This window comes from Erigeron canadensis, chromosome 3 (assembly GCF_010389155.1).
Source record: "Erigeron canadensis isolate Cc75 chromosome 3, C_canadensis_v1, whole genome shotgun sequence".
NCBI classification, from domain to species: Eukaryota; Viridiplantae; Streptophyta; class Magnoliopsida; order Asterales; family Asteraceae; genus Erigeron; species Erigeron canadensis.
The window spans coordinates 25892563-25964651 of NC_057763.1; the positions used below are offsets into that span (position 1 = coordinate 25892563).

The 72089-nt window shown below is 32.7% G+C and overlaps 6 protein-coding genes and 1 non-coding gene across 9 annotated transcripts in view; 3 read left to right on the top strand and 4 right to left on the bottom strand.

The window, feature by feature from the left end:
* Positions 1 to 4061: 4061 nt before the first annotated feature.
* LOC122592885 (uroporphyrinogen decarboxylase 1, chloroplastic) lies at positions 4062 to 8365 on the bottom strand. Of its 2 annotated transcripts, none has more exons than XM_043765208.1 (6): positions 8147 to 8365; positions 7892 to 8043; positions 5669 to 6051; positions 4865 to 5149; positions 4537 to 4772; positions 4062 to 4443 (listed from the first exon to the last, which is right to left on the bottom strand). In XM_043765208.1, exons 1-6 carry the CDS (start codon positions 8167 to 8169, stop codon positions 4290 to 4292), a joined length of 1233 nt encoding a protein of 410 aa, XP_043621143.1. In that variant the 5' UTR covers positions 8170 to 8365; the 3' UTR covers positions 4062 to 4289. The 2 variants fall into 2 exon arrangements, with proteins under 2 accessions (XP_043621143.1, XP_043621142.1); XM_043765207.1 differs by having other exon boundaries at positions 5669 to 6057.
* Positions 8366 to 11166: 2801 nt separating this feature from the next.
* Positions 11167 to 13635, bottom strand: LOC122592638 (chaperone protein DnaJ-like). The gene is made up of 5 exons (XM_043764921.1): positions 13390 to 13635; positions 13202 to 13292; positions 12995 to 13071; positions 11590 to 11649; positions 11167 to 11503 (listed from the first exon to the last, which is right to left on the bottom strand). Exons 1-5 carry the CDS (start codon positions 13477 to 13479, stop codon positions 11351 to 11353), a joined length of 471 nt encoding a protein of 156 aa, XP_043620856.1. The 5' UTR covers positions 13480 to 13635; the 3' UTR covers positions 11167 to 11350.
* A 4539-nt stretch (positions 13636 to 18174) lies between these two features.
* Positions 18175 to 18293, top strand: LOC122594720. Its single transcript, XR_006323082.1, has one exon. It is a non-coding gene; the product is annotated as a U5 spliceosomal RNA (small nuclear RNA).
* Positions 18294 to 18369: 76 nt separating this feature from the next.
* Positions 18370 to 22230, bottom strand: LOC122590652 (calmodulin-binding protein 60 B-like). 2 transcript variants are annotated; one of them, XM_043762831.1, is made up of 9 exons: positions 22039 to 22230; positions 21861 to 21936; positions 21671 to 21723; positions 20892 to 21376; positions 20219 to 20379; positions 19909 to 20109; positions 19634 to 19808; positions 18998 to 19165; positions 18370 to 18873 (listed from the first exon to the last, which is right to left on the bottom strand). In XM_043762831.1, exons 1-9 carry the CDS (start codon positions 22131 to 22133, stop codon positions 18812 to 18814), a joined length of 1476 nt encoding a protein of 491 aa, XP_043618766.1. In that variant the 5' UTR covers positions 22134 to 22230; the 3' UTR covers positions 18370 to 18811. The 2 variants fall into 2 exon arrangements, with proteins under 2 accessions (XP_043618766.1, XP_043618765.1); XM_043762830.1 differs by having other exon boundaries at positions 18370 to 19165.
* Positions 22231 to 41174: 18944 nt separating this feature from the next.
* LOC122590486 (exopolyphosphatase) lies at positions 41175 to 49680 on the top strand. Its single transcript, XM_043762687.1, has 8 exons — positions 41175 to 42374; positions 42551 to 42721; positions 42990 to 43031; positions 43120 to 43200; positions 43288 to 43407; positions 43547 to 43645; positions 43724 to 43959; positions 48926 to 49680. The coding sequence occupies exons 1-7, from the start codon at positions 41244 to 41246 to the stop codon at positions 43775 to 43777; spliced, it is 1698 nt and encodes a 565-aa protein (XP_043618622.1). The 5' UTR covers positions 41175 to 41243; the 3' UTR covers positions 43778 to 43959; positions 48926 to 49680.
* Positions 49681 to 49989: 309 nt separating this feature from the next.
* On the bottom strand, positions 49990 to 51981 carry LOC122590487 (cytochrome P450 Tp4149-like). The gene is made up of 2 exons (XM_043762688.1): positions 50797 to 51981; positions 49990 to 50707 (listed from the first exon to the last, which is right to left on the bottom strand). Exons 1-2 carry the CDS (start codon positions 51703 to 51705, stop codon positions 50096 to 50098), a joined length of 1521 nt encoding a protein of 506 aa, XP_043618623.1. The 5' UTR covers positions 51706 to 51981; the 3' UTR covers positions 49990 to 50095.
* Positions 51982 to 70099: 18118 nt separating this feature from the next.
* Positions 70100 to 72089, top strand: part of LOC122592533 (cytochrome P450 Tp4149-like) — a 2055-nt gene continuing 65 nt past the window's right edge. The window contains exons 1-2 of the mRNA XM_043764786.1: positions 70100 to 71071; positions 71365 to 72089. The exon at positions 71365 to 72089 is cut by the window's right edge and continues 65 nt beyond it. Of these exons, the coding sequence (XP_043620721.1) occupies positions 70175 to 71071; positions 71365 to 71976 (1509 nt within the window). The 5' untranslated portion in view covers positions 70100 to 70174 and the 3' untranslated portion in view covers positions 71977 to 72089. The remainder of the gene's footprint in view (positions 71072 to 71364) is intronic.

A 72089-nucleotide genomic window follows, 5' to 3' on the forward strand; every position in this document is an offset into this window, starting at 1 on the left:
AATAATAAAAATGAAACATATATGAAAACAATAAAAAGTTTTAAAAACATTAAAACTTAAAACATAATAGTAACAAATAACAGTAAAAAAAAAATTGTGATTACATGTGCATTAAACAAACTTTTGATGACATGTGTTTTTAGGCTGTTACTAAAACTATTGAATTGGGAATAAAGTTTAAGCAGTAAAATAAGGAACGATATCTCTGTAAATTGCATTACCTTCCCATAGAAAGAATTCATCGTACATGGTTAACATCATCAAATTCACCTTCAATGGTTTATACAGCCTCTTTATGTTCTTCTTCATTCATAGGAGCTCTTTTCCCACCAGAAACACCAACCACTTTTGCAACAAAGCATTCATCAACCTGGTCCATGCTCACATTTTAAATAAAAAGGAGAAAAAAAACACACCAATGGTAGAGATTATTGCCGTGATCTTGCCATGTTTTTTTTTTTTACATGAAAAATGTCGTAGACGAATTAAGCAGCCCGATTAACCTATTGTTGATTTCGCTTCTTAAACTCATTACTTATGCTGTCGCAATTATTTATCAAATTATGTCTGTCAATGGCAACTTATCAAAATAAGAAACAAAATGTCTGTTATGGGATTATGGCTTCAAACGACTATCGTGCCCGGTAATCGGTTGAATCTAGAGACATGTACAAAATTAAATACAATCAAGGAATATGTTGTTCTTATATGTGCAAAATTTAGCAATCGTTGTATTTGTTAAAATATAAGAATAAAAGGACATTAATTCGTATATTCATTTATTTGAATTTACACACCGTTATAACGAATAACAAAAATATCACGTTTATTGGGTCAGGATACTCAGTTTATTATCAAAGCACCGAATCACTAACATTTAACCCATCAAAATTCACACTTTATAGCCTTAATACATGATTACGTAACTCTACATATATCATAGCGTGTATATATAATCAAAAATCCATAAACTAAAACTTATCGCAAAAAATGGTACATGAGTCTCTACTTGCAGGGGAATTTGTGTGTGTTCATAAACAGATCGATAGCCTGAGTTTGTGGGCATTGAAACACGAAATCAAAATAATATATCAAGATTACAAACTAACTTAACAACACATAGTGATGAAATAAGATATGGCTATTAAAAGGTGTCTTTGACTAACTATAGAACTTATAAAATGCCTCCATTGAATTTTTGTTACTAAATATGATACTAAGATTGTATCTTAAAATGAGAAGCATCAGTTGCAAAGTTCTTCCCAAGCTTCTTTGAAGAATCGCTCGATTTAACACCTACAATGCATTAAGAAAAACCGATTTTAGATAACTTGAGTAATAATTTGTTCTCAAAATCAAGATAAAAGCAAATCAATTTAGGAAAAATTTATTAGTGTAGCATCTTAGTGTGAGTATGAGATGATATAAGGAGAAAACCATAGAATTTCAGTGTTTAGAAAATTGTCTTGTTAATGGTGACAAAACAAATCAAAAAAATGATAATTTCTTTTACCTATTGAATTGAAACTTGTGAATAAAAGCCGTTGTTCCAGATGTGAAGTATCCAAGAATTACCAAAGCTTCCAAACTATCTCCCGCCACCACTCATGCCGCCCCCAAAAAAGTTAGAAGAAAAATCATCTATATCAAATTCAAATGAACTGCCACTACTAGGCCTGCCAATTCCACCAAATGATAATGAATATGTCTTCGAATTTGAACCACCACTTTGACCACCCATTGTTTGCCATTCATCAGGCGAAAATCTGAATCCACTTTGTCCCAGACCACCACTTCTGAATAACGTATGTCCGCCACTCTTTCCACCATTCCCCACATCAAATTCAGGACTACCCCTTGCATCCTCAAACAAGAGATGCAGATTTTACAAACATGATAACAATAATGACTGATGAAATATAACATTTAAATTAACAGTCAAACCTAGGGTATCAGTTAATTCTAAAACTATAATGCAGATTTGGCAAGATGTGTGACAACTTACAGCAATATGCAAACTCCTACAGATATAGTTCCAAGCAGCACATGTAGAAACTTTTTGGCGTGCAAATATAATTTCAGGAATGAACAAAAAATTTTGAGAATTCACCGCTGATGCTATCATGACATGCAGCCTAAAATATACACATAGCAACCACTGCCACTGATCCTTCAATTAGTTCTCCCAAATTGCCAGCTAGAATTCAATAAAGGGTACAAGAAAAAAGGAAATAAAAAATAACCCCTATAAAGGAGTCGAACACAGGACCAGCCGACCAGGGGATTAAGAAGGGTACAAAGCACCGATCCTACCAAGCCCAAACACGTTTCATATTTTTTATCATGTTATCTTGTGACTTGTGTATATAAATATTTCACAATTAAAAAAAAAGCTACTGTTCATAAGGCCACATGTTAATAAAGGAAGTAATTCTGTCTTAGCAATCAAAACAAAATGATATGTAATAAGTTCAAGAGTGCCCTGTACCTTTCTGATTCAACGTTATCATGTGTCTGCTATATCTTAGCATACCTAAACAGAGCAGCAACTTTCCAATCGGTAGAAACCATTATACAGAGAATGAACATAGTCTTATTTGCAAAATGAGCGCAATGGTATGAAAAACAACAAAAAAATATACAAATAAAAATAAAATCACCATTTTGTAACAAAGACCAAGTTTGGATAGGCAGTGACATTCAGACGCAAGAAGTAAATTTGGTCATTGTGTCTGGTGTGCATAGTGCTGTAAATCCTTTAAATTTTTTGTCAGGGAAATAGAAAGAGGATTTGTGAAAAACCAAGTTGAATAATGTCTTTGGCACAGCGAAAACAACATCTATTATAGGTGTTCATGAACCAGACAACCAAGTGGTTCTGGTTCTATACCCCATTTCGGATTGTGATTTACTAATTTAGGGTGTGCAAGTTTGCAGATCAAAGAAGAAAGCCATGTGCAATATAGAGTATTAATTTTAGAAAGCTGCTTTAGCCGGGGTGCCTTCTGCTTATAATAAGAGTAAGCATGACAACTAAAATGATAATGCAAACAATATTTTATAGACCACATTAGATGCTCCTTCTGTTTTAGTCGTTTTGATCTTGTTGATTTGTTCAACCTGAAAAGCACTCAAAATGCAACTTGTGAAGTAAATTAATGAATTTACTTGGTGACTTGGTCTTTGAAGCTAAGTAACAGGCATACTATACATAGCAAATGTTTATCTGTTCAGTAAACATAATTCAGTTTATCTGTGGATGCTTATTCCCATAGCAATAACTTCTTCACAACCAACCCTCAATCCAAGGCTCTACGGATAGGTAAATGGAGTCCATGATCGACTGATAATAGAAGAATTAGTACGACTTGATTTACCAAGTATTTTTAGAGGTATTAATTATGTATACCAATAGCCTCAAAGAAGCATTCAGGCAAATCTTGTATCCAAACACAACCAGACGATTATATGGCAGCTTCATAAATCAGAAATTACCAAAACACCAGAGTGCATAAAAAAGAACGGACACAAAAGTACAGAAAGAAAGAAACTTACCAGAAGAAAATCGGATAAACCCAAGTCACAAAAATTGCTGCGTGAACTCACAGTGCTTGTATCATGAAGCAGAAATCGTTGGAACTTGGAACTATAGAATATGAGTAATATTGGTCCAATATTATTGGACTAATGAAGGCGTTGAATGGGAAAACCAAACGATGTCTTTTGCATGATGCAGTGTCATTTTGAGCTATCAACAGGCTGCTTTTTGTTACCTATATACCTCACCTTCAAAAGAATCAGAGGTTACCCATGCCTCCGTAGATGTAATATTAACCTAGACACTATAAATTTTTATATGCTGAACAAATATTAAAGACTTGGAAAAATATTTCTGTATAGCATAGCATGATTGAATTATCAAAAAAAGATACAAGCAAATTATGTTTCTTCCCAAAAAGAATTACACACTACAGGTAAAAATACTGCAGCCTCAATATATAAACAAAAAATCCAATCTCATGCCTCCGTAGATGCCGAATATTACCAAGACACTATAAATATTTGAATAATGAACAAATATTAAAGACTTGAGAAAAGATTTCTGTATAGCATAACATGATTAAATTATCAAAAAAAGCTACAAGCAATTATGTTTCTTCCCAAAAGAATTACACTGCAGGGAAAATACTGCAGCCTCATTATATAAACAAAAAAAACCGATTTTCCACTTCCTCCGGAAAAATCCTCAAGAACACAACCTTTGTCCTATGAGAAAACACTGGTCACACTCAAACTGTAACGGTAGATTTTTCCTCAACAGAATCAAAGTTGAAGCTTCTTGCGACATCAAAGAACCGAGCCACGGCTTCCTCGGGGGTTCCAACAAGAACACCATGGCCTAGGTTCAGAATGTGACCCTTTGGTCCAGCACACTTCACAACCCTGTCATATAAACAGTTATAATTCTTTTAAGAGCACTAAAAGCATCTCTATATATGTCTAAATTACATTAATTTGGCCGAAAATGACACTAACCTATGAATTTCATCAGTCAAGGCTGGAAGAGGCGAAAACAAATAAGCTGGATCAACGTTTCCTTGTACGCTGATGTCATCACCAAGCCTCCGCCTGCCATCAGCCATATCAACTGTCCAATCCAATCCAATCACATCAACTCCAGTCCCTTTCATCTTTTCAAGTAATCCACCATTTCCATTGATGTAAAGTACAAGTGGGATCTCTGGACACCTCTTCTTTACAATAGCCACAATCTAAAAAAAGAAGAAAATAAGATTAGATCTTGGTAATCATGATACACCTCTGTAAATCGAAAATGCCAAAGATAGAATAAAATGGACTTTGCCTCGTTTATATAAGGCTTTGACCAAAGCTCCCACATATTAGGAGGCAATTGTCCACCCCAAGAATCGAATATTTGTACACAATGTGCTCCCGATTTCACTTGATATACCACGTACTCAGCTATAGCCTTGGTTAAATGTGATAGAAGAGCCTGTAAAACATGCGGTGCTGTATGACACATGCTTTTTATATTTGTATATGTACGAGTAGTACCACCTTCTACGATATACGTGGCTATTGTCCAAGGAGCACCCACAAAACCCAAAACTGCAGCTTTCCCATCAACCTGGATAATGAAAGACGATGTTATTTAAATTCCTTCAAGAGTTAACCTTAGACATCCTAGTCAAACCAATTACACGTACCATTTTAAAATCGATTCAGAATTTGTTACAAAATAGAAAGTAGAGACTAGAGATGCCAAGTTCAACTCATTATATAAAAAAACAGGTAAACCGGGGTCGTATTATTTGCTAATTGGTCAAACATGTAAATACAAAACAGTAGTTGAATGGAAACATAGTCTTTTTACATATTAACATATATTAGTAAATCAATTACTTTTGGAACTTCAAACCAAAAGTGTTGCCAGTTCAGTGCAACCTAACAAATCTTGACCCAAACCATTTTGACCCATGACCCAACACACCCAGCCTACACGTTTTTCAATCTTCGAAGAATAACATTTAACATCTTTTAACTATTTGAGGGGCAGATAAGAATCATAGGAAGATATTAGATTATAGACAATGAGTTGAAGATTAAAGCTAGTAAATTTTAATCTTAAAAGTCAAAATGTTATAACCTGCTGTCTTAGAATCTTGAGGGAATCACCAACAAAGTTTAGTTGATCCAAGTTGATTGGATGCAATGCTTTCAAGCCTTCCTCGGAACGAATTGGGGTTTGAATTACGGGCCCCCTCACTTCTTCTATGTCAAAGGGAACACCAAATGCGGGTAGAGGGGTAAGAATATCAGAGAATATAATAACTCCATCAGGATGGAAAGCTTCCCATGGCTGCAATGATATTTCCACAATGAGATCAGTTGTTTCAGATCTCTCTCTAAAAGATGGATGTTTCTCTGCAAGCTTTCTGTAAACCGCCATATACCTTCCAGCCTGACGCATCATCCATGCTGGTGGTCGACTTACTGGAAGTCCTCTTGCCGCCTTCACCAAAAGTGGTTCTGAATCTCCATTTATGGTAAGAACACAATTAAAACAGAAATGAAGAGAGTAAACTGAGGATTAATATTACATAAACATGAATCAACACTAATGACCTTAGAATTCAATGAGCTAATCTTAGTCAGGTTCGAGTGAGACAAGACTAGTTATCTTAATAATTTAGAATAGTTATTAATTGGACAAAAGTGATGTACTTGATTTGTGCACAAGAGTATATTTCTTGATCGAATCTACAAGCATAGTCACTTGTGGCAGCAGTATCATGAAATGCAAAGAAACTATTTGATTAAATAGATCTTTTTTGTAAATATTACTGGAAAAGGTGTTAAAAGCACAATCGCTTTATTCTTTTCGGAATTCATTGCTTAAATTTAATCACACCCACCCATACAAAAACATGATTATGGTCCATTTCCTTAATAACTTGATTGAGAAATGATATGCTTGCAGAGTGAAATCATATCTGCTGCAACGCTGTTTAAAATGATATTGAAGTTAAAAAAGATCCTCAAAGGTAGTAGCTACTGGATGTTTCAAGATGTCATAAATGGGTTTTGTAACATTTAGTAGATCATAGTTGGTGCCATGGATCTACAAGACTCATGGTCAATTATGATGAGGAATATGATTAAAGTTGCAGTAGTTGCATTCCTGGAAAGGAAAAAAAAAGAAGAAAAGGGCAGGACATTTTTGTTAAACACCTGTCGTTCTGGATTTGCTGGTTTGCAAATTTGACAAGTCTGGAGAGAAAGAACAAAGCTATTGAACATGCTTTCTTTACTTGAAAAACTACTACACGTAGAGACAGCTAACAGCTTTAAAGCCATAAGTAAGGATGGCCAAATGGCGGGTCAGTTAAGTAGAGGTGACCAAATGGATGGGTCAGGTCACTGGTCACCCTAGGTTCGGATTGAAAAGGGTCTGTTTTTGTATGAGTCAACTTGTGTAGCACACATCACAGGAGAGGTGAGTATTGGGAATTTTGCATTTGGTTAATTCTGTGGAAAAATAGGCTGGTTATGTAATGGGAAACATTAGTGCATGTCAAAAAGGGTCGATCAGGTTGACCCAAGTATACTCTAATGTGTACTTTTTGTTTTTGTTCTTTCAATGTTACGAAAACTATTATAACACAATGAATACAATGTTTGAACAAATTGGGTTTAGAAGGTTGTAAAGATTGAAAATAACACTTTGGCAGATTTCTCGACCCATTTCCTCTAAAATGTTTGAGTTGGCACTTAGGAAAGAGTAACCAAAGCCGGCACTTAGTATGGGTTGATATTGCCACCTACTTGGGATCATGGACTCTAAAATCTTGATCGGATCATTTCTCGGTAAGAAAAATTAACTGGTAAACTTTGTAGTTCATGCCTCTAAATACTATCTTCTTTTTTCTTTTTTACATGTATATGGGTATTGCTGTCTGTGAGATATAATGCTTCCAGAAGAAGCGTAGAACGAGTTAAATACTATTTATGATCGAACATTTTTTCAGGCGTACCACCCCAACACTGAGCAGAAAACCAGATGAGTCATATTCCTATATTTGAACATTATACTTGCCAATAATGAGCAATTATGACATCATAGTAGTTTAAGGTATTTATCATTCTGTCTACAGGTTTTAATCATTGTTATCTTGGTCAAACTTGAGAAACACATGTACACTATGCACTTGCTCATTTGTTAAGGTGAACATGCTTATATCTGTATATACATATTAGTATGTGAGGGGTTCCACACCTAAGCTTAGGTGCCGGGACAAACTTATATTCACTTTTCCCATATATTAATCTCATAATAATACAATGTAAAAGCAAAAACAAAGAACAATACCAGTAGAAGAAGAAGCAGAGGCAGAAGGGCTAACAACTCTGAACGGGTTGGAAGGTCCGACCCGGATACCATTTGGAGTAATTGAATTAAAGCCTGATAATGGTTGTAAAAAACTTGATGATTTCCATCCAAGACTGCAACAACCACACCCACTGCAATTTACATTACATTAACAAACAACAATTCATTAAAAATCATATAAATTAATATAATTCAAACAAAATAGTTTGATGGGTGTGTGTGAGAGAGGGGTACCTGTTTAAAGAAGCAAAACCCATTTGGGAAAAATTATAAAGTTTCAATCTTTCTTCTTTCTTTATATTTTTTTTTTTACGGTGAGTAATGATAATAATAAAGATAAGAAAAAGGAAGAGGAAGTGGAAGTGAAAGTGGAGTGGGAGTTAGTTTGGTTCTGCCATGGAAGGGTGATTCAGAGATGTGTTTTTTCTTATCTAAAACTGGATATCCATTTTCATTTTCGTTTTTTGTTTATCTTTTGTTTGATTGCTTCTTTATATACTTCCCGGTAAAAGTATTTACTATTTACCAGGATAAGGATAGCGTATGACCCGAAAACCTGGGACCAGGCCGGGTCACCCGGGTTTGACATGTGAATAACAAAAACCTTTTTAAACCCGAGAACCAAACCAAACCTGCTCAAACTTGCCCCGCCCTAAGGAATAACGGGTCGGCTCACGGGTTTGATTTTGTTGCTTTGTAGGGTCATGAATTTGCAAGGTTCAGCCCGGGTTTTGATTCCTACACATGCATACTGCTTACTGGAAGTATATAAAGTTGATACATGTTAAGATCTTATTTAAACTAGATATATAAATATATAGAATAGCTGCAAATAACAATTTTTCAACATGCATATATATAACAATAACATTACCTAATCTTTGTGAAGGGTTGATGGAAGTGAGATATAGACAGTTTTATCTCTACCTAGATGTAAAGATACTGCTTCTATAAAGACCTTTGGCCAAAAGAGACAAAGATAGAAGAATGTAAAAATTTAAGCACCATACATGTCGACCGAGGATCATTTGACTATATTAAGACTAAAGAAGAATAACAAAGTAACAAACATACCACACTTTAAAGCTAAATATGACATTTGAATCTATTAGATATAAGCATAGAGACACAATAAATATTTTCTACTACATAAACCAAGCATGGATTGAGGGTAATAGAAATAAAAAGGGTTGGAACTCAATCTCTTATAAATTCACAATGATGATCGTGTATGCATAATTGAATTAGAAAACAATGTCAAATTAGTTTTTCAAGTAGGTGATCAGTTGAACATAGTTGGAGTTGTTATGTAAAGACTTTTTTTTTTTTTTTGCAGTCTGTGTCCCGACCAGAGAATATTCAGGTTTCCGACCAGAGATTTTTAGTAGTGACGTTGCTGCTAAAGGATAGCGATGGTTGTAAATGCGACGTCGTATGAATACATACCTGATAATCGAATGAAAAAGTATAATTAACAAATGAGGAAAGCGAAAAAGAACGATGGTTGTAAATGTGAATGAACAAATAAGAAAAACACTCTTGACTGTTGACTGTCATAGTCAACAATGAGGAAAGCACTATTGACTGTTAACTCTCATAGTCAACTTATGTTAAAAGTTGAATAAAGATTAAACGATATTGTTGATTGTCATAGTCAACAATGTACGGATAACGTAACAGACTATTAGCAACGAGTCTAGTAGAATTACTAAAACACTGATCAGTCTATCTGACACCTTTTTTTTCTCTTTTGTATGCCAACAGTTTACTGACACGTAAGTTGAATGCGTGTACTGTTTTCTATTTTAAGATTTTATTTTAACATACAAAATGAAACGGGAAACCTTGTGATGGAATTTCTTGCCCCTTGCAACTTTGTTAATATTGATGAACTTAGTATAGCAAGAGTTTAAATACCTTATATCATGTAGGTGACAAAATCGATTCTATATGTAGAAAAAGTTTAAGTGCTAATTGATATTTTTTTTTGGTAAAATGATTTACCACCTTCGACTGAAGTTCACTAGAACGTAAATTTAAAATGTGTGAAACTTTTCTTAAAATAATGATTTTGACATCGTTTAACAAGAAGTGGCGACATAAAATGGTTTGGAATTGGAAAAAGGTGAAAACCAACTAAATTGACCACTCCTTTGGGGTTAGTTATTTTAAAAACGAGACAACTCCTTTTACATTTTAGTAATTTTTTATGATATGTTTAACATAAGTTTATGTGAACCTGGGTTTATGGTTTTCATTAGTCCGAGTTCATTAAGTTTTGTTCAACTATCGTGTTCATGAGTTTTCAAATCATAAGCTAGTTGAAGCAACTTTCGGAAAATAGCTTGAGCTTGTATAGAAAGATAAATTACCTAAGTATTCCGTAAATAACTATATTTCATCTTTTGACAATAATATCTTTGTACTTATACATCATTCTATACTTGTAAACTAGAGTATTTAGCTGCTTTATCAAACACATTATACTTGCAAAATTTTACAAGCTCTGATTACGGATTACCAACTTAATCTACAAGCTAACTTGTAAAACCTTATCCAGAAAGATTACTTCTTAATAAGATTTCTTCAAATTTATTAAAATTTCATATAGACAACCAAACTTTTGTGCAACCAAACAGACCAAGCAAATAGTGATTTCAGGACTTGGAGACTTGCAAATACTTTGTGTGTTTCTTTGCTTCATCATTTATAATTTTGTTTTTGTATTTTAATTTTTTTTTAATAGCTTTGGTATCATATAAATAACGCATCGGCAAGAAGTCGGAGCATAAGGCAAAACATTACAATTTATCATGTGAGCCATGACATATTAGATTTTCTATCATGACTAAAAATCTAAAAATAAGAATGAGTTGCAAACTTAAAATAAGAATGAGTTGCCCGGTAAACAACCTCATTCCTATGCTTCAACGTGACCACAATATAAAAGGACTCATTTATAATTTTGTTTGTTACCCGGACTAATGTGATGTTAACCTATCTGCTCACTTTATTGCACTGCATACCAGAGGACTATAACTCTATAAGTCTTAAAATTTTTAGTTGGCAACTTTATGGCTAAATTCATCTATATATTACTGCAATCAATCAACAAATAGAAGATGAGTAATACAGCAATGTGAGATATGATACGCACCAATGCACCATGGTCGATTAATGTAATGTTGTTTCGTGACCACAGTATGGTAAAGATGTGCCTACTACTATACAACCATATGATTGCGAAAGGAAAATGATAAGAAAGGCAAAAGGGTTTTTGAATTGAGACATGAAATATCCATATCAACCAAGTCCAAATCATCCAATTTACTTGTCCACCCTAACAACAATCATTTAAATTTAAATGTAAACCTAAAAAGAAGATCACAACACACCAAATCCCTTGTCATATCAGTGCCTAATGCAGATGGCACCCTGCTAGCGACAAGCCCTGCTTCTTGACATGTTAGTTTTCTCTAGCGAGACACGTGCCCTCTTCCTGTCCGTCCGGTCTTGCTTCTCCATAAACTCCCTCAAATCGTCACCAAACATATCAACAAACGTTTTTTGCAAATCCTCCAAGCTTTCCGTCTGTTTGTTTCCCCATAATTAGTCATACACTTGTTCACTTTTTCTTTTTGAAAAAAAAAAAAGAAACTTCTATTTATAGTTCATACCTCAGCCTTGGGGTTATTGTCCATCATTTTCATTAAATCGTGCAAAAAATCTCCCATGCCCTGCAAACGCTTAAGAACCTTAAGGTACAACTTGAAATATACATACGATACAACATTTTCATGTAAAAAAAACATGATTTCTATATAACTAAATTCAACTTTACAGAAGAAATCATTTGAGCTCGACATTGCCATCGCTTTGCTATAATGATATTACTATTAGGATTAAACTGCGCAAATCTATCTATGCACCTCTAATACATGTTTTACACCACCTTATGTACTGCATTAGTTACCAATGTAGGACAATTTTAAGCTAATTATTAAAATGGTTGCTCTGTTATATCACTTTTTCTAGAGAGGACAGAACCCCTAAGTCACTTTTTCACATGTTTGTTCTGTTAAACCTATATGAACATAATATATCCTCCTAAAAAAAATTATATAATCCTCCTAACAGCTTGATTACATGATCGAGTTGTGCGTTGATTATTAGGCTAACTTTTTAGCAAATATATCATTTCCTTATGGTTCTCTTTTTTTTTTTTGTGAACGGCTACTATTTCTACTTCTACTTCTAAATTACCCCAAATATTACTAGATGCACCATTGCTAGAGATTGAACCCTGGTCTTCTCAATAGGCAAGAACCTCTACCACCCTGCTTAAGCTTGAATGGCATGAATGGTCCTCATACACCTAAGTCGACAAATATACCCTTAACTTATCCATTTCTATCGCTTTCCATCATATATATATATATATAGTAAATCACAGAACAATGTATATGGCGCTCCATTTTCTTCTAAGACTAAGCATCTATCAACGGTAACTCACGTTCACTAAATGTAGAAGATCAGTGAAGTCGGGAGCTAAGTTTCACTACCTTTGAAAGATTGAAACTTGGTTTGAACAGCACGTAGAGTAAATTAGGCACAAAAACGAGGAGAATATGACAATTGCTTAATGTGTCAATCACGATGAAATTTGGGTTTTACAATGTAGATAATTTAGTGGAACTCGTTTGACTAAAGAAGATCGGACTATATGATCAACTACAGCTGAAAAGATTTCATTTTTTCAACGGCAAATTACTTACTGCACCTACATGACTCCTAAATAATCCTAAATACATTGTATCAAGTACGCAGAATGAACATTACTCTTTATACAATTACTAATTACTCGGTAATTAATTAATTAAGTTAGCCACATTGTTCATACTATACTTAATTAATAATACTGTAATAATTAAGCCAACCACGTTGATCATGCTAAACGGTGTCGTTTTCACCTTTAAAAAGTAAGTAACATGTCTCTATAGGTCCCAAAGGACAAAAAAGATATAAAAAAAAAATATATCTAGATATTTTTGATAGAAAGATAGAAAGAGAGTGTTTACGTACTTCTTTATCATCAATGTCGTCGAATAAATCAAGAGCTCCAGCATCATACATTGATTTTTTATTTTCATCTGATAATACTGCCATGCCATTTTTTCACAAATTTCTAATTAATTAATTAATTGGACAAATTTCTAATTCAATAACTGCAACTAAATGGGCTAACCTTACAAATGCCAAAATCTAATAAATAAATAAAAAGAAAATTACCTGAATAAGCTTCTTGAATTTTTTGAAACTTTCGATTAGCTTCTACAGCCTCAAGTGGAGGCTTATTTGTCCACTTGTCCGGATGCCATTCCTTAATAAAACACAAAAAAAACAAATTATCATTAAAATCCGACAATGATATATAAATATATATACATATATAATATCAAAACATATAAGGAACAGACCAGAGCGAGTTTTCGATAAGCTGAACGAATATTGGCGGAAGAAGCGTGTTTAGAGAGACCCAAAACAGAATAATAACAGGATCCCTCCATTAGATTGAATTAAAAGGAGAATCTATTAGAGTTTCTTTTTTTAATTTTCTCTAATTGTAGCGAAACCCCAATAGATATTTGCTACCAACTTCTTCTTCAATTTTCAACATAAATTTGGGAGTTTTGAGAGAGAGACAGATGGAGATTGGAATGAAACAGAACAAAAAGAGGAGATATAATAAGTAATTGGGTTAAGATATTTGTTTGGAGGAGAAACTAGGAAAAGATTTATGTGTGTTTGGTTTGGACCTTTGTCTTTTATTACTTCACACTTTCAGTACCTTTGGTTGTTTTTCTTTCAATAAAGTCGATGATTATATGTATAATAAATTTTTTTTATTTTTATCTATGTTAGGTAACGTTTATTAGGGTCTTAATAAAAAAAATCATGATCAAAAATACTTCATCTATTAACTTATCAAAAGTTTTTTTTTTTTTTTTGACTTAATAAACAAAACTTAACTGTATTATCTTAATCCAGACAAATATTATTTATCCATTCAATCATTTTATCAATTAATCATTTAATGGTTAAAAAATAAATAGGTCTTTAGAGTCCATTATTCTATAAATATTATGCTATTGGCTTACCAAATCATAAACTTTAAGTTAATAAGCAAATGCACATACTATTATATTACTGTGTAGTCATTTTGTTTTATCTATTAAATCATATGTGTTTAAAAAGTTAGTTTATCAAGTAGTTGACTATACTTGGTTATGAAGTCAATAGTTATTAAAATTAGTGAATGTAGTTCGAAACTAAATTATGCACACATAGTTAATGATTTAACTAACTTTGTTTTTAACTGCTTTTTGTAGTTTTTATTATTTTAAACGTTTTTTAAGGTAAATTAGCTTGCATCGTCATATTATATTGGTTATTTAGTCATTTGATTTCAAATCATAATTTAAAATATTCATCAACAGTGATATATATATATATAGCATTTATTGGAGCAAATAGAATTATCCAAAATTTTGCCATTGTCTGCCTACATATCATATTTTACCAATTGATTCAGGCTTTTGTATCTACCACGATATAGAAATGTATAATTTGTAATTTATAGGTTGTCGACATTAGTTGGTTAGAGTATTAAAGGTTCATTTGAATGAAAATAATCTTAGAGGGTCAAAACTGAATAAAACAATAAGCTGAAGTACTAAAGTTGTCTACTTAGTCAAATTCTACGGCTATACGCCAGGGAACATTCGAGAGCTTTGAGCTCGAGAAGATATTTTTGTGGAGTCAGTTAGGAATTAACCCCAATCATTACCAAAATTGCAAAACTACCCTAAAGTGCTATTGACACGTATGTTTTGGCTCTCTGGACGAAGATCGCGCGTGTATCATGTAAAGATACAGTCATACAACTTACAAGTGATCTCATCTGTGATTCTCTACTTCAATACTACTATATAAAGATTATACATCATTTGTTAAAAAGAAGAGTTACGAAATGATTATCTTACCCTTAATGAACTAATTTACATCACAAGTCTTTTATCTTTTAAATATCTCCGCCACCACCATTACATGTACATCAACATGTACTATTCGACATTCTGACCACCACTAATAATCACCACCATGACAACCCGTCGCCGACACCACCAACCATCATAACAGTCACCACCACATTACGCGGGTACCGTACTAGTTCGATATAAATAAACTAAGTAACTAACTTATCAACATGTTTCACTACAAATATAGAATAATGTATTTATATTATAATGGATAAACTTTGATCTTTAACATTATCTGTTGGATATTTTAGTGTAATTGGGGTTAACTTGTTTAATCAGTAACGTTATAATAATACATCATATAGGATTGGAGATGCGGAGTGCACGCCTATTTAAATTTATTATGAGCCCCTAAGGTCGGGGGTACGGGGGCAACGCCCCTGGGAGCGGGGTCAAGGGGCGGAGCCCCTGACTAATTGTTATGGTAAAACTCCTTCCGAAAATTTTATTTTCGGAATTCGAGGGACTAAATTTGCCAAATTCGAAACATGATATTTAACTGCCTAAAAGGCAGTTATTGGGCCTAATTAACATCCCGTAACAGTATAATCTGATCATTCTTTTTCTTTTTTTTTTTCTTACTGTGGTTCTTTTTCTCTCAAACACATCCACACAGAACATTCTTAATCTTTGATTGTATCCGATTGATTAGTTTGGGTGAACCATCAAATTGATTCAATCTGAAAGCGATCACGTGCCTTCAAAGATTTATTATATCCGGTTATTTTGTTTGTTATTTCGAATTTCCCCAACATTATCAACCATTGAATTCAATAATAAACAAAAACGTGATGCTTGTACTTAATAAAATTGGTTATAGATGTTAATATTAGTAAGAGTACACATAAATAATATAATTTGCAACTCATATGAAACAAAACACAATTCACTATATGCAAAACACCATGCGAGCCAATAAACCAAATGGTGCATTTACAATATAAAAGATGAGTCATTTGAGTGCATATAGTGCATTCACGTAACACTCATTTGAATAAATTCGAAACACCGGTATATATGGCATTTTCAAAAGGGATAACTGCACAAAAATAGAAATGAACTTTACTCGATTTCATGAAATTAGCAATATCCTTTGAAAGTTTTAGTTTTTAGAAAGCATCTTTTGTTTATTAGCAAAAAAAGTAATATATGACCTAGTAACCTGCTGACGTGTCAGTTTGATTTTTAATTCACGAAATTAGAAATGAACTTTGGATGAATTCACAAAATTAGCAATGTTATTATTTTAATTAATAATAATAATAAAATTAAAAAATAAATAATAATAATAATAATAACAACAACAATAATAACTTAACGAACGGTTCACAAACAGATAAACGAATAAAATGACTTGTTCATATTCGTTCGTTTGTGTTCATGAACGACTGTTCACGAACACAAACGAACGAACACTAATGAATGAACACAAACGAACGAAATATTTATAATTTAAGTATTTTTATTTAAACTTTTTACATTTGAAAAATCAAAAATACCATTCACCTTTATTCACCAATTTAAACATCTTCATCCAATATACCTATAATACTTTTCATGAAATAATTTACAGTATAAACCCCCCAACTTTTAATATAACCACAATACCACCTTTAACATTAATTACTTTTACATTCCCACCATCGCCGCCCCCAACACCGTCCCCATTGTCGCCCCCAACGCTGTTATCACCACCACCTCTGCTATCACTACCCCTACCACCGTCGCATGGTGCGATCATAAGTTTAGTTTCATCAAATATTAATTTATCTATTAGATTTATTTTGAAAATATAAAGTAATTATTCACTGTATTATTATTAGGGATTTGCTAACTAGTGCCCCTAGGACACTAATTACAGTGCATTAAATGAAGTCAAATTTTCCTTAAATATATAACCATGTATTTATGATTTATATAAAAATGGTAGTTATCAGATTAAATTAATGAGCATTAAATGTAATTTTTAATAATTTAGGAAATACATACTTCATTTAATGCACCGTAACTAATGCCCCAACACTAGTTAGCAAATCTCATATTAATATTACTATTTATTAAAGTGCTTTATTATTATAATTATTAATTAAAATAATAACATTGCTAATTCTGTGAATTCATCTATAGTTCATTTCTAATTTCGTGAATTAAAAATCAAACTGATACTTCAGCAGGTTACTAGGTCACATGTTACTTTTTCTGCTAATAAACAAAAGATGCTTTCTAAAAAGTAAAACTTTCAAAAGATATTGCTAATTTCGTGAAATCGAGTAAAGTTCATTTATATTTTCTGTGGTTATCCCTAAAAAAAGGAATTAGTTTCCTGGAATGTAAGAAACTTTGAACGAATGTCTATAGTAGGAAATAACTAAAGTTGTGTGTATTGTATGTAAACAATTCGAAATAATGTTTATTGTATGTAAGAATTTCGTTTCAACCAATTAAAATCTGACAGGTGGCACCTGTATATGGTTACCACGTATGTTTTCTTACATACAATAAACATTTTTTTCGAGTTACTTACATACAATACACATAACTTTAGTTTTTTCCTATTATAAATATTCGGTCAAAGATAGTTACATTTCAGGAAACTAATCCCTTAAAAAAAACCTGAATTATCTTAAACCAGACCGGTCAGTCGGTCACCATAAACTGCCATGTGTTGGTTCACGGTCCAACCGGTCTAACCGGCTGGTCTGGTATGGTTTTATAACAATGTATATGAGCCGATTTACTTACAACTGGGCGTCTGGGAGTAGACTCAAATCACTCAAATAAGAGCAAGTTTGAAAGTAATAAGGGAAGTAGCCCATATACTACTGGGCCTAGACTACATGAAATTTGGATGAAATGGCCTTCAAGACCAATAGGCTTTAATTTATTCAAGTCACCACTAGTCCACTATACAGCTGAATGTATAATATTTACATTACATTTATCTTTATATCGATCATCAATCGATTATATATCTTATGTTTAAGTTTATCTCGTCATGTCATTGTCTCTTGACAAACATAGGATATTGTAATTGAAAATTAGAAATGACAAAGGGAAGGTTGGCAGGTGGGAGTTGTGGTTATCCCACATCGGTTGGTTAGGGATTACAAAGTGAGGGCGTCTCTATAAATTGCACTGAGCTGCTACATTGAAATGGCACGCAGCCATGCAATGAGCACAAAGCGAACTATTCTTTCGCCTTTTACTAAAGAATACCGTGTGCTCGTTGTATAAAGTGGCATACACCAATTTTTGGAGAGTTTCTTTCTTATTTGAAAGGACTCCAACCAATCACAAGTTTTAAAGCTTTTTTTGTTCTATATAACAACCTTAGTATCTCTTGAATCTGTCACAAACTTGGAACGAAATGCTATATTATTATACAGAAGAAGTATTATTTGAAGATCAAGATTACATAACATTTGAATACATGTAGTAAAACTGTAAAAGCATGAAACAATGGCGATCGCAAGACACAGATCCAGCCACAAAAAGTTACCCCATAGGAGAAACTTTACCTCCTATTATTTGGTACAACTGCTTTTACAATTATACTACTTAACATTCTTTCGTCTATTTTACAAACATAAAAACAAGTTTCAACCCTTGTTGCAGGAGAAAAATAATGAAGAAATAAAGAACAAAGGAACATATTAAGTTATTAATCGAACCCATGTCAAGAATGCATACCTCCAACCCGAATGAGGTACATTATGACATATTAAAGATCAGAAATCGAGATACGGATACAGGTTGGCCATTCTTTTTTCAGCCAAATCACGCATCACAGAAACCCACTTCATGGCTGCCCGAATCTTGCACCACCTTCCCCTGGGTGATCCGTTTCTTGAGAACCGGATACTATAATCAGAGGAAAAATTATCTACAGGTTGGTTACATGGAGTACTGCACATTTCATTTGATTGCCATAATGATGCCCCAAGTTGAAAGTCAAATTCAGCAGCCAGGTGACCAGATATCGTACCTGAGCTAGAACTGCAGCCTTCACCATAAGGCCCGCCGCTAAATTCTTTTTGCATAAGTTGGTTCCTTGGATTATAAAGTTGCATTGAAGAACCCTCTGCTATGTATTGGCTACTGTTATCGACTCCAAACATATATGGGGCTGAGGCCAGCTGCATTTGTGGTTGATCTGCATAAAACATTTTCATTAGCATTGATAAACCGTAATACTGTAGTCTCGTTTTAAAATTTTCAAACTTTTGACATAGCTTTCATGAATGTATACAAAACACGTCTTGTTATTCGTGATCAAGGATTCTAGTGAATATATATGGAAACATGGGCGAGCCGGGTGAGTTTGCCTATAAGCCAAAACAGGCAAGTGTTTTAGTACAGGTCAAAATGGACCGCGCAGGGTTGAGTTGACCTTCAAACACCATTTTGTCTACTTTTTGTTGATAAATGATGTGTTAGTTATTGTTAAAGCAAAATAATATAATTCTACAATCTAAATCTTTGAATAAAATGATATAGGATGTTATATGTGTATTAGAACCAAACTTTGTCAACGTTTCAACCCGTTCGACCCATTCCCCTTTTAGCTAGTCTTTTCTACTCGACCCGTTTGAATTGTATAAGATAAAGAAACTTTATATACCTTGGAGTAGAGCCGGGATATTCCCATTCTCGAGAAGTAAGCTAGCACCACTTCTATGAGCGTCACCAAGTAAATTGGATGTTAGCATCGGGACCTCAAAAACGGACATATCAACCATGGGTAACATGCCATCCAAATTCTTGTATAATTGTTGCTTTAAAGATTCCACCACAGTCTGCATATCACACAAAAAAGTTAACTATAAGTATCATAAGTTTATAATACTATGCTTTATAAAAAACAAATAGTATATAGAATCTAGGAAGGAAATAAACCTTCTGAAATGCAGCAAGTTTTTCCATGGGCAAGTAATTTTGGCCATCAAAGGTTGCACCAATGATCTTGAAAATCGAGTTAAACAAAAGCCCAATACCTTCTCCACCACAGCTATACATATACAATTTGTCGTCTAAAATACAATCATTTGCGTGCTTAATGATTGTGTCCCATGTCTTGTTACATGACCCGCCAAGTATCTGTGTTGTTCAAAACAAAGTATTAAATGTCCCGTTCATGAAAAATTCGCATAAAGGCTACTTATGTCTACCAAAATGATATAATTGTATCTTATTAACACGATATTACCTTGCGTAGTGAGGACTCATTAGTAACATACATTTGTAAAAAGTCCTTCACAGTACGTATTCTTTCCAGCCCCAATCGCTTATGAAAGGCACCGTCTTTGGCTATCTTTTCCAACCTCCATATGTCATCAACCAAATATGGAGGATGGTGCTTCTTGTATGCTGATTCAAGATAAATTCTATTACTCATAGCTACAGGTCAAAACATGTCGTTTTCGCTTACAAATGATGGGTTGACCAAACAAATACAGTTTTTAGTCAAACTTACTGATAATGAACGTGACATCTATGATTACAAAGTGACAATATTAATCTAAATTTTTGAATAAAGTCGATTTAGAAGATTATTCTCTATGACTTTTGAAAACGATTTTGGTCGGTTATGTGATCCATTTGACAAGTTCTATTATTCCCCTTTTAGTTGAATATATCGATTGATTTGACGTTTGATGTTAAACATAACCCATATTATATCGACCCATCAATAAGAAACTAAAATCAACACCTCCAACCCATTTACTTATTAACGGGTCGATTTTTTTTATTCTTTTTACCTCGGATACTTATAACAAGTCCTCAGTTGAATTCTTTTCAACAGTAATAAATAAATGAAGCCGTTCAAAAAAAATAAAAAATAATGATAAATAAGTGCAAGACATCAAGAAGAGACTTACATTCGCCACGGTGATCTTTAACCATAAAAGCCTCACTTCTAGCTTCTCTAATTCGTACTCGAGAATTAACATGAGCTCCAAGCCGAAACTTCCTACTTCTTCTCCAACTCGAATTATCGGTGAAGTAGATTTCACCTAATTCCCCAACTCCTTCATTCAAAACCATCATTAGTTCTCCAGCCACTAATGGCCTTTTCCCATCTCTTGCATAAATAACTTTGGCCTCAAAATCCTTTTGAGACCAATCTTCATCATCATCAACGGTAAAATCACCATCAAGTGGCACGATTTGTACCTTTGATGACGACAAAGGTCCAGATGATACGATTTTATTAGAATCGGTATCAAATAGGACTATTTTGACAGCACCATTGTCCTCAGATTCCACCTTGCTGTTTGTGAACAACATCTGAGGCATCTTTGTCACGAAACGAAGCTGCAATGATGTACTTGTTCCACATGGTTCAAGTGCATTGAAGGGCGATCTGTGACCAAAATGATATTAACATCTCTTAAGAAATATATACATAGGTTCGTTAATTATTTTTATAACAAACCATATATATGACACAATAGATAGAAAAGAATGAGATAACGATACGTGAAAGTTGTGCATCGATATTTGTGCTAGCATAGAAAAAGTATATCTGATACACTCAAGCTCAAATTTTGATGCACAACTGTCACGTATCATTCAGTAACTCGTTTCTTTCTCTCTTTTTTTTTTTAAAAAAAAATAATTAAACTAAACTTTAATGTGAATAAAATGGAGATCTAACCTTGGTGATGAGCAACAGAAGCTTTGACAGGCACGTTGCACCTCATCTCGCACCTATTAAACAAAAGCGATCACGTACAATTAATTAGCAATCAAAATCGTTATCACTATGTCATTAAAAGTTAGCAAATTGGATTATTTATATAACTCAAAAAATTCACTACTAAAATTTGTTCAAGAAACTCTCTTACCCATCTTCGAATCAATGGTTCCAATGTCGAGACAAAATCCTGAGTTGAAAGCTCATGCATAACATTTCTAGCAAAACTTCAAAACCAAAAAAAAAAAAACCATAATTACAACACTACTTACAAATAGTATTACTTAAGAACTACTAATGATCACAAAATCTTAACAAGTAGTACTTACTTTGATGACACATGATTTCTTTGCCTAGTTTCGCGATTAAGAAGTTCACGACGACCCTCCTCTTCCGCCTCGCCTAATGGTCGTTTCAGTACCATCAACACCCAACAAATGACTAATTATCTGATTATAACTATTTATCAACTTTTATGTAAGAGTTGATTTAACTTCAACAAAGTTATGATGGTACATAGAATAAAAGCTAGCTAGACTTAACTACATATATAACGACCCTATATATAGAAAAAGTTGACATGAAGGTTCGATGAAGCTTCCAAGTCAACTAACATAATTATAAAAAAATCAACTCGATCCAACAGTTAAAAAGTACGTGTAACATTAGTGTGGGATGGTGTGGGCTTGTCACTTTTTAATTAATAAAATATATACAAAGGGTTGGATATTCCTAAGTCTATAGTTCATTGGGCACACCAAAGGATCTTTTCTTTTTTTATTTTGTTCTATTAATGGTTTTCCAACAAGATTGCTTGAATTATACTACTCTTTTTGCATGCTGATAATAAGATTTAGTTCTATATTGATATATGAATACAAATATTAAGTGACAGGCCGCGTATATTTGGGAAGGCAAGGTACCTAACAAAGTACCACTATTACCAACTACAAAACTAAAATAAAATTAATGTCCTTTACCCCCCACAATAATATTATAAGGAAAATGATTAATCAACCTAATTGATGTGTCTAAAGATATGTTTAAAAAACTTTAAGAATTTGACATGTGGATTCCTCTATTTCTCTTTCCTAATCTTGCCCCCTGATTTTTCCACATGTCATCATCTTACAATTAGGCACAACTTTAGACACACCAATTAGGTTGATTTATCATTATGGTGTATAATCACATAGATTGATAGATATACGATAAATATCAAAGAATTTTGTTCAAATCTAACCAGTATCAATTTCCGTGTCTGCTTTTCAAAATAGTTTTTTTTTTCTTTCCGTGTGACTATTTTACAATTCTTATTGGATGAGATACAAATTCAAATTCTTCCCCACTATAACCATATTGGAAAATGGTTTAATGGCGTGGATCATATATAAGCAAACATGTTTTAGTATTGTTAACTAAATTGCAGTTTTATGTTTCTTGTGTCAATGGAGTTGGTGGCTCATTAATTAGTAAGGTATTAGATCTTGAGAGAATTTAGATAAATTTCACTTAAAACATTTGTGATTCAAGACATGCGTGCAATTTAAAATAGAAAAAAGATTTAATTACTCCGTATTTGATATTGGTTAAAATTTTAAGTCGTTTTTTTGATAAGAGAGATATGCTACACAAAAAATTTATTTCTTAATATGTCTGCTCATGGTAGTAATGGCGGCGCCCTGATCACCATTGATACGATAACTAAATGCTCGTTCTTTTATATCTAAGATTTTTTTATTTTATTTTTATTTTTTATAGGAAGTTGTACTTTTATATACAATGCTCCAAAATGCAAACTTATAACCGTAAACTCAACTAATAGTAATACAAAAACTCTACGACTACAAATCTACAATTGCGCGTGAGAACTAGCTATGCTAAGACTAAAAAAGGTTATAGTAGTTTTGAATTCGTGAAGATTTGAATGTATATTAAAACTTAAACTAAATTACTTACCCTTAATTAGATCGATCATTCTTATAAACACTAAAACACCTTATACGAAACTGAGAATATGCTCGATCTATTGCTTTTTCAATAACGTTAAACGACTACATTTTCTAGAATATATTATTTCGGAAATATATATAGCTAGACAGTTGCTACAAGTTACTCTCTATAATACTAACAATTTGAGTCAAAACGCGTAGGTGGTGAGTAGATTGATGTTGATTTTTAGTGTTAAAGGATCTTACAAGGAAGCTAGGTGGAAACACGCTTTAGTGTGGCTGGTATTAATTAATTTTACTATTACAAAACAAACATAATTAATGTGTTTTATTTTATTTGATTTTCAATAATATTTTGGACGTTGATTTTATTTTTGAATAGTCGTCCATTAACGCTTATTTGAGACTTAACTATATATATATTTGAAGGTGAAAGCAAAGTATTTGAGGACAAGATATAGATTTAGGTGTATCAAAATCATTAAAGTATAATGTGTTTGACGGATTGTCATTGTCGATGTCGTTTTGTTATTCAGACAATTGTAAGAGGGGGTCACTTCAATGTGAACTTCTGGGAAAATCACTAATGGTCAAACATAAGTGTTTGAATGAAAAGGGATGTTGGGTTGCTTTTAAAGTTTTATTATGGCAGATTACTAGTGCTTCTTTAATTAATTCTTCATTAGATGTTGGGGGTCACTTCATTAGATGTTGTTAGAGTGTTTTCACTTCTAAAGTTTTATTATGGCAGATTACTAGTGCTTCTTTAATTAATTCTTGTTACTATTTAAGTATGTATATCTGATTTTGTCTAAACTTCGTGAATGTATAAAGTTTAAATACAAGTATCAAGCAATAAACCATCATCAAGGTGGCCTAATGCTATTGTAATATTTGAATCAGAAAAAAATACATAAAATACATGATAAAGTGGTCTTGATATCGAAAGCTAGAGTTGCGGTTCAGGCAACGGGTGACCCCAAAAACATCTTTGCAGAGAGTCTCATATGATTATAGTCATTATACAGGTTTGTAGATATCTAATATGTTCAATAGAATTTTTCACTTAAAATAAATGTGTTTCGAGAAAAAGTTTAAAAAACTTATTTTGACGAAGTAATGAGTCAAGATGAATGAACAAAAGTGGGCTAGGAAAGATGAAAAACCAGCTACAGTCTAACTGTTATGCACTTATGCCCTTTATAAATAAGATTATAAGAAAACAAATTTGTCACTAATATAGTGCAAATTTCCAAAATTGTGTTAGATTCATATGCTATCTGGCAGAAATTCCTTCTTGGCAAATAACTTGGTGGTTACAACTTACAAGAGATTATATAATGACTTTAAATGTTTGGTATTCCCCCGCCCTGATGACTTACATGTCCCAAAGTTGGAATTCTCATTCAGTCAAGTTTTGAGGGGTTAAGTATCTGGAAGTGTAAGTAACTTTTACATTTTTTTTATTATGTGAATGTAACTTTCATTTGGTTCATTGTATATAACTAACCTACTAAATTTGAATGATTAATGTAAAATTTTTACGTTGACCAATCAAAAACTTCTACGTGACAGCTCATATGGTGTGTCACGTATACACTTTTACATTAATCGTTCAATTTAGCAAGATAGTTACATACAATGAACCAAATGAAAGTTACATTCACACAATAGAAAAAGTGTAAAAGTTACTTACACCCCCAGATACTAAAACCTACTTTGAGAGATCTAAGTAGTTTTTCTATAAAGATTTAACTTGGATGTACCCAAGTATAAGTCTAAGGGGACAAAGTTTATCCCTAATAATCGTCATGTTTTCGGACGGATTAATAGGGGGTTTTCCCCATTGGATGTTTGAAATATGCATTTATACTTCGAGTGAGCTCACTACTGCGGATCCGGTTAAAACAACATATGATAGACCTCTCACTATCAACTGTCGAATCACGATAAAGTTTCAAGCGAAATTTACCTTTAAAAAGAAAAAATTAGAAAGCCGCCCATGGTATCTTTTTTCTTTCTGAGCATGAAATCATAGTTCAAAAGAATTGAAAAGCTTATATCCCCTTTCCTAAACCCATTAAATATTCGATATACCTTTTTTACATAAATCATTAAAAGAATTATAATATATACTTACTAGTGTTCAGACCCATTCAATGAACAGATAGTTTCAAAATATATTAATCAAAGTTAAAAAATTAAAATTCAAATATATCTTTATATTAAATAAAATAAAATTATGATGACATCAACTTTTTATAAAAATAGCTTATTTGGTGTCTCCATATTTTTCCTCAAATTTTTTTTCAATTCATTTAGTTATGATGTCATAAATACTATTTTTAAATTTCTCTTTTCAAAACTTTATTAATTTATATATGGTATTTTAGATTAATATCATCTAAACCATTTTGTTATTAAATACATTTTAAATTATCAAAGTATTATGTGAATCTTTTATATATAAGTAAATCAGCATTACTTTTAAAAATATTTCATTAAAAGGCTAGATTTTAATTAGCGACACAAATGACATTGTTATACCGAAATCAACTTGAAAATTTGCTAGTTGGATAATCACTCTATCGGTTAAAATACTCCTAAAATTTTTCACGTATTCACTATTGACCGAGCCATGTATGGTAGTGCCCTGCAAATAACAAAAAAAAAACATGGAAAAAACTGATAAGTTCTCTTAGTGTGTTTCTATGTATTTAATCCAATTTTAAAAAATAAACCCCAAACAATTAAACATAAGAATCGAATAAACATTTTTGCATACAGATCCAGGAAATTTGTTCTGGATAAAAAAGGAACACAACCAAGGACATTCTAAACGTTGATCAAATGATTTTATCGGCTAATGCAAGAAATATAAGGAAATAAATTCTTGATAAAAAAAAAAGTCGAGCCAAAAACCTTGCAAAGCCATCTTCTGTTGTGTTAAATCTTAAACATAATGTGGATCAAAGGGTTTTATCTAAATGTATTATTTAAAATTGATATCATGTTTTTCATAAGATCCGATGTAAATCTGTCATACACAAACTAAAATGATGAATTGTTCCACCATGCTAAATAATTATACTAAAACATTCAACACCATCTCAATATGTAGCATTTTCCCCTGATAGAATAACAATGGCTAAAAAATTACACCATTAATGAGCTAGTTTTAAAACAGATTTAAAATATCATAGTCGATATATTAAAATAATCATAATTTTACTAATAGCAAAATTCGACTTTTTATCTAAAAGCTCATAGAAAGATGTAATCGTAAATCTTAAGTATACACCATTAATGAACTACTTTCAAAACAATATAAAAATAATCAAAGTCAATATTCTAAAGTAATCAAAAAGTATAATTAAATATTTTTAAATTGGGTTAAAGTGTAAATTGGTGATAGAAAATCAAAAAGTGTAAGTTAATTATTTTTAAATTGGGTTAAAGTGTAAATTGGTGATGAAAAACCAAAAAGTGTAAATTAATTGTTTTAGATTGGGGTTAAAGTATAAATTAGTTATGGAAAATCAAAAGGTGTAAATTAATTTAGATTAATATTAAAAAGTTAGAGGATTAATAAGGAGGAAGGATTAGACTCAAGGAGGTAGATTAGGGGTGCCAAGTCTACCCCCAACCACCTCTTTTAGTTATATTATTATAGATTTAACGGTTCTTATTTATCCATAAAAGAATTTATAACTCTGTTATAAAATATTATATATAACCTACATTATTCGCAGCCTCTGCCACCACTAACAGTTGTCGTCACCACCACCACACTACCGTCGCAACTACTATCACCGTCACATCACATGGACATGGATCCAGTATTATATATATATGACACCCATTTAAGTAGCAAAAACATCTTTAAATAGCAAAACAACCTAATATTCTAGCTTTTGGCGAATATTCATGAGCAAAACACTAATTAAATTGTAATTTTTGGTGCTTGAAATTAATCTAAAATTGCAAAATATCCTCAAAAATCGCATGATTAATGAACAACTTGCTCTTTGTTTGTACCTAAAATCCCAAGAGCTTGTGCCTTGTCACGCTTCGCCTCTAAGGACTTGATATCACTCTAGTTGCTCGCCGTATTACACCATCACCCCATTACAATTGAAGTGTTGTGAAAACTAAAAAGATCTAAATCAAACTCAAATATTGACTATCAAGTTAGAAATAATAAAATTCTTACAGTAAAATTTTCTAAGTTAATTCTTATAAAATCTTGACCTATTTCATTAACAGCTAGAATTTGTAACTAAATTTGATAATTTATGTTAGACAATGGGATCAGAATAGAAGATCATCACTTCCCTAAAATAGATCAAGACTTGGAGCACACACAATTTGAGTCGATTAAGGAATTAGAATTAGGGTCGGTTCCTTAACCATTACTTTATTACCATATTTAGATAATAGCTTTTGTATAAATAGAGGATATATCCTCCTCAATTGTAATCAATCAGAATATCAATAAAAAATAATTCAATTCTGAAACCCTTTAACTCACATGGTATCAGAGCTAACAAATTCGTTAGTCTCATTATCTACAGCTTAAATTCTTCGAAAAATCCGTTCAAAATCTGTGCCACCATGGGAGAACCCGACAGCTCAGAAACGAATCCCGAATTAATGCTTCAACTAGCAAACTTGATACAAAGCAAAAATAATCAATCACAAAACCCAAAACTCTTCGATAACCTTCAAATTAACCTCAAACTCAATAGTCAAAATTACGCATTATGGACTCGAATGATTCGAGTTGCCATAGGCGGAAAATCAAAGAACTTGTTAAATCACTTAACCGACTTACCTCCAAAGAAAGCATCATCAGAAATATATGAACTTTGGGAACAAGCGGACCTTATCGTGTTCTCTTGGCTTATAGAAAATATAGAACCGAACCTCGCTGGAAATCTGATCGAACTTTGGACTTCTAAGGATCTATGGGATATGATGCACTGGCAAGGATAAATTACAAGCCTTTAACCTTCATGTCAAAGCAAACGAAATCAAACAATCCGAAAAATCATTAGAAGATTTCTGGATCTCACTTCAGGGTATTTGGGGTGAGATAGATCGAATAGATCCAAACCCGATGAAGTGTGCCGATGATATCAAAACGTATGCCAAGATTAGATCCGAACATAAGTTATTCCAATTTTTAAATGGATTGGATCGAAAATTCGAGTCCATAAAAAGGGAGATTCTTCGAACCGATCCATTACCTAGCAGTCGAGGAAGCTTACGCCACCGTTCGAAAGGAGGCCGCTCACCAGAATATTCTGGGAGCAACCACCACCGCCACGGGTTAATCATCAGGCATCGCCACTGGATTAGTAGCAAGAGAAGATGAAGGATTAGTTTTTGTAACAAAGAAATTCAGCCGCTTCAATGATAAAATCAAAGCCGATAAATCCAAATCGGAAGTTCTAGATGACAAATCACATTTTTTTTGTGATGAGTGTGGAATGAATAAGCACACAAAAGAGCAATGTTTTCGGTTAGTTGGATATCCGGCGTGGTGGTGGGAAAACAAAAAGGGCCGACGGTATAACCATTCAAAGAAGGATAAAACATCTATTACTACCACTCGAACAAACCCCGCCAAAGAAGGTAGCAGCGACGGCCGTCAATTGGAGAAAGGATTTGGTGGGGTTGCGACGGTCGAGGTAGACGAGGTAGGTAGGTTTTCAGTGGTGGAAGGTAAGAAGATAAAGGCAACAGTGTCTAATATATCTGTTCCAAATTATACACACATATTTGATAATGATAATAAAAAGAGGGTTTTTATATAAAAAGAGGTTTTTATATAAAAAGGATGGACCAGGAGGTTGTAATATAGGTAGTGGGCTGGCTGTAGTTGGGCCACATACTACAAATGGACCAAACTATAAAGCAAAAGTATATATGGCCCAATCTGATCACACTTCAAATGGAGAATGGATTTTCGATTGTGGTGCTACCGATACTATGACATATGAGTTGTCTGATTTTTCAAAATTTTCTAAACCTCGGAAAACTCATATACGGCCTGCTAACCGTGGAAGAATGGATGTTATGAATAGGGGAACTGTTACAATTTCTCCAAACATCAATTTAACCAATTGTCATATGTTCCATCATTATCACATAAACTTTTGTCAATAAGTCATGTGACGAAGGAAGTTAATTGCTCAGTTCTCATGCATCCAACTTTTTGTCTGTTACAGGATATCAGGACGGGACGGATCATTGGACGTAGCACTGAGAGAAAAGGATTGTATTACGTTGATGAAGTCATTGAAAGTGGATCTGTATTGCTGGCTCATGGAACAAGTGAAAGAAAGGCATGGTTATGGCATAGAAGATTGGGACATCTTTCAGTTAGTTATTTGCATGTTTTGTTTCCAAAACTTTTTCCTTTAAATAAACAAATTGAGTGTGAGACCTGCATTCTTGCTAAAAGTCATAGGTAAACATTTAAACCTACTAATACTAGAGTTCAAGCTCCTTTCTCGTTAGTTCATTCTGATGTGTGGGGTCTTGCTCCAGTTATTGGGGGTCATAATTTCAAGTATTTTGTGATTTTTGTTGATGATTGTACTAAGATGACTTGGATTTATTTTTTAAAAAATAAAGATGAAGTATATGATAGATTTACCGTTTTTTATACTATGATCCAAACTCAATTTCAAAAATCTATCAAAATTATGAGAACAGATAATGGTGGAGAGTATGTGAATTCACAAATGCAATCATTTTTTCAATCAAAGGGAATAGTTCACTAAACTACTTGTCCTCATACTCCAGAACAGAATGGTGTTGCAGAAAGGAAAAATAGACTTCTTTTTTAAATGACTAGAGCCCTTATTATTGAATCTCTAGTTCCGAAAAGTTTTTGGCCAGAAGCTTTAGCCACTACTACTTATTTGATCAACCGACTTCCTACAAAGATTCTAGAAATGAAAACCCCTTAGAAAGTTCTCACTGAATATCATAAGCTTCCACAGGTTCCTACCTTACAACCTAAAGTTTTCGGTTGTAATGTTTTTGTTCATATTCCAAAGTTATTTCATAATAAACTTGAACCTTGTACGGAAAAGTGTGTGTTTGTGGGATATGGGGTTACTCAAATGGGATATAGGTGTTACAATCCAAAAACTCGTCGTATGTTTACTACGATGAATTATGATTTTTTGGAAACCAAGTATTTTTACTCTCAGGAACTCAGTGGTCAAAGGGAGAATCAAAGTGACACACTGAGTTGGCTTCAATATTCATCCGAGATGTAGACTACTTCAAGTGCTCCTTCCAAAGATTTACAGTCTTTTTCTCAAAGTGACAACCCAAGTCCAGACCTGATATCTGAGGTAAGTAATTCTGAGCCGATCCATCATACTTTGAATAATATGGATATTTCAGATAATGTGGTGCAGGAAAATATAGCACTTGTTGAAGATAATGAAGAACCAGAGCCTGTAGAAGGTTTAACTCCAGAAAGTGCTTTAGAAAAATATGTTCTTCCTCCAAGGTCTATGTAACATCCCAAAACTTTTTGACGTTGACCGTTAACTTGCCGTTAGCGACCGTTAGTCACTATGTGTTTTGTATGTGCTTATGTGAATAAAATGATTAATGTGAGATATGTGTTAAAGTGATTTAAAGTAATGAAATTAATGTCGATAATGATTTATAAAGTTAATTAATGTTCCCGATAAGATATAAGAGTTGTTAAATGTTCTTGGTTGCGTTAAACGAGTTGTTAAGGGCCGAAATGAGTTGTAACGAAGTGCGAGGGCCTAGATGTGAAGTTTTTAAAGTTTCCCCAGCATATATATATGTCCTTTTGGTCGACCTAAAGGCTGTAGAAATAGATCTAAACCCTACAATATTTTCACACACAAAACCCTAGGTGATTTTCAAGGATTCGGGTGATTTCGGTGGTGATTTCCATAGGTTTTCGATTAGTTTATCATCCATACAGGTATAAAATCCTTCTTTGATTGTTAATTAAGTTCTTTAGTAAGATTTTATCCAATCAATTCAGATCTTAAGGGTTGGGTATGAAGGATTTCAATTTATTATCGTTTATTAGGTTTTCGGTAATCAAGCGGTAATAGATTTGATGCAATTGATTTCCGTATCCTTTGATGACATCAATTGGTCATTGGAAACATGTTTTTAATGTCAATTTTAAGGTTACAAGTCGTGGGGAAGCTTTTGGCTTTGTTTTGGGTCGAATTGGTGCAAAGAGCATGCGAAAAGGGATCTAAATCAAGGTGGGAGGGCTGGATGGTCTCTTCGAGATCAATATTACCCTTGTGGAGAGCACTGTACAGTCTCAAAAAGTATCTATCTTGAAATGAGCATAGCTTTCAAACCGTAACTCTGTTTTTGACAAATAAGCTATCCACGTGAATCGTGGGAGAGTCTACTTTCTAATAGTAATGCTTTCAAAAGATGAGTATGATGTCAAGTTTACTGATAGGTTAAATTAGTGAGTGGATACCAAGTTCCGTCGAATTATGTAAGCTCTAAAGTATTAAACGAACCTCCGGTGCATCAAGCATTATCATGGATCATGTTTATAGGTAATTAGATGTGAGTCATGACCATATGTAAGTGGGTATTTGTTAGCTCATTGTGTTGTCTAAATGATTATAGGTTGTCGGGAATACTTGCAAAGCTCGGTAACTTACGTTATCATTTGTTGTACCCTTCTACGAGGTAAGATACATGACTTTTCTCATGCTGGAGGCACAACAAAAGTAATTTTCTTTAATTAACCTCTTAAACGGATTATCTTATGTGTGTTGGGTTATCCGGGTCATGCGGGAGGTTATATGGGAACATATGCATGTTGAAGTAGTTAATTATGTTGTGATGACGTTTAAAGTTGAAGTAATTATATGCATGTGTAGTGTGATGATTACAATGATGTTTCCATGAAGTGTTTATGATATGTGAAGTAAATATGTGCATATAAAGTATGATGCTTATAATTACGTTTCCATGATATGTTTAAGATATGTGTTGTTGATAATGTCGTTAATATGTGATGGCTTATATGTGTACTTAAGTATGAAATGTCTAGTTCACTAGATACACGAAGAAATGTTATGAGATGTGCATGTTAATGTGGTTACACGTTGAAGTAGGTGTGAAACTCATTAGGTAATGAATATACCTAAAGTTAAAGTAAAGTAAAGATGTTGATATGTGAGTAGTTTAGGTGAAAGTGTAGCCTAAGCTAATATAAAGTAAAGTAAAGTAAAGATGTTGATATGTGATTAGTTTAGGTGAAAGTGTAGCCTAAGCTAATATAAAGTAAAGTAAAGATGTTGATGTGTGATTAATTTAGGTGAAAGTGTAGCCTAAGCTAATATAAAGTAAAGTAAAGATGTTTATATGTGATTGGTTTAGGTGAAAGTGTAGCCTAAGCTAATATAAAGTAAAGTAAAGATGTTGATAAATGATTGGTTTAGGTGAAAATGTAGCCTAAGCTAATAAAGATAAGAAGTCTCGAGCATATGTTGTGTTAAGCTTAACTCGTGCTAGTTGTAAAGCTAGTGTGTACGTGGTCGCTTAAGTGGCTCCTTGCGGCATAGTTATGTTGATCTAGTATTTCCGGGTGGAGTGACTAACCATCAAGATGGAATACTAAAAAGTGGTCGCTTGAGTAATTTCTTGCGGCATAGTTACGTTGATCTAGTATTTCAGGGTGGAGTGACTAACCACCAATGTTAAAAGCATAACGGAATGCTTAAAGATTATTAAAGTTGATACATTGATTAAAGTTGATGAGTTGATTAAAGTTGTTAAGACGATAAGTTGACATGTTGATAAGTCGATACGTTGATTAAAGTTGATCTAAGTTAATAAGATGATAAGTTGATTATAAGTATGATTTATTGTTGATAGGCACAATTAGGAGTATTTACCCTACTTGTGTTAGCGTGTATATGTGGGATATGTTTACGTGTATTATGCTAAGTTATGAGATGTTGATTATGTTGTAGGTATATGATGATATGATATGAGATGTTGACTAAGTTGTTATATATGTTGACATGTTAAGAAATGTTCATTAAGTTGTATGTACTCGTTGATGTGATGTGAAATGTGTTGGAATGTGGGAAAAAGGGAATCATGGGTTGATCAATGATTGTTGTGTGTTGAAACACATAGGACCGTTCAAATCGCGACCAATTCGACTACAAACGTGCGGAATCCGATTGTAATCGAATTTGAGGTTTCTGTATAATTAATGGACATATAATACACGAATTGAACAAAGAACAAAAGATATAAAATGAATTCCTTTATTATTCAGTCATCTCGATTACAATACAATGATAAATCCGTATAAAAAACATCTCAATGATTACGAATTACAATCAAAGAGACAACAATAATAATGAATTACATGGTGGACACGGTGTATAGATCTCTACACCGATCCGTTGGACGAAATCTGTTGCAACTAAAATCGTTAACCGAAACCCTAGACCTAGGTGTTCTATATATAGCCTGCTAAACGGGCTGGACTTCAATCTTGTTCGTGGGCTTTAAGCTCCTTCACACGAACTAGCGACTTCGTGCTGACATCATCACGAAGTGATGATGACGTCATCACGACCTTGATGAAGCCTTCTCTTCATCACGACCAGCCTCTAGAATTGTACTGCGACGGACAATAAAAGGTGCTCAGAAACTACACCTACATTGTGGATGATATGTAATGTGGTTATATTTTGATAAAAAATATGACGAAGTTTTATGAAAGTAAAATGAAGAACGTTTTATCAAAATGTGTGTATCTTACTTAGGTAACACTTGCTTTTATGAAAATGTTGTGTCCTTTAGGATAAACAGGTTTGATCTAGGAAAGGATTAGCTCGGTGAGATAGACATATGCAATAAAGTAGACTACCACAGTTTGTTGAATGCTTAGACTTCCACTTTTAGCCTTATGTCTTGACAATTTCATTTACGATTTATGAACATGTAATCATGATGGCATTTATGTTGGTGCCATAACTTGGATTTCATTTATATTGTTTTGATGATGCACGTTAGTAACACCATTTTATAAAGGTACCATCCGGTTACATATAGAGCAGTTTTAAAGTGATCCTTTTCCGCTACTTTTTAAACGCCGTTTGACAAATTTTTGAAATCCAGGTTTTTAAAATGACGGGTGTTACAGTCTACATGAGGAATACCTGCAAAGCGGTATTCTCCAGAAAGAAGTTCTCGGTCTACTAAGTATCTAGTAGATTACTTTGTTAATATTGCAGAAGGATATTTATCCAAAGAAGCAAAAACATTTGCAGCCAAGTTATATTCTGAAGAGCTTCCGTCCGGAATAGAGCATGCTTTGAAATTAAAAAGGTGGAAGGATGTTATGGATAGTGAAATGGAGGCCCTTATTAAGAATGATACTTGGGAGATGTGTATTCTACCAACAGGAAAAAAGCCGGTAAGATGTAAATGGATATATATAATCAAGTATAAACCAGATGGGGATGTAGAAAGATACAAAGCAAGGCTTGTAGCAAAAGGATACACTCAAACATATGGCATTGACTATTCAGAAACTTTTTCTCCAGTTGCCAAGTTAGATACAATAAGGGTTCTTTTCTCAATAGCTGCAAATCAAGGTTGGTCTCTTCATCAGTTTGATGTGAAGGATGCATTTTTGCATAGAGAATTAAAAGAAGTATATATGGAAGCTCCTCGTGATTTTAAACACGGGGAAGTATGTAAATTGAAAAAGTCTTTGTATGCATTAAAGCAGTCACCTAGGGCTTGGTTTGGAAGATTCACTCTTGCTATGAAGAAGTATGGATATCATCAAAGTAATTTAGATCACACATTATTCCTTCGTCATAGAGGAAATCTAGTGACATGTCTCATTATTTATGTTGATGACATGATTATCACAGGAAATGATGAAAAGGAAATTAAGCAACTAAAATCAGCTTTGTTTGTAGAGTTTGAGATGAAAGATTTGGGAGATCTAAAGTATTTTCTTGGAATAGAAGTTTCAAGATCAGATCGTGGGATTTTCATTTGTCAGAAAAAGTATGTACTGGATCTTCTAGCTGAAACATGAATGATTGATTGCAAGCCAGCTGATACGCCTATGGTCATCAATCAAAAGTTGACTGTGAAGACAGAAGCTAAAGCTACTGATAAAGATAGATATCAAAGGTTGGTGGGTAAACTTATTTATTTGGCACATACTCGTCCGGATATAGCATATGTTGTTGGAGTAGTGAGTCAATTTATGCACCAACCCTAGGAAGATCATATGAATGCAGTTTTGCGAATTATTAGGTATCTTAAAGGAACTTCAGGGCATGGGGTGTTATTTAAGGCTAGTGGTCATCTCAAGATTCAGATATATACAGATGCTGACTGGGTAGGAGACAAAGGTAATCGAAGGTCAACTTTCGGATATTTTTCTATGGTAGGCGATAATCTGGTTACGTGGAAAAGTAAAAAACAAAAGGTTGTTTCCTTGTCCATTGCTGAAGCTGAGTTCAGAGGTATAGCTAGAGGATTAGCAGAAGCGTTATGGTTAAGAAAGCTCATGTCTGAAATAGGTTTTGCTCCTAAAGAAAGCATTCAAATCATGAGTGATAATGAAGCTACTATCCAAATTTCAGAGAATCCAGTTCAACATGATAGAACCAAGCACGTGGAAGTTGATCGTCATTTTATAAAGGAAAAGCTTGAGAGTGGTATTTCCAAGTTACCATTTGTTAAGTCTGAAGAACAACTTACTGTTATTCTAACCAAAGCAGTGGGGACGTCTATGTTTCATAAATGTCTAAGCAAGTTGAATTTCGGTAATCCCGCTATTCAACTTGAGGGGGAGTGTTAGACAATGAGATCAGAATAGAAGATCATCACTTCCCTAAAATAGATCAAGACTTGGAGCACACACAGTTTGAGTCGATTAAGGAATTAGAATTAGGGTCGGTTCCTTAACCATTAATTACCATATTTAGATAATAGCTTTTGTATAAATGGAGGATATATCCTCCTCAATTGTAATCAATCAAAATATCAATGAAAAATCATTCAATTCCGAAACCCTTTAACTCACAATTTATAGTTGAATTAGTAGCTAAAACTTATGTTAATATAATATGTTTGGCAAAATAGCTCAAACTAAAAAATATGAATATAAAATGAAGTAAAATTTAACAAAAAAATTTTTTAATGAAAATTTAGACTTTGAAACATGACTATTTATATAGTAACTTCAATTATACAGGAAACTAATAATGAGAAAAACATTTATCTATATTCTCAAGAGCATTTTTGTCTCATAAAGATTTGAATCTAAAATCACTTGATCTCAAGTCTCCTCATATACAAATCCAACTTGATGGTTGATTGTTTTTTAATAAGCTTAAGTTACTTTCAAAATCTCTTTAGTTTTTTTTTTTCTTTTGTAAAGTTAGTTTCGATTCAGACGTGCTGGAGACAATTTTAACCAACAAATCGCTGGACCTCCAACCCCTTCCTCATGGAAAATACCTTGAGATAAAAAACCCAATACTCGAACCCGAGACCTTGGGGAAAACTCACCTCCGGGACCCACATAGTGGATTTAAAAGATACCCCTAACCAATCCACCTAAGTGGAGTTGGTTTTAAAAATAAAAATAAAAATAAGCTCTTTAGTTAATTTATGGTTGTAGAAGCTTTTAAAAATCATAAGCTACTTAACATTGTGCTAGCTAATTACAAGCTTATTAACTTAAACTTATGGTAACCATAAGCTCAATACCCTAAGTTATAGGCGAAACATTTATTTTATCTTTGATTCAAATTTCAAGGTTTCAACTAACATAACGACTATTTGAAGTTTCTATCATATAATAAAATGTTTAAGCGTCATTTATCGATAGTTGATTTAATTAATTATCCTATTCGTCAATAAAAAAGATAAAATATAAAATTTATCCTATTACATCACCGCGTATTCTTTTATCATTTTCTAAGAAAATGCTTTGTGGAAGTTCAAGAAATTCAAATATTACATAGACTAATCAAGAACAACTAGAAATAAAAACTTTTCCTAAAGAACTGACTTAGGAAAAAGAGTGACTTTGTGTAGCTTAAAAGTATCTTATATATAAATTATAAAACAAAAAGTCTTTTAAAATGATTTGGTAAATGGTTATTGACGCTCATGACTAGCTATAGATGATTTACACGAAAAAATAATTCAAGATTAAGTAGCACAATTTTTTTCAAACCTCATAAAGGATACTTACTGAGTTTCTCGGTGTTTTTGGACTCCCTTTTTTTTGGAGGAGTTTGATTTGTTACGAGTCCCTAACACTTGTATAAAATCTATTATCCTTAAAAAACGTTTAGCAATTTTTATAACTTTTTTTAAATTTAAGATACATCAACATGTGTTGTAAGTTTTCCTGAAACCGATCTAAATGGGTATTTAAAAATAGATTCATCCACTGCACGTCGCTGATAGATAGAAAATGAAATGCAACACAAACATTATAAAATGTGAGCAACAATTAGACTAGGCTTATGAAAAAGATAAATTGGCAATATGAATTTTAATGAATTTGTTAACTAATTTGTAATATTAATTTATCTTGAAATTTTTTAAAGTTTTACTAAACAAAGCCTTATAAAAGACTTATGTTAAGATGCATTATCATAAAATCCATTGGTGATTTTTTTATATGAAAAGTATAACTTTTTATGCACGTTAACTGAAGCCGTAAAAACTTAAATTAACATTTTTCTTTTGTATATAGCAATCATCTATACATGCATTACATGCATTAGGGTTATGAAAGTATGGATGTGTAAGGAGATGGATGTGGAATTTTATAAAGGATTTAGTTAAGGCAAAATAGTCTTTGTGGAATAAATGTGAGTAAAATATTAAAGAGGGAAGAGATATTGAAAGTTAGGAAGTTGTTCATAGTCTGTCGGAGTCCAACCACTCAATTATATTAGTCACAATTATTTGTATAGCATACATCTTAACTAGAAGCATACTTGTCGACTCGTGATACTTGACTCAACTAGAGTCCAGAGAATATTAATTTTTGACTTCTGACTTAAAACACCATTTGACTTATAAAACTCAAGACATTTTAATATATAACATAATAGTATCATTATATATATATTATATATATAAGGTAAAGTTATTTTGAGAACCTTTAAGAATTTTTCAAATCAAGCCCAACTGATTATTGTTTACATGAAATTTTTTTTTTTTATTGTTTTCTGAATAATTTATGTGTAATTTTGAAGTTTATAATTGTGTGAAGCATGAATTATAATCCGTTATACAATTATGTGGAGATTTGAATTCTTGATCACATGTGCACGAATATTGGTATGATCACATGTATACAAGTTGATCACATGTAATTATAGCAATAATCGTGCACATGTGATCAATAATCCAAATCTCAACATAATTGTATAACGGATGATGATCCATGCCTCCACACAATTATAAACTTCAAAATTACACATAAGTTATTCAGAAAACAATAAAAAAACAATTTTCATGTAAAAAATAATAATCGGTTGGGTTTGATTTGAAAAGTTCTCAAAAGTTCTTAAAATAACTTTTCACTATATATATATATGCGTCATCTTTAAAACAAAATTTAAATTAAATATGTTAGTACCAAAATATTAAATATCGATAGTTTAGAGTCAAAGACTTAAACATATCTCCAAATTCACACTGAAATTATCAAAAATATATAAATAACACACAAAATGATGTAACCATAAATATATATATATATATATATATATATATATATATATAACAAATATAATTTATAAAATACTCTAGTATCGAATGACAGCAACTATAAATTTGCGACTTGTATTAACTCGACACAAGTTTATATTGTAAGTGTCGAGAGAAAATTAGAGTCACCTAAAGAATTGTCTAAGTTCTGATGTAAACCGACTTGATTACTTGTGTCTCCTACAGATCTAACTATGACAAAAGGTATTGAATAAGAAGAAAAAAAAGACATAAATACGTGAACAATAGATATATTGAGAATGAGAAATGATTAGTTCTATTTTAAAGGAAAATGATCAATCAATCTAAAAAAACAACCTAAGCATATGATGATGAATAATGAAATGAAGAGACTAGGAAAAAGAATTAGTGAATTACACTTGTCATTTGATAAAAGTTTTAGGTTGATTATAAGGTTGATTTGATAGGTTGATATATCATTACTCTTTTTTAAAATGGATTGGGATCTTCTAAAGTTAAACCTAACTTTATTGGTAAAGTTGGTATCTTAACCATTGGATTAAAATCAAAGACCAAGATTCAAAAACAACTTTACCTATAAAATCATATTTGAATCTTGGCCTTTAATTTTAATCTAAAGGTCAAGATGTGTTCAACTTTACCTATAAAGTTGAAAACAACTTTAGAGGATCTCCATCTATAGTTTTAACATTAAAAAGATTTTAAATAATAAAAAATACATACAAATGTCACATTCGTTATCATAAGTCTCTTATTCGTAGTCATTATTCTTATAAGCATTAGTTTTGACTTTTGAGATAAATTCTTTCATTGGCAGAATAAAAAGTTTAAGTTGATTTAGTTTTTAATAATAATAAAAAAAGTTTGGAGATCGAAAATGTTTTTGTATTGTTTAGGTAATATGTAAAAGGAAAATGATGGATCAACCTAAAAAATCAACCTAAAGCCTTCATTACATGACACGTGTATTCCATTAATTCTCTTTTTTAATTCTTTCCTTGGATGATAACACTTGACATAATCATGTTGTTAGGTTGATTATTAAGTTGATATATTAGGCTGATTTATCATTTCCCTGTAAAAAGTAATGTTTCTTTTCAAATTATTATAATATATATTTATATTAAATAAGTAATAATTATAATCACGTAGTAAGGTAGAAAGATATACAGAAACTACACGTACATTATCATATATCATTGATTCCGATGAACTTATATTATATTGTTTGATATACGCAACTCAGACCTTCACATGTTCCAAAATTGCAAAGATTGACGTGTATGTTAAAGACATATATTCCATAGCCGACACTTACATAAGCTAAACTCGGCTTTCTTAACACTGATTTTTAATAATTTGATTAAACCCGACGTTAACAAAATTTCATTAAAGGGCCTTCTATTCTATATCTAGGGGCCTAATTTTTTTTATATATTATAACTCTGATAAATATAACAATCAATTTTCAAATTTACCCTCTCGTCAGATTTTTTTTTGCTCCGTCCGTGGTTTAACCTGCATATAATATTTGTGTTCTTTATATAATTTCTCTAGTAAGTGATTAAACTAAAACAAATTTTAGTAATCTACACCAATATTGATTTTATTTAGTAAAATATGTACATTCATGTTAAATGGTTTATAATTGTTATAAATTTATAGCTTTCCAATTTCTCTATGTTTGTTTATTCGAGTAGTACTTGTCCAAGTAAAATTCAACAAACTTTTCACGCCATTCTTACCAAATCCGTTACTAAATCCAAATGACCACCACCGACCCTCTTCTCCCTTTCCCAACCACCACCACCACAAACCACCACCACCTCTTCGCCGCCATAGACTTAGGTACAAACTCCTTCAAGCTCCGTATAATCCAAGCCGACCCATCAACCGGCCGGTTCTTAACTCTCAAACGTCTCAAAGAACCCATCATTCTCATTTCTTCAAATAACCCATCAACCATTTCTCAATCCGCCCAAACCCGAGCCATCCAATCTTTAACTAAATTTCAACATATTTTAACCTCATTTAATGTCCCTGGGTCCCACCTCCGTCTTGTCGCCACGTCAGCAGTCAGAGAATCAACCAACCAATCAGAATTTGTCAGTTTTGTTCGCCAGACACTCGGGTGGGAAGTTGATGTTGTGTCGGGGTACGAGGAAGCTAGACTTTCTTACATTGGTATGTTACAGTTTCATCCTTATTATGATTATAATGTTTTGAATATTGATATTGGTGGTGGGTCAACTGAATTTGTTGTTGGGTCAAATGGGGTTGTTAAATTTGGCGTTAGTTTGAAATTAGGACATGTTTCGTTGACTCAAACGTTTGTTCGGAATAACGATGTTGATGGAATGAGAATGTTTGTTAGGAATACGGTTATGGAGTCGGGTTTAGTTGAAAAAGTGTTGAATGAAAAGATTGATGTTGTTGTTGGGTCGTCGGGGTCGATTAGGATGATTGAGAAAGCGATTTTTATGGGGTATGGGTATGATTTGGTTAACGAGGTCGGGTTGCTTGACGGGTATAGGAGAGATTGGAAGTTTAGTAAAGACGAGTTGAACGGTTTGGTTGAGAAGTTGTTATGTGAGGAAGGGGAAGGGGAAGGTGAGGGAGAGGTGGATAAGAGGAAAGGGTTTTTTAAGACAAGATCGGGGTTTATTGTGGCTGCGGTGGTTTTGTTGGAAGAGATATTTGGGTTGCTTGGGATTAAAGAGATGGAGGTATCGGGGTATGCGTTGGGCGAGGGTGTGATTGCTGAGAAATTGGCTGAGGTTTTTGATGGGTTTGATTTGAATGCTAATGCAAGGTGGAGGTCGGTTTTGAGGCTTGCGTCAAGGTTTAATAATAAGAAGAGGATGACGTCTGCTGCATCGTGTGCTTCTATTGCGCAGGTATTATTCTACAAACTGAATGTAGTGTGAAAAAAAATGTAAATAAGTGGACAGAGTTATATGTACACACCTTAACGGTCCATTTTTTTTTTTTTTTTTATTGAAAGTTGCTGTATTTACTCTAAAACGTGTAATTTATTGCCTGATTTGAGATAAGAGGGGAATTGGTTTTACAGGGAATATTTAAAGGTTTAAGGAACTGGAGTGAGGTTGATGGTCAGCGAAATGAAGTTGTTTTATTGGATGACAAGGATCTTGAGTATCTTGAAGCTGCATGTTTGCTTCATAATATCGGGTTGATTACTGGGAAAAAGGGATACCATAAGCAGTCGTACCATATTATCAAGGTATGCATTCCTTGATATATTTGTTAGTAGATGGTTATGTTCTTGTTTGCATTTCATTTTGGGGTTTATGGTTAATATCTATCGGCAGACGATGTTTAATTCTTTGTGGAACCATCTTCATTTCCATGTGATGAGTAATGAGTCTATTACCAACACGTTTTAGCAATATAAGTACAGTAATACTTAATTGCGAGAAACTTTTATTAGTTGTTTATTGAATTCAATCCTGTGAGGACTAAAAGAGTCGTGTTGTAAATTTTCTCAACAGAATGGGGAGCACCTTCATGGATATAACAATGAGGAGGTTAGGGTAAGTTTTATGCATACTTATTTAAGTTTCATATCTATCGATGGGTATTTTAACATTTCATTAATAATCCAATTTACATTTTTTTCAGTTAATTGCGTTGCTTGCTAGATATCACAGAAAGAAGTTCCCGAAACTAGATCATGATTCTCTTAGTGAATTCACAGATAAGGTACTCTCTACAATTTGTTTGAAATCGTCAGTAATTCATGACAATTGCAAAGATTAACTCTTACTAAATAACAAAGCTTAATTACAGATGAAGCGTAAGTTCAGGGTTCTTTGCGTCATCATCCGTTTGTCTGCAGTCTTAAAGCAATATCAGTCTTCGAGCATTCAAGATGTTGAGCTATCACACTCTCATGAGGGTTTCAAGTTGGTAAATATTCTAGATTCATTTCTAATATTTCTCTTTTACTTGCTTATTTGGCAAGACGATGATTTGCTTTTATAAGAAGGAATTTAGCAGTGTTCTTATTGCATGGTAGTAAATGCTTCATCGATATTTGGACTTGTAGGTTGTCAGGGATGCCTCTTTGTCAGCGGACAATGTTGAGTCTGTACAACAAGTGGCCATTGACGTGGAGCTGAGAAAAGAATTGGAACACTTCGAAAAGGTTATATCTCAGTTTCAGTTGTATCTGTATAAAAAGAAAATATGTTTTTTTACTTAGTTGTAATTCATTATTAATCAGGTACTTGAGCAGAAATTGTCGGTTGTCGTTCTATCAAGCCCATCAGGATCGTGAAGCATCCTTTGGAGGGTCTTCTATAAGGTTTCGGTGTAGTTGATAACTCTCTTTGAAGCACCTTACACGTATCATATACAAAATTACTACCCGCAACTATCACGTGGTTGACCATTGGTTGCTCCAACAATCGGATGTGAGGTACAAATGATTATATTGAAGTTGGACTTGCCATCTGTAAGGTTTGTGCACTCACCTATCCTGATTATTATAGTGTTAGATTCCTAAGTTTTTATTTCATCGTCAGTTCACTATTAACATGGAAAACAGTGAAAACACTACTTGCTAATTGCTGTTACATACTTACTTGCACGGTTATTAGCTATTCTTAGTATCCCTCTGGTGCGCTTTCATCTCTTTTGTTAGCTTCTTTCTTGACTAAATTTACTTGTTATCTACATTTATAGCTATGTTGTAGTTTGTAGTATCCCACTTTCTCTTGAGATCCTTTAGTATAACTTTGTTCCATCACTATATATCTGCAGTGTCTCCAAATAGATTTTACCCTCATTTATCTATTAGTTAGAACCACCATCAAGGTGGCCTAGTGGTCAGCCGTGCTAATATCCTCTCAGGTTAGTACATCACTAGGTAAACATCTTGAGGGTGGCCGCGTACATCTGAGTCACAGTGATATCCCGGTCAGCCACATACATCTGAGTCAAAGACTTGCCTTCCCTAGGTAACCCTAACAGTGAAAACCTTATCCATGTATTGATGTGTTGAACAACTGATAACTTCTGAAGTGAAAATTGCCATGTGTTTGGTTTGTGCGCTGACTTTCCCTGGTTGTTAAGGTCTTGGGGTTTTATTTCTTACAAATCTTAAAATCATTGACAACTAGAACACACAACTTACTAGTTTCTATCACATGGCACATGTTACCATGGCCATGGTGGCATTTCATTTATTTTCTCCACACTTATACAATGCCTTTGTTTTGCTTTGTTCATTGATGGCAATGCCTCTTCGTCTACTATACTTACCCTTTACACTAGAGCTTTTTCGATATGATTGCTCAATATACTTTGACTATCTTTACTATCATTTTTTGGTTGTATTGACTAGTTTTAGGATGCCTAATGACATACCCTTCTTTGTAGTTGTGATCTTTATTTGAAGAAAGTTAGTAATTAGTATAGCATAGGAGATTTCTGTCTGACTTAGAAGTTCATAGATATATGAGTTGTTAGGCTTAATCAGGATAACAGAGCAATACAATTATACAAAACATAAAGAAAAATACAAGCCCACTTTCTGGACATGTTGTACAAAATAGAGCACCACTTTCTAGATCTACTAAGAAGAACAAAAAAAACCCAGGAATTTTCTATAATAAAATAGCTACTTATTTTAAGAAAAGTTTGTTTAGTAGCATGCGTTTATTATAACTTACGAGAGATAGTGCCCGCACGTTGCGGCGGTGAGATGGTGGGGTGATAGGTTAAGTCATGGAGTATGATAGCCAAATGCCTTAGCCGTACGGGCTCCGCCCTCGGATTTAGAAATTCGTCGAAAGTATATTGAATGACATCTCTAATGAAAAAGCATGAAACTTTAAGAACACCCATACAATTTTTATAATTTATCGATATATGGTTTTTGAGATAAAATATTTTCAATGAATTAGAGGAATATAATGATTTATAGATGAGAGAAAAAAATGAGTGGTTGAGATTTGAGGAGAGAAAAAAAAATGAGTGGTTGAGATTTAAGGTTATTATAGGTATATTAGGTAAAGATGTTTAAATTAGTGAATAAAAAATAAAGGTATTTTGGGTAGTTCAAATCATCTTTTCTTAAAAAAAAAAGGGCCAAATGCTTTATGAGATTGTATTAGATATTAGATAATAATGATATAGTGTTGTATTCGCTAGACAGTTGTGACATTAAGTTGACTCTACTGTTATGCGGGTTGTTTGTGGATCAAGGGGATTAGAACTTATAAACAACCTCTAATATGGATCAAGAGAATAAGTGGGCTGGGCCGTATAGCAGAAAGAAGTCAGGGGGCTAAGTGATAATAATCATTATTAGTTATTATTATTATTATTATTATTATTATTATTATTATTATTATTAGTGACTTGATGAACAAGTTAGGTTAGGAGTCTATGTTATTTAAATAAGGGCATTAGGCCATCGTCTTTTAGGTATGGAGAATATTATCATTGTTCTTAGGAACTAGGGGCTACTGGTATCAAAGCTTTGGATCTTGCAACTTGTGGGTATAATGGCTTGTATGAGTGTTGATTTCAATGCTGCTTTACAAGCCATATGAGCAGATGTCAAACAGGCCTTGTTACTTACTTGGTTTTAAAAAGCGTGCCTGAGCTAGGCACACCTAGGCTCAATCCTTAGAGCTTTTTGGTACTCAAAGTGCAGGGTGTACAGAAAGCGCACGCTTTTAGGCCTTTTTTGTGAGCGTAGGCGCTAAAAAGCGTGGGCTTTTTGTACACAAGAGGATTTTTTTTATAGAAGTAAGTAATTTTTTTTTCTTACCTCTTCTTTGTCAACCAGATTGATCTCTTCTTTCTTTTTCCTCAACTAGAACAACAATCTTTTGAGAATTGCTTTTCAAATACCAAATTTGATCAAAGCCGAACTTAAACGAGTATCTTACTTAGGGATGGCAACGGGTCGGGTATGGGCCGGGTTTAAGTAATCCCGGACCCGATTAAAAAACCCTGTCCCAAACCCGGCCCGAAACCCAACGGGTCCCCGTTTACTTACTAACTATCGGGTAACGGGTTTCCCCACGGGTATCGGGGATCCCCATTATTAGTCACTCATAAACTACCAATTCTAAGAGTTGAACAATTACGAACTTCCAACATTTCAAGTTTCCAACTTCTTCTAATCACAATACATTGAACATGATTTAAAACCTTTTAATTGATTTAATAAAGATGGTTGTTCTAAATATAAAGAAGTATAAAGTCTTCTGATTGATTAAAATCTCTCGCTATCAAAACTTGATAATAAAACATCATAAGAATCAAAGAAGTTGGTTTGATAAAACAGAAAGTTAAAAATATAATACTGTAAAAATTTAATTATATGTGGCGTTTGGCTATTTCTATTGAGAATAAACTAAGAAACAAAAAGTTAAGTTATAAAAATTCTGACAAAACATAAATCAACATATCATGCATTTTCAAATCCATGCGGGCCGGGTATACGGGTACGGGTTTCGAGTATGCGGGTCGGGTATGCGGGTTTTCATCAAATACCATCCTCGGACCCGAACCCGGGAAAATTTTAAAAACCATCCCCATACCCGACCCAAGACCCGCAAACCCGGACCCGAACCCGGCCCAAATATGTCGGGTTTCGGATTTCCCCATCGGGTACGGGTTTCTTTGCCATCCATTCTTACTGATGTTGTTTTGGTATTTTATGTGTTATAAATAATTAAATACTATATAAATAGTTTATAAAATTTCTTCATAAGTGTGCGCCTTGCGTACAAAAAGCTCGCCGCTTTTGCGCTTTGCGCTTCTGAAATGGACCATGTCGCTTTTGTGTGCCTATCGCTTTTTAAAACCAGGGTTACTTATACGGTTGGCCAGAAAACAAATTCGCTCAACTGATCGTGTAGAGGATGCGGAGGATGAAGATTAGTTCGTTGATGCTCCTATTAAACCAACAGTGGTTGAAGAGAAACTGCAAAAGAGGGTGAAGAGGCTGAAAAGGAAAAATTTATTAATCCAGAGATAACTGAGAGTAGGGATGATGGGTTCAATTCTGGGCTATCAGAATTAAAGGAAGCAGATTCTAAAGAACACAAGCAAGCAGTTTTTAGAATAAGCAAGGAGCCTGATCATACAAAGTTGGAAGACATCAGCAAGCAGCCTCGGAAGATGATAGTTGAGCCTTTCATACGAGTTCAATATGATCCTGTTGTTGCTCAGGTTGGATTTATGTCACATCAACAGAATGCAGCCAAGCATGACTTCAAATTCGACACTGGAAGCAGTGCTATTGTGGGTTCTATTCTGCTGCATTCTTATGATCTACGAATGGCAACATTACACATCAAAACATGGGATCTGGGTATCACCTGAAGCAATCTTTGAAGCCACACCTTGAGGACAAGGTGTGTTTTGCTGCAGGGAGTAATGATACGGATCAAGAGAATAAGTAGACTGGGCCGTATAGCAGAAAGAAGTCAGGGGGCTAAGTGATAATAATTATTATTAGTTATTATTATTATTATTATTATTATTATTATTATTAGTGACTTGATGAACAAGTTAGGTTAGGAGTCTATGTTATTTAAATAAGGGCATTAGGCCATCTTCTTTTAGGTATGGAGAATATTATCATTGTTCTTAGGAACTAGGGGTTACTAGGGCATTAATCCAGAAATCTATCAATTTTCTTATTCTTTCTTTATTTTCTAGTTTGATACACATCAGGCTCCTTCTCAGTATACCTATGTATGTATACAAGCGCCAGTACTTATGCACAAATTAACACAAGAGGTTCAAAATCACGCAAAATGCACTGGAAACCTGTAGGTACCCAAGTCCACCATCTTGACTGCTTAAATTAGAGTGTACTTGGATTGATGGAGTTATGCTCCATGTCATATACATTTTCATATATAAATCACAATAAAGTCATAGTAGCATATGACAAACTTTGTGTATTCTTGAAGTATACCATTATACGTGACAATGGATTTCTTATTGTTTCTTGCCTATACAAATGGGATAAATGAAAGGAAGTTTCATTTAAATAGAATGCAACGACCTAGGAATGAGACTGGAACAAATACTCAGAATGTTGATTCAGGTTGAAAATTAGTGAAAACTGGCATAAGTGCTGATAGCGACATTTGAATCATACTATCAAATCACAGGCTATAACGTCGTCCAGTTCGTTTTTATCACGATGTCTTCCAATATTGAATTTTAATGTCTTTGTTCCTTGTATTTGATTAATGCCCCCCACCCCCTCTTTTTTTTTTCTCTCAGTCCTAGCGTTAACTTTCCTTGGTTTATTTACTCGATCACCATGTTTATTTTCTTGTCCGGCTGCCATATTACCATTTTTTTTTTTCTGATTCCATCGTTCTATCTTATGATGTTATCTGTTCAGTACTTCTAATGCCTACCCTTTTCAATTTCGACTAATTTACAGCTTTGGATTTAAACTTAAGTGGAGGGTGATATAAGTGATCTGGAGAAGCAAAATGCGTATATAGTTTGGTATAGGAATTGGATGATGAAACTATCAAAGGGCCATATCATGAGAACTGGACATTAAAGTGTGTGGCTAGACAGCGTCATTATAATGTGTCAGCCATGGAGTATATTTTGATTCTGTGAGATGTCCATTCTGTGTTTTATTGTCTCAGAGAGTTTTAGTAACATAGAGAATATTGTTAAACATAGTTGTAATAACGATATTCTGTACTGATTGCAGACGAATAGACTTATATTTAGTTGCACATATAAAATATTGTTAAACACAGTTGCACACATACATATGTAGTTTTTGGTCGAGGATAACATCTCTTGTACTAGCTTCATGCTTTCCGTTTAGTTAGGTGGAAAATGTATAAAACCTTGCTACCATTAAGATAGGTGAAGCCATCCTTCGCTAAAAGAATGAGTTAGTCTACAATCCAGGGGTTTACTTATTATCGTAAAGACTGCTAGTTGCAGGGCGAAGATGAAGTTCGAAGAAGTGATTTGTACATCGTTTTGCATTGCATTAGTTTTGTAAATTTGTAATGCATAAGCCACATAATTAATAGGCTAGACCAGAATCATAAGATGTGTATAATAGACTTTTAAGGAAAAGCTTAATACTTGTATTTTTAGTGATAGACCTTTGAAGCTACTATGATAATTGATAATGGAAATTGTAGAATAATTAAATTTTGAACAAAATTAACTGAAGTTATACATAAAGATATTGAACTAATGGCAGCCTTTAGGTCACTCGATCTGCACTTATTAAAAGTAATGAAAAAAAAAAGAAATCTTTAAAGTTGAAGAAAACTGTCGGGAGCCTTAAACGTAGGAATGTCGCCTCACAGCGCGCAGTACAAACTGCCTACGGCTATTTGTCATAGTATTCGCCCTTCAGTTATCGCATATATCGCGTATAAACCAACACATGCCACAAAAAATTTATCGTATATAGAAGTACACATGCCACACAAAACCCATCTTACAAGGATAAAAAAAACACTTCCATAACCCACCATAACAGACCACTTTATTGATGATTCAAATTCAAATGGTATTATACATCTTGAAATCATATATATATATCACTATATGACTCGCAAAACATAATCAATTATTTTATACGAGAAGAAGGCACAACTAGTAAATGAGACCTCTTATGAACAGTTAATCCAGAAATTTCACTCATGTCTAGTTCTTCCAATCTCCCTTTGTTTGGCAATGTCATATCATAGTTGTACACGATATTTGCTAGAACAAGCTCGTTAATTACCATAGCAAATTGAATACCAGGACATCCTCGTCGTCCAGCACCAAAGGGTAACAATTTAAAGTCAAATCCTTTATAGTCAATGGAACTGCTTAGAAACCTTTCGGGTTTGAACTTCTCCGGTTCTTCCCATAGCAAAGGATCTCTTGCTATTGCCCAAGCATTGATCATTACTTGGGTACCTTGCGCTATATCATACCCCATTACTTTAACATCTTCTCTTGATTCTCGAGGAACTAGTAGTGGGACTGGCGTATGTAATCGCAAGGTCTCTTTGAGTACAGCCTTCAAGTAATGCATTTCTTGTATATCATCCTCGGTGATCATTGAGCTTCCTTGAGCTATTTTTGTTACCTCTGTTTGCAGCTTCTTCATTACATGTGGGTTTCTTACTAGCTCGCTTAATGCCCATTCTATAGTCGTGGATGTTGTATCGGTTCCACCACTAAATACATCCTACAAAAAACATAGAAAAACTTGAAAACATCGTAATGTATGCATACAAGTATAAATGACCTAAAGTGAGACAAAATGATAAATCTTACAAAGATGACTGCTTTTAAGGTATCTCTGTCAAATGTAAATTTCGTTGCATTTTCTCTTTGAACATCGAGTAAGATATCAACCAAATCCTGGGCTTCCTCCTTTCCAACATCAACATCAGCATCCGTTGCTATGTTCTTATTTATATGCTCTTCAATTACACCATCAAGAAACTCGTCAAGTTCATTAGCAACTTGATTTGCTCGCCCATCTAAACCACGCAGTGAATCCACCCATGATAGCCAAGGAATATAACTCCCTACACTAACAACACCAAGTAGGATCTGAGATCTTACCAGCATGTCCTTAAACTTTAAATCATTATATACCTTACCTAAGGCCACCTCACATATTATGTTGTTAGCAAGGAAAAATAGCATCTCAGTCAAATCGACTACCGAACCACAACTTTCCCCAATCATTTTAATCATATGAATCGTTTCCTTTTCTCTTTGTTTTCTAAATGATTGAACTCGTTTATGGCTAAGAAGGTGGACCATTGTGATGCCCTTAACCTGTCTCCAATACTCGCTGTATGGAGCAAAGGCTATGTCCTTGTAACCATAACTAAGTTTTTCCGGAATAACTAATTTTGGTCTATTCGAGAATATTAAATCATGGGTTTTTAAGATTTCTCTAGCTGCTTCAGCCGAGGAGACTACCAACACGGGTACACTACCTAGGTGCATCAACATAAGTGGACCATGTTTTTGGCTTAAGGATCGTAAAGAGAGATGGGGGCTTGAACCTAGTTGGTGAAGGTTTCCAATAATTGGAAGCTTTCGCGGGGATGGTGGTAGGTTTTTACTGGTTTTAGAAGCAGGTGAAAGCAATTTGAAAGGAATCAAGAACAATAAAAGAATGAACAACAAGATAAGAGGAGTAATAAGGAGCTGAAATGAGAGAAACATTGTTGTTGCAAATTGCAATTGTATTAGCTAGATACTTACACATATAAGTAGACTCCAATAATACATATTTGTCAGATTTTAACGTTGTCCTTCACGTGAGAAATCAGTACATTCTGTCTGATAACGCATTCAATAAATCTAATGTTATCACATGAGATCGACTTGATTTGTATTTACAAAGCTAGCTTCACCACTCATACTTGGAGCATCCACAATCCACAATTCTAGTCTCATTAGACCACTGTGAAGGTATCCTGTATAAGAACGTGTAAATGGCGTTAATTTATATGGATATAAGAGTTATTATGATTTTAGAAGTGACGATCAACAATTATAAACTGAACGCTGGATAATCTCAAAAATTGTAATGCGGCGGCGTTGGCGGCAATGCGGTAATGACGGGTGGCGGCAATGACGGGACGAGTAATGTAGGTTATTGATGTAAATGTAATTAATATAATGGTTAGTGTAGTTATTTTAAGAGTTGATGAGGTGATGATGTAATTTATTTCATTAAGAGTATCTTAGGTATATATAATTAAATTAGCGAATAAAGAAGATGATGATTTTATAAAGAGAATAGGGGTAAGTTAGTCATATTGCATAGAGTAACTTTTAACGTTTCCATAAATAAAGAAGACTATTTTATTTTCAAATGTAGGTACAGATTATAGAAACGTTTATGAAAAAAAAAATGTATGAATTTAAATCATAAGAGGATAAAAGTTTGGGGGATGGGTATTAAATTAAAATAGAATGATAAGATGTTAATCATTGGATCATAATAAAAATAATGTACGAATATTCACAAAGCACTAATATACACATTGATACACGGAGATTTCATTATGAATAGGGATAAGTATCCTGGAATGTAAAAAACTTTGGACGAATGTCTATAGTAGGAAATAACTAAAGTTTTGTGTATTGTATGTAAACAACTTTAAATTTTTTTTATTGTATGTAAGAAAACATATGTGGCAACCATATAGAGGTGCCACTTGTTTGATTTTAATTGGTTGAATACATTTTCTTACATACAATAAACATTATTTTCGAGTTGTTTACATACAATACACACAACTTTAGTTATTTCATACTATAGATATTCATTCAAAGTTTGTTACATTACAAGATACTTATCCCTTATGAATAATGATTTTCAGTGAAGAGAACAAGATTTTTATATTGTTTTACGTTAATACTTATTTTAATTTGAATTAGAACTTAAGATCTTGAACATTAGATTAATAAAACTGAAAGGCCCGATGATGAGCCGGCGCAAGCAGCGCACTTAGCACTAGAGCAAGCTACCAATTTTTTGTGGGCACGCATTTTTGTTTTAACCCTCCAAACATATTGGCCCAAATTATTTTATATCCCATATATTATAAAGAATGTGCTACACGTTTAGTAGCCCTACATTACTACCACTTTTGAAGTAGCCCTACATTGCTACCACTTTTGAAGTGACTAAATCTTTCTTATTTATATATATACTAGTACTAATACCCGTGCGTGTTGCACGGTCGACTCATGATTATTTATATTTATACTACATTTTCTTAAAAATACGGTAGATTGATGGGAACCGTTTGATCTTATGTATCGAATTGGTACACACATGACCCCAGGAAGGATATTGTCAAGGTAATAGCCCCTATGTCTAACCAATGGTAGGAAAAATAACAATACGTAATCAGGAAAATGTAGGAAGAAAACAAAATCAATTAATCTGAATCTAATAAATCTATCATAAGCTTGTAGCCAGATTAAACATATAACTTAAAAACCATTCAAATAATATAGATAATTTTTATTACCTAAAACTATAAGAACAAATTAGATGATCATAAAAAAATCAAGAAAAGTTATTATGCTTAATAAGATATGAAAAGTTATAAGATATGAGTATAAATAATAATTAAAAAAAAAAACATTATAAGCTTACCAATAATATACTCCCAAAGAGATGAACAAATATAAGTGATGGGAGTTAAATGATACATAATAATAGATATATAGATGTAGGCATTGGATTTATATAAGTCCTAGGAGTTTTAGGAAACTTATAGATTTTATAAAAAAAAATGGATATCCTAGTTTACAAAATTAAATTTATTAACTTATAATATCCAACTCAGATATGAATATAAATGTATTACTTTGAACATCAATCACCGATTTTTTTTAATCATTAATATGGGCATATTTAATTTAAAAATTAAATTTATTATTAACTTACAAATATCCTAATCAAATACAAATATAAATGTAACTAATATAAGGAATTTATTAAATAGATTTTTTTTAATGATTATCATGACTAAAAAGACACTTGTCGTTTTAATATAGCGCCACGTGTCGATTAAAAAAAGGCTACAATTAAGTAATCAGATTATACTAAAGATTAGTATTTGATTACAGTTAGGTAATTATGAATTAAGAATTTTTTTTTTGTTACACCAAAGTGACACATGTCATGCAAGGAATGCGCCAAGTGTCGATAAAAAAATCTTTTTAATATTAAATCTAAAGAAAGATTAGTATTTGATTACAATTTGGTAATTATGAATTATGAATTTTTTTTTTAATTACTCCAAAAATGACACATGTCGTGCAAGGAATGCGCCAAGTGTCAATCTAAAGAAAAAATTAGTATTTGTACAATTAGGTAATTATGAATTATGAATTTTTGTTAATTACTCCAAAAGTGACACATGTCGTGCAAGGAATGCGCCAAATGTCAATTAAAAAAATATACAATCCTGTTTTAGTATATTGGTAGATAGATTAATTTATTTATTTACTTTATTATTATTATTATATCTCTATATAACTAAAAAGGATAATTTTTTAATTAGTTGAAAATTATGAAAGAATGGCATATAGGATTTTTTATTATGTGTCATACTTACATTAATTTTCTTATTTTAAGCATTTCTTTAAAAATTATTATTTATCCTAATCATCCTTAATCAATAATAATAAAAAAAAAAAGGAAAAAAAAAACATGATACAAGTCGGCTAAACATGATAACATGTGTGGGCTATCTCTGAATGATCGACCATATATGATGGATATCTCTTAATATTTGTATTTAACTTTTTCTATATAAGTTCAAATATATGTTAGTTGGATTGGAAGGATTAGAAGTTTGGCTAAGCTCGAGAATAGATTTGAGATGCTCTTATAGGCCCGGTAACTACTGTTTTAATTATTAAATAGATTATTATAAAGTTATATTAATATTCAAATAATGATTTATCCAAATTAGTCAATGTTTTGATCGCGAAAGTAATTCGTTAGTTTTCCTCGATCCATCTAAGTTGTCAAATACTAATTAAATTCAAAATTTTGATAGAAATCGATGAACATACCTGGTGGTTTAACATATTTGACATATATCTTATATTCATAAACGATAATTTATTGTTTGCATTAGTCATAACAATTTGTTATATTATCTTACATGATGAATAATAATGTAATTATCACTTATTGTATTTTTTATTTATGTTTTCAGTTAGTCCCGCACAACGTACGGATTTAATCTAGTAACATTATATACGGAATACTTACATACATTTAAAATTAGATAAATAGGTTTTATTTAAAGCATAAATATTGCTATATTTTACTTTTTAAGTTTAAGAACTTCGTTAAGCTTATTTTTGATACGTCTATATATGTCTTAATACTCGCACTATACGTAATTTTTTATATTATATGACTGATTTTATTTTTTTTTAGTAAATAATATTTGAACATGCTTAATCACATAAATTTATTGTAACACCCCGAGCTAGGCTCGAAATGTACCTAAAAGTTATAGCATAAGCATGAGATTATCGTAGAACATGAACTATATGACATAAAGGGGATTCGGTGAATCCAACATCAACAACAAGTACATAATACACAATGCAAAGAAAATACGGGCAAATTAATCCTGGATCCATGTAAGTCCAAGCCCAAACTCTAGCACGACATCAATCAACCGACACATCTTGGATTCTCTTGAATACTTGAAAAATGTACTAAACAAAGTCAACACTAGGTTGGTGAGTTCGTAGGAGCAAATGACAAGGATCTAATGCCAAAGCCATTCACAATATGAACAAAGATAATGAGCATGGAACACACTTACAGTAAGTCCTTAAAAGGCACAAGTACTTAATTTAGGTTGGCTCGTAGCGCAACCTAGACCCACATGTATCCATTTCACAATTATACCATAGCTAGAACACACATAATGCACAAGAACACAGAATGTCGACATCAGCAAATATCTATCAAGTTCTAAAATTTTAAACATGTTCATCAATGTCCCTCAATTGTTCTCATGTCATCCAATTGTCATCAATTACGTATAGCACCCGTTTATTGCACATGCACACATTGTCCCTCTATTGTCATCGATATTGTCATCAAGTACATAAGTACTTGTTTAATGTCATCAAGTACATAAGTCTCTGTTTAGTACCCATCTAATGTCATCATGTCCATCAACTCGACCATGCACAATGCACATACATTTCATACGACTTTACATTTAAGGAATCTTAGATGTTTGTATACAGGGTCACCCGCAGCATTCCCACCATATCTGCAACTCATTAAATGTATCACCGTCTCCCATGTATATACAACTATCCTAATTATAAATAAATCAATCATACTCAAACAATACATAATCAATCAATGTCCATCAATGACCCTCACATATGTACTCACATAATGAACTACGCAAGCTATTTAGAATACGCATAATAAACAAGAACAAGTAATAATGATATCAATAAGTATCTATCAAGTTCTATAATGCCCAACATTATCAATGTCCCTCAATTGCACTCAATTGCACGTAATGTACCTCATTGTACTCAATTGCACGTAATGTACCTCATTGTACTCAATTGCACGTAATGTACCTCATTGTACTCAATTGCACGTAATGTACCTCATTGTACTCAATTGCACGTAATGTACCTCATTGTACTCAATTGCACGTAATATACCTCATTGTACTCAATTGCACGTAATGTACCTCATTGTACTCAATTGCACGTAATGTACCTCATTGTACTCACTTGCACGTAATGTACTTCATTGTACTCAATTGCACGTAATGTACTTCATTGTACTCACTTGCACATAATGTACTTCATTGTACTTAATTGCATCATGACCATCAATGTCCACCCAGAAACAAACACCATGTGTATATACTTCATACAATACTACTTTTGAAAGGCCTTTGATGCTTATATATAGGGTCACCCGCAGCCTTCCTACCACATCTCCAACCTTTCGAAGGTATTACCATCTTCCATATATACACAACTAACCTAATAATCAACCAAACATGCACATACAATAATCATATAACAACCACGCATTTACACGTCAACAAATCCATCAATCAAACAATGTCATCACTCAAGACACTCAAACATATGCACAATCAAGTCATGTCATCATCAAGGAAATCAAACGTATGCACAATTGAACTATGTCATCAATCAAGGCAAACACATAATTGCACAAACAAACAAGTTAACACACAAAGGTTGTACACTTTTCAGCCCGAATCTCAAACGAGTAGGGAACTACGAACTCACCTTGATTCCCAAGCAAAACGACAAGTTAATGTCGAGCTATAAAAGTCCAACGACCGCCACGTGCCCACAACCTATCAATGTATATCATAGTATCATCAAAGTCAACCCTATAACCCTACACAAGTTGGTTAAGTAAGTTTGAGTCACGCTAAAATCCCGCAAACGCCTAAATGACCCTCCTGAGCATGAACTAGAACACTTTGACCCAACATTTTAAAAATGGACAAGGATTCAGACCAAAAGGGCTATACCATGAGAAATTAGACTCTCTCACGATTCCAACGATAGGTCATATGACTCGATTGGACTTACGGATCAAAAGTTAGAAGCGTTTGAAGTTGCCGTAGGAATCTCACTTCCGCAACATCTCACTGCGCCACAGTGGGGTCTAACCCTTCCCACTGCGCCGCAGTCAGCCCCATCTGCACCCAAACAGCAGCAGATTTCGAGCCAAAACACCCCAAAACCCCATTTTTGACCCAATGATCGATCTAGGAAGGTTCAAGACATGTTTTGAAGCACAAACCAACATCATTTGACATAAACAAACATAACCCGTATCTTAGTTTCGATTCATAACATCAATTTCATGTCAAAATCATTTTTAACCTAAAATGAACCACCAAAACCCTAATTCGCATTTTGACCCAATTTGTGACCCGAATTTACTTGGAATCAACTAGAAACAAGTTAATAAACATAAAATGATGAATGTAGATGAGTTTAGCTTACCCAAATCTTCTCCTAGTTCCACGCCTGAATTTGACCCGAAAAGGTTAGAAATCTTGCACTTTGAAGCCCAAATTTTGATATGCTGTTAAGATGAGGTTGATGATGAAAACCCCCAACAAAATCTTGTTTAATCTTCCATTATGAGATAGAAATCTAGAGGGAGAGAGATATATAAACTTGTGTGTGTTCCTTGGGAGAGAAAAGAGAAAAAGAAAAGATAAGAAATGAAATGGGTGGAGGAGAAATTGGAAAGGGGGAGGCCGGCCTAGGTTCCAAAAAGGGTAGGCTCCCGCTCCGCCAAATTCGACGAATAGCTAATCGTTAATCCTTCAAATTCCAAAACGAACCCACGACATAACTTAACTTAATGATCTCAACTAACACATACGTCCCAAATTGCACGACAAATTGATCTATATGTACACATTGCACTTAATGAACTTCAAATTGCACTTAAACTATATTGACCAACTCGATAGTTAGTTAATTTGTACATATGGTCAAAAGGTCAGGAACCACGGTTGTTACATTTATTTCTCCAATGATAATCTAATTGCAAAAACCGTGTATCATAACACACTATTTTTTTATTATATGATGAATTTTTTTATGGTTAGAGGGCCCAATATATATTATTGGGCAGGGCATCTAAAAATCGACGGGACGGGCCTGAAAACTGATGTACGAAATATCACCTATCATAAGTAAATAACTTGATAGCACGAAGATTCACATGGCACAAGTGTACAAAACAGATATATAGACTAACGCGCGTATCAGAGATAGAACCAATTAACATTGATAAATTTTATGATTTACTATTATCAAAATATGATGTACAACGATTTCTAATTAAAATTTTAAAATAATGATTTTTTTTATTTAAACGGTTTTTACTTGAACAAATATATATATATATATATATATATATATATATATATATATAGGGTAAAGTTATTTTGAGAACCCTTTTTTTTGCGATAACCTTTGAGAACTTTTCAAATCAAGCCCAACCGATGATTATTCTTTACATGAAAATTGTTTTTTGATTGTTTTCTGAATAACTTATGTTTAATTTTGAAGTTTATAATTGTGTGGAGCATGAATTATCATTCGTTATACAATTATGTAGAGATTTGAATTCTTGATCACATATTGCACGAATATTGCTATGATCACATGTAATCATAGCAATATTCGTGCACATGTGATCAAGAATCCAAATCTCCACATAATTGTATAACGGATGATAATCCATGCCTCCACACAATTATAAACTTCAAAATCACACATAAGTTATTTAGAAAACAATCAAAAAACAATTTTCATGTAAAGAATAATCATCGGCTGGGCTTGATTTGAAATGTTCTCGCAAAAAAAGGGGTTCTCAAAATAACTTTTCAATATTGGGATAATGGCACCGGAGTGTAACCAACTATGACCAAAAGGTTATGTAATGTAACCAACTACTCGACAAGCTATGTAGTGTAACCACCTTTGTTTTTTGGGTTATGTCATGTAAGCTACCGGCTACTTCAAGTTTCCATCCGGTTAAGCCAAAAATAAACTTAGAGATAATGGCATCGGAGTGTAACCAACTATGAGTAAAAGGTTATGTAGTGTAACTAACTATGAGCAAAATGTTATGTTATGTAACCAATTACTCGACTGGCTATGTAGTGTAACCAACTTTGTAATTCCACTAACAAAAATAAAGTTATAGAATTATTCATTTCTTTTGTTTCGTTTATCTTCTTAATTTCATCACACGGACTATGGAACACAACCCAATGAGAATTTAAACCCAAATATATTAACCCACCCGATTTATCATATCATCATTAATCAATATATTTTCTTCTATCTATCACTATATATCTATATCTATATAAATTTCTCCTTAGCCGTCGTAGACAAATGGTTTCACCACGCCAATTCGTAGAAAAGAGAGGTCGGTTGTTGCTGGAATCTTCATAATCAAAACCATCGCCACCATGATCAATGTGGTGTATTTTATAGAGAAAAGAGGTGTATATATATACATATAAATATAATTGTTTATATATAAATAATTAGTAAAGATATATTCTTAATATATGTGACACGTGACCCCTTTTTTAATTAAAAAAGAATAAAAATGAAAGTGGTAACCAACAACTTGTTTTTCATCCGGTTGCTTACATTACATAACCCAACAAACAAAGGTGGTTACACTATATAGCTAGTCGAGTAGTTGGTTACATTACATAACTTTTTTGTCATAGTTGGTTACACTCCGGTGCCATTATCCCATAAAAATAAAGGTGGTAACCGACAACTTGTTTTGTATCCGGTTGCTTACATTGCATAACCCAAAAAACAAAGTTGGTTACACTACATAGCTAGTCGAGTAGTTGGTTACATTACATAACCTTTTGGTCATAGTTGGTTACACTCACATGCCATTATCCCTTCAATATATATATATATATATATGGTAACACTCAGTGGCGGAGCCAGGATTTTCATTCCGGGGTTGCCGAATAGTTTTTCTGATACTAATAAACATAATAATTATGCTATAAAATTAAACTCTACCAGTCTGGGGTTACCAATTACCTTTAAACTCAATAAATACATAAAAATAGTATTAGAATTATAGAGTTTTATAGATATTGTGGGGTTGTCATGACCATCCGTGGCCATCACATAGCTCCGCCACTGGTAACACTCCGGTGAGAACACTTTTAAAATAAGAACGGTGAGAAAACTTAAAAACATCATTTTGATGCATAAGAGTCCATAAAACTAACATAGTGCATAACTAATTATCATTATTTAAGTGTTTAACAACACATTGATTCGTCAAAATCGAAAAAATCATGTTTTTTGTTTTGTGCATCCATTTTGGATGCATATTCATCAAAATGATGCATCCAACAAAAAACGTGATTTTTTCGATTTTGACGGATCAATGTGTTATTAAATACTTAAATAATGATAATTAGTTATGCACTATGTTAGTTTTATGGACTTTTAAGTGTTCTCTACACCTTATATATATATATATATATATATATATATATTATTATGTCTCGGGGTGTCACAATATACAAGAGTATAATGGACACAGAAGTGCAGAACAGTTGTAGAGGGGGTGAATACAACTTTTCCTTAATTCTTAACCAACTTTTAAAATACGTTTCAAAGACTCAGATTGAAATATTAGCAATGTAAATAATAAGAAACAATAAAACAGTAAAAAGCAGTAATTCTTGAACACAGATTGTGGTTTTCAAATGTAATCATTTCTTAAGATATAATCTATACAAAGAATTACAGGGTTGTTGCGGAAACAAGATAACTCACAAATATCTAAACAACCCTTGAAATGACAAACAATAATCAATAAGTTCTAGCTCAAGAGAAGCAGCCCAAACTGACTTCTCACAAACTAAGCTGTGTGTAAGAGCAAAGAGAACTTGTGTGGAGAATGATTCAAAGGAATGTCACGCATATGCATACAAGGAATGTGACTTTTATAGGCGAAAACCATTTTTCTCTTGGTATCCAATTAAGCCACGTATTCTTCTTTTGTTGGACGATCAAAAGGATATTGGATCGTGCCTTCATAGTACTTGTGGTCCCCAAAACCTGCAGCACGTCATTATGATCCTCCAATGAGAGTATGGACACGCATATGTATTTCTGTCACCAACCTAGATTCTAAAAACCTTCCCAGTCACGTCATTTGACCTTATCAACAAATCTAGGTTGTTATCTTTACTTGATTATCAGACACAGATTGCTCGTTTGTCAAGAGCGAATCTGTTTAAGTGTTTCCAAGTTGACTGTTAATCCCAACTTGTCTTCCACTAACAACTTGGTCTTCTATCTTCAATCCTCATCTTAGACTTGGACTGAATGCTGTAACCATTTGATGCAGCTTGAACAACACTTGCTTCTATAAAATAAACAATTACAAAGAATGAAGCGTAATCTGGGTCAGTTACAGATCGCAAGCTGTGTCAGCTTAGTCTAACCCATATCAGATTACAAGAACCAAAAGATTTCTAAGTGTTTATACATTAGATTTTGTTATAATTAAATTTACAATTAACGTTGGGACTCAAAACATATATATATATGGGAAAAGTGAAGGTGTGAGACAACACCACCTAACTTGGGTGAATTCCCCCTTACATGTTAATTTTTTAATATATAAATATATAATGCATAAATAATGGCCCCCCATGATTTTTCCCATATTAAAAAATTAGCATGTGAGATAAATTTCACCCAACTTAAGTGCCTAACAGCACCACCTTCACTTTCCTATATATGTATATATATATATATATAGGGTGGCCATCTAATCAGAACAGATTAAAAACTGTTCTTCTTATAAACTTGTTCTCACTGGAGAGCCACCCTATATATATATATATATATATATATATATATATATATATATATATATATATATATATATATGACCCTTATTTTGAGAACTCATTATTTTTTAAAGAATTTTGAGAACCCTTAAATTATGTATTTGATCACATTTTTTTTTGTCCATTCACATGTGAACATTATAAAAATATATGTTGCAGAAGAATGTTTTTTTTCAAAACCTTATATATACCCATTTATTTACATGTGAAAGAAAAAATGAACATAAAGTTCACAAAAGACTGTTTTGAAAGTTTTTAAGAAAAGTTTCTTCTACAACATACTTTTTTATATCATTTCACATGTGAATGAAAAAAAAATATATGTGATCTGATACATAATTTGAGAGTTCTCATGGTTCTTACAAAAAAAAGTGGTTATCATAATAAGGAAAGTTTATATATATATATATATATCTATAACTCTTATAAAAAAGTAGTTAACCAAGCTTTTTAAAGCCCTCTTGCAATCTAAAACTATATTGAAAAAATGTCACATAGTAATTTATCCTATGTGTCAACTCCATATTTTTTTCAAAAATAAACTATATATTTAGAAAAAAAATGAACTTATATATATATATATATATTAATTAATTAATAAATAAATAAATATATTGTAGAAATCTAAGATCTTCTCATTTAATAAAATGATATCTTCTCTTTAACTAAAAAATCACGTCTATACCTAATGATATTTCATTATCTTTTTTATTCAACATTACATAAAGTTCTTTTCCTTTTTTTCTTATGATGATTATATGGAAGTTTTCAAAACTATATGAATATAAAAAAAGTAAAACAAATAAATAAAACAAATTAAGTGTAAAAAATAGATTTAATTAGTTAAAAGATAACATCGAAACTCATAAATCTTAACATTATATTAACTACACCTTGAATATATGTTCCAAATTTAAACTTTTTGTTTTAATAAACAATATCCTCTTTTAAGTATAAAAACTACCTTGGTATATACCTTCTTCTTTGCCAATAGCCGGTAAGTACAAATAAGATGGGTTTTATGGTAAACGTACAACTAATTAATACACTTTAACAAAAACCCTTAGGGTTTCGTTTAGCAAAACCCAAAAAAAATTGAGTCATATAAATTCAAGTAATTGTAAATCACCCAGAGTCCGAGACCTACCCCACCCTTAAACCAAATTCTACATCCTAATATTCTTTTTCTTTCTCTTTTGGAACGGCACATTCTACCTCTTCTGGATTAGTCAATTAGATTAAACAAAAATTAAAACCACCATGGCGTTGATAATCCATTTCTAAAAATCGCAGCAACACCTTCAAATGAATATAACTGTTTTACTTTTTGGATGTTAAGAAGAAAATTCAACACATAAGGCATAGTCAAATTATCCTCTTTGAATTATATATCCAGCCAATTGTAATTTTTCATGTGACTTTTAACTTTGGAGAGAAATGTAGTGGAATTGTCACTCTACATTAAGGATCATATTGTATGTCTTTGAGTTCTGTTGTAACAAGACGACTACATGATACATGTTCTAGATGTAGATCATTTAGTGGCAACAAAAGGCAAATTACTAGAATTACTAGAAGAAAAACATATTACTAAATTCTTAATGATAATTTAAAGTATAGCTTAATAGCTTAATTTATTTCTGTTCAACCATATGTTTATATGTTACTAAACTATTTATATAGTTCACATCACGTAATTCTAATGAAATATGTTCGCTATCGTTTCTTCATATATAAAATGTATTATATAGTTTTTTATACAGTTCGCGCCTCGCGCGGGTCAAAAACCTATATATATATCACATAAATATATGATTTTTTAATTTTTGTTTTTATTGGATTAAAAAATTATTATATTATGCGAGAGTTTTCACTTAATTCGACTGTGAGATAATACCACTTTTACATTTTCTGTATTTTTAATATGGTACATATATTAGTCTAATAAAGGATTGGTTTATGTTAGATTGTGAATGTAAAGAAAACTTCGAAGTTGTCAATAAAGTTGGTGTTATATTTGTAAGGTTTTTGACTTTGAAATAATATATTTGGATTCGAGTTTTGTTAGTTTCATAACTTAAAAATAGTATTTGAATAATATGTACTTTATTAAAAAGGGATTTTAGTATTTTAGAATGTAAAGAATTTTACATGAATTGTTATAATGTGTATCGAACTTTAATCTTGTCCATTGTTTGTAATAAACTTTTAAATCCTTTGCATTGTATGTATCTGGGTATATGTGGCAACCATATAAGTTGTCACTTGTAAGTTTTTGATTGGTCGAATACATACAATGCACATGATTTGAAAGTTTATTACACACAATGCACGAGATTGAAATTTGATACACGCCATGACAATTCATGTAAAATTGTTTACATTCTGAGATACTAATCCCTATTAAAAAATGTAAAACTTTTTATTTTGGTACTTTGGTTGGATCATATATTTAAAAAAAGGATTAGTACTTCAAAATGTAAACAACTTTACATGAATTGTCATAGTGTGTAGCGAACTTTAATCATGTGCCTTGTAAGTAATGAACATTCAAATCCTGTGCATTGTATGTATTCGACCAATCAAAAGCTTTGAAGTGATTAGTATCTCAGAATGCAAACAACTTTACACGAATTGTCATATTGTGTATCAAACTTTGATCATCTGTATTGTATGTAATGAACTTTCAAATTTTGTGCATCATATGACTAATAAAAAACTTAAAAGTGGCTGCCATATATATGTGAATAGATACAATGCACATGATTTGATAGTTCATTATATACCATGCACATAATTAAAATTCGATAAATATTATGACAATTTGTATAAAGTTGCTTACATTTTAATGTAATATCCCTTGCAAAAAAGAAAATTTTTAATCAAACGTTAAGTTACATGAAGTCACTTGCGTAGGCGAAATAGACGGAAAATGAAAGCATTGAATATATAGGCTAAATAGTAGAACGTGTAAAAAAAATAAAATGTATCCTTTCTTTTAAAAAAAGATTTAATTTTAGCCTCCTAGTTTTACTTTTCATTATAAACTAATACAGTTTTTCTTTCATTGATCTTTTTATGAGTTTTTTCGTTGTTTAGAAGAAAAGACCTCGAACACGTAGGAAATAAACGCTATATAATTTTGATTATCGAATATAAGTCAAGTCCATAATATACAGATTGGAAAATCAAAGTAAGGGTGTTATCTTTTACTGGTAGTTTTATAAATTTGTTTAAATTGATGTTTGATTAATATATATATATTTTTGATTGAATATGAATATGAATGTTAGGAAAGGGAATATTATCACCGCACATATTATGATATTAATTCATACTTTTGTCTATTATGATATTTGATCCCATAACCTTTTGGTAATACTTTTGGTGATGATTATGCAGTTAATTTTCTATAAAACAAAATCAACAAATATAAGACTCATTTCTGTAGACGGTTAGTTTTTATGAATGTTGTAACAGATTTTGTTTCACGAGTTATCGTAAGATAATTAGCGGTCTAGGTAGGCTAAGAAGGCAATTAGCTGCTTAACCAACAATAATGAAGAAACCGAAAACATAAGCTTTGATTGAAACTTCTTGCCAATCTTATAACGGAACTCTGAAACACTATAGCGGCCCATGTACGTTTCTTTTCCTTTTTAGTCAAATTTAGAAAAGTCGAACGTGAGACAAAATTGAAAGTCAAAGCCCTAAAGAAAGTCCATTAGCGGCCCATGTACGTCTCTTTCCTTTTTTTTTTTCAAGCCCAAGGAAAAGTCCATCAAGTTAAAGTTGAAGTCAAAGGATAAGGATACGGGATACCTATAGTCCTATATTATATGTCATACGTAAGGTTAGGTATAAAATATTTCACATACCAATAATTTTATGGTTTAAAAAAATGATACATGAAGGGTTCCTTATATAAGCTTAGACACGAGACAACCTTATATTCACTCCTCCATGTTATAAACTTATACTAGTCCTAATACCCGTGCGTGATGCACGGGTTGATTAAATGTATTTATATATTATGTAATTAGTCCTAATACTCGTACGATGTACGGATTGACAATATATATGTTCGATCTTGGGGATGATTTTATATATGTTATAGGTGATGAGTTTATGAGTAAATGGCATTGGAAACAAAACTATAGAAGAATAAAAAAATATTATACTTCTTGGATATATAAGTTTTTCTTTTAGCTTGAATTTCTCAAAGATATTACACGCATATAAATGATAATTAGTTTAAATCAAACACAATAAGCTACACATGTAATAAGAATGACACACAATAAATCATCAAACATATAAACTAACTATACATAAAAGTACATATTTACATAAAACGTATCTTTAGATAGTATTAAATGAAAATAATCATCATCATCATATACACTATAGTACAAACTTATTAGTTAATAATTAAAAAAAAACATAAGATGATATTATTGCATAAGGAATAAATGAAATAACAATAACCATACATACCAGATGTTTGAAGATTGGAGTTTAAGAATTGAGTTGGACTAAACTCATAAGTTAAATCCAAATTAACGATTAAATTATATGCGTAAGTATGTAGAAATATGCCACAAAATTAATGGCAAGTCGATCTTAATATATTAAAGAATTTAAACGGTGTAAAATATATTAACAGATATAATAATATTATAGTTTGATAGTTATAAGGTTACTCTATATTAAAGAATTTTTTCTTATTTTGTAAACCAATGAGTACATATGACTGATTAAATAAGTTAAATTTAGATCAATTGTATATAATTATTAATTATCAATTTAGATAAGGATCAACTTATCCATTAAAATTTAATAAAACTAACTTATACAATTTTAAAGGTATATGTGTCGTTCAAAGAGCACGTCATGTGTCGCGTAATAAATAGCCCTCAATCTTGTTTTAGTATATTGGTAGATACTAATACTAAACCTCGTGTGTTGTACGGTCGACTCATAATTGTTTATATTTATATTTCATTTTATATATAATATGTATATATTATTTATGAAAATATGTAATGGGGCTACAATTGATTGAAAAAAGGTGTTTCCCACGTTTGAATTTTGTGCAAATAGATAGAAGAATCGTTCCTGAAGTGGTATCTTCTATCAACATGTCAGTAGCAACAGTGTCTTCCATTATGTCTGACCATTGGTAACAAATATAATAAGGAAAACACAACATAAAAGCTAAAAAAAAATAAAAATAAATAAAAAACTAGTTGAAAACTTTTTATAAAAATGAAAATATATAGATAATAAAATGTAGCAAGTTAACAATTCTTTTATCCAATAGCTTTGAGGTTTCTTTTTCCATGTCTTAAATTTAAGATGTTGGAATGTTTAAATAACCTTTTTACATATTACATCATTTATTCTCAATTTTTAGATACATATATTACTGCATTTTCTTTAATATTTTATAATATTTACAATACTTTCGTTCTTTAAAATATTTATATGACTCCACTTTTACGCCGCCAACATCACCATCACCAATTGTCACTCATATCTCACGTCTTACTGCCGCCATTAAGAGCCAGTTGCATTATATGGGTAACCTACTAGTTCATTTCATTATAATCCCGTCGCATTGCATAAATAGCGTATTAGTTCATTCATAATTGGTATGTTTGATGGTTGAGCAACTATGATGCTATCTAAAATTTGTTTATTGTTTTTTTTTCTTTTCCATATTGTCTACATAAAATGATCGTTTATTTTTTCTTTTTACGTTCTACAAATAATTTTCAAAGTTAGATTCTAATTAAAATAAAACAATTATTAAAATAATTAAAAGAATTAGTTTACTTTTACTGAAAATTACCGTGCATTATGAAAATCACCGTACATCAATATATATATACTTGTGTTTCGTGAATCTCCGTGCATCAAATTTAACATGATTTAAGGATCAAAATCTTATTTTATTTGTTTATTTTAATAATATTTGTTTTATACTCGATAATAACCAACCACTTAAATCTATTACGTTTCCATTTTTTTTTCCTTCCTACAATTAATTATGTCAATAATTATTTTAATAGTATTTTTTTTTTTTTGCTTCCTATACTTTAAATTTTTCTCCTTATTCAACTAAATAATAAAATTCACCCAAATCATTTAAAATACTTTATCTCACAAACTGTAAATCGTTAAACGAAACACAAAACATGGGTATTGGGTAGTCTTAAAATTTCGTTCTCTTTCATTAGAGATCCAATTCGATATACTCTTGACGACTTTTTAATTTTCGATTTCTTTTTGGTACTTACACATAACTTACACATGTGTAGGTTGAACAAAAACTATGATTCGGAGGGGGCTTCGCCCTTAAGTATATTCATAAACCAAAGCTGGTAGGGGTGATAGGTCATTGAGGGTGATAGGTCAAACTGTGATAGTTCATAGAGGGTGTAGGTCATGGGGGGGGGTCCGGTGATGGGTGATCTATCTAATGGGCTCCGCCCTTAGCCACTATGGCTCTGCCATGGACTGACGGGCTCCGCCCTTGGCCACCATGGCTCCGCCATGGATTGACGGACTCCGTCCTTAACCTTCATTGTTGTGTACATATGTTCATTTACTAATTTACATGTGAGAACAATGATCCTACACATGTGTAGGTACACAAGTATAAGAGGAAAAAAATAAAAATTAAAAAGTCGTCAAAAGTATAACGAATTGGATCTCTAATTTAAGAAGACGAAATTTTAAGACTACCCATGCTTTTTGTTTCAATAAACGATTTACAGTTTGTGAGATAAAACATATTGAATGATTTGAGTGAATTTTATTATTTAATTGAAGAGAGAAAAACAGAGAAAGAATGTACGGTCTAGAATAATTATTGAGTTATTTGTGAGTTCTTAATTAACCCAAACTCTATTGCCGCAACAAAAACTCCAACGGATAAATATTGTGTGATGGATGCTTTTGCAATAGTTGACGAGGAAATAAACAAATAAAGTTGGATGTGATTTTTACAGCATTTTCGAACGCATGTCCGAGATCGTGGGACCAGAGACTTGTGTATGTTGTTACTTCACATTTGCGACATGGACGGTTGGCATCTTCGTTAATTACTTGACATTTGCGACATGTCTATATCAACCTCATGCAATATTTCAACTCAATCAATAAATGATTACACATTGAAAATAATTTCCTTTTTTATTACTTTTCATTTAACAAGCCCGAGTTATGTTCTTATGTTGTTTGTAGCATGCATAGCTAGCTAGATAATAGAAGATTCAAACCCGAACTTGTAAATTCCGGATTATATTGAAATGTGCTTAATTAAAGCCGGCATGGTGGCAACCCACGTAGGCTAAAACCGAAATGTCTACTACTTGTTTTAGGTGAAAAGTCATAATTTGGAAGCTAGGCACATTAATTTCTGGATATATCATTTTCATAAATTATATTGAGTATGAAAATAACTTAAATAGTTGAATTAACAAAGTTGATGACAAATTAAAAGAAAAGTCCTATTTGCAAAACATTCAACCTAGGATATATCCTGACAACAGGACATCACAAGATGAGTAGTATATATGTGGATGTAAACTACGTAAACATGCACAATGTATGTATATCATATAACACATTATCTCTCTTGCTAACTAGCTATTATACCATTACCACACAAAATGTTTCTCTCATTGGAGCTCATTCATACCCCCCTTATGTTGTTGTTCCTATTCTTAGTGTTCCTGATTCCTTTCAAATTTCTTTCACCTGCTTCTAAAACACAAAGAAACCTGCCACCAACCCTGCGAAAGCTTCCGATTATTGGAAACCTTCACCAAATAGGTTCAAGCCCCCATCTCACTTTACGAGCCTTGAGCCAAAAACATGGACCACTTTTGTTGATGCACCTAGGTAGTGTACCTTTGTTGGTAGTCTCTTCGGCTGAAGGAGCTAGAGAAATCTTGAAAACCCATGACTTGATATTCTCAAATAGACCAAAACTATACTTCCACGACAAACTTAGTTATGGCTCTAAAGACATTGCGTTTGCTCCCTACGGAGAGTATTGGAGGCAGGCCAAGAGCCTTATGGTGCTCCATTTTCTAAGCCATAAACATGTTCAATCATTTCAAGATATACGAGGAAAGTTACTCCTTCGTATGATTGAAATGATCGGGAAAAGTTGTGGTTCTGTAATTGATATGAGTGAAATGCTTTTTTTGCTTACCACAAACATACTATGTGAGGTGGCCTTTGGACAAAAAAATGATGATATAAAGTTTAAGGACGTATTTGTTAAATCTCAAGCCCTACTTGGCGGTTTTGATATAGGGAACTATATCCCATGGCTATCATGGGTGAATTGGTTGCGTTCCGGACAAGCAAATGAAATTGTTAAAGAATATGACGACTTTCTTGATGGTATTATCGACGAGCATAAGAATAAAAGCATAAAGGCGGATGTTAACGGTGGACAGACTGAAGTACGAGATTTAGTTGATATCTTGCTTGATGTTCAAAAAGAAAACACACTCAAATTTAAATTTGGGAGAGATACCATTAAAGCCATCATCTTTGTAAGATTTCTCGTTTCTTTCTTTAGAAAGTCGATCATAGTAAACAATAACTAGCAAGCAACATTGTATACATCATAATGTTTTTAAGAAAAAAAAACATGCATCTAGAGAAAAACTTAAGTATATATATAGGAAAATAATACTCGTAATATGAAAACATATCATTTATGTAATCCTTAACGAGGGATGTAAACCACAAAAGTGAACAAACCACATGAACGAATCCTGCAACTAACTCATTATTTTATGGTTTCATGCTTTCTGTTTTTCAAGATTTAGAATGTATTTTGTAGGATGTGTTTACTGCTGGAACTGATACAACAAACACAACTATGGAATGGGCACTAAGCGAGCTAGTAAGAAACCCACATGTAATGAAGAAGCTGCAAACCGAAGTAACAAAAATAGCTCAAGGAAGATCAATGATCTCTGAGGATGATTTACAAGAAATGCATTACTTGAAAGCTGTCATGAAAGAGAGCTTACGTTTACACATACCAGTACCACTACTAGTTACCCGTGAAGCAAAAGAGGATGTTAAAGTAATGGAATATGATATTGCACAAGGTACCCAAGTTATGATTAATGCTTGGGCAATTGCAAGGGATCCTTTGATCTGGGAAGAACCAGAGAAATTTAACCCGGAAAGGTTTTTGAACAGTTCTATCGACTACAAAGGATTTGATTTTGAATTGTTACCTTTTGGTGCTGGTCGAAGAGGGTGTCCTGGTACTGAATTTGCTACGGTAATCAATGAGCTTGCTATAGCCAATATAGTTCTTAATTATGATTTAGCAGTTCCAAATGAAGGTAATCCCGAAGAAATAGACATGAGTGGAACTTCTGGATTAACTGTTCATAAGAAGTCTCATCTACTTGTTGTGCCTACTTCTCGTTTAGAGTAAAGTAACTGCTGCACCCCGGATAGTGTTGAAAATATGATTTCATGATATATAAATAATATTGTTAGTAAATTCAATAAATTCTTATTGCATCTCTGCAATGCTGATGTAGAAAT

Excerpts from the sequence above, each read along its gene's own strand:
- LOC122592885 (XM_043765207.1), bottom strand. The coding sequence starts at position 8,169 with ATGGGTTTTGCTTCTTTAAACAG. Across the intron at positions 8,044-8,146 it reads GGTTTTGCTTCTTTAAACAG|TGGGTGTGGTTGTTGCAGTC; the intron begins GTACCCCTCTCT and ends TGTAAATTGCAG. Across the intron at positions 4,773-4,864 it reads CAAAGCCTTATATAAACGAG|ATTGTGGCTATTGTAAAGAA; the intron begins GCAAAGTCCATT and ends TTCTTTTTTTAG.
- LOC122592638 (XM_043764921.1), bottom strand. The coding sequence starts at position 13,479 with ATGGAGGGATCCTGTTATTATTCTGTTTTGGGTCTCTCTAAACACGCT. Across the intron at positions 11,650-12,994 it reads ACGACATTGATGATAAAGAA|GGCATGGGAGATTTTTTGCA; the intron begins GTACGTAAACAC and ends AAGCGTTTGCAG. Across the intron at positions 11,504-11,589 it reads ACAATAACCCCAAGGCTGAG|ACGGAAAGCTTGGAGGATTT; the intron begins GTATGAACTATA and ends GGAAACAAACAG.
- LOC122590652 (XM_043762830.1), bottom strand. The coding sequence starts at position 22,133 with ATGGTACTGAAACGACCATTAGGCGAGGCGGAAGAGGAGGGTCGTCGT. Across the intron at positions 21,937-22,038 it reads AGAAATCATGTGTCATCAAA|TTTTGCTAGAAATGTTATGC; the intron begins GTAAGTACTACT and ends TTGGTTTTGAAG. Across the intron at positions 20,110-20,218 it reads ATGAGTCCTCACTACGCAAG|ATACTTGGCGGGTCATGTAA; the intron begins GTAATATCGTGT and ends TGAACAACACAG.
- LOC122590486 (XM_043762687.1), top strand. The coding sequence starts at position 41,244 with ATGACCACCACCGACCCTCTTCTCCCTTTCCCAACCACCACCACCACA. Across the intron at positions 42,722-42,989 it reads AGTCGTACCATATTATCAAG|AATGGGGAGCACCTTCATGG; the intron begins GTATGCATTCCT and ends TTTTCTCAACAG. Across the intron at positions 43,646-43,723 it reads AATTGGAACACTTCGAAAAG|GTACTTGAGCAGAAATTGTC; the intron begins GTTATATCTCAG and ends ATTATTAATCAG.
- LOC122590487 (XM_043762688.1), bottom strand. The coding sequence starts at position 51,705 with ATGTTTCTCTCATTTCAGCTCCTTATTACTCCTCTTATCTTGTTGTTC. Across the intron at positions 50,708-50,796 it reads CCTTAAAAGCAGTCATCTTT|GATGTATTTAGTGGTGGAAC; the intron begins GTAAGATTTATC and ends TGTTTTTTGTAG.